Here is a 72,089-nt window from a genome sequence, read left to right as displayed (position 1 = left end):
CTAGGTTTAAAGGTAATCATCAAACAGCTGGATTACCTGGATAGCTGAGTATCTCAGCTCTTGGGATATTTGTCATTTACATCCTGATCACATGCCAGGTGTCTTCAATGTCACATTCATTAAATTCTATATTCTGCCTTTCAAACAGTGTCCTGAACAACAGGTGAAGTGGAAGTGCACTTTTGCAGGAGTTGCTTCCAGGTAGGCCAGCTGCCCTGCTCAGCCCTCGGGCAGCGTTTATGTGGAATGGCAAATCTACTCTCTCCATTTTTAGAGATCCTGCCTAGCAGATGTTCTGTGGTTCACAGATGGCTAAAAATAACTATTTTTGCTAAAGATAGAAGCCCCACCACATCTCCTGTTCTTCAAGACCTCTGTGTCTTCCTCTGGTGATGTAGCTCTCTCAGGAATACCGCTCTCATTTGCTATGTCTACAGCATGGGTTCCAGCTGCTCTGGGGTGGACCATGGTGGACAGTGAGACCAGACACCTCTAGGAGCACTCCACTTTGCCTTTCCTCTGTAATTGCTTCCAAAAGAAAGCAGGTTACAAGAGAAGATGATGCAAACTCAACTTCTGTCCCACCCTATAGCCAGGACAGAGCTAAGGAAGAAATCCATGAGCCAGAACTGCCATACACAACTCTCCATAGTGTAAACACAGGCATCAGCTGCATTTCAGTTCTGTTGCCAGAGGTCTGCCTGTGGATATGAGTAGTCACTATGAGAAAATTACTATTATGCCATCTTCAGCAAATTTTCTTGAAAGTCTGCCTGAAAGATTCTCTCTCAGTCTGTCCTTCCCTGGCTCAAAGGTAGGGAACCCCAAATCAAATGATGATTCTGAGGGGTGTCTGCAAAATCAAAGGGTTTGTTGGGCCCCTCAGGGAAATCCTTGTCTTTTCATCATTGTTGAAGGATGAAAGTGTCGGTTGTAGGGAAAAACTCCAAGCTGGCAGTGATAAGAGCATCACACAGAGTGGCTGCATCCATGCTGAGCAGCTCTGTCATCATCAAGTTGGGCCTCCACATTCTCCAATACCTGACATAATTTGTGAATTAAGAGTGGGGCTAGGTTCCTAATGGTCTCCAGGTGTGATGGAACCTGGATTAAGCCTTCCATATACTGTATTTAGTTCTTGCAAGGTGATTTCACTTCTAATACATACTGGCTTTGCACATGCTCAGCTTTGTTCTTCTATGATGCAGTAACTGACAGATGGTAGCAAAATATTCCTTTTATAATGAAACCTGCTGAAGAAGAATGCTTAGGGCCTCAGAAAATACCATTTGCCAAATGAAAGATGGTCTGCAGGAAAGAAAGAAAATGCTGTAATGTAGTATATATTAAATAATTTTCCTCAGGCACCTGGTGATCAGTAGATTTTTTCTCTTGTCAGAGAGGTGACCTGGCTGTTTGTTCCCAGTTAGCTATTGCCTCATTCTCCTTTGTATACTCCTTAAAATCTTGTTTCTGTGGGTTGGCATAAGTAGTGCCTCTAACACATGTGCAAATTAACTGTGTGAGGATAAGGTGTAAAGGCTTCTTGGGTACTAGATTTGTACCTGCAGTGTGTAGTCAGATATTTAAAGGTTTTCACTTGTACTATAATTAGCCTCATTTCTGGATGAATTACATGTTAATTTTTTTAGACTCAATTATGTCCATTTCTCTTAAATTGCTATTAATTCCTAGCAGTACCGCTATTGCATCCTTTGTCTGGCTATGCACACCCTGGATTTTTTTTCATGGCCCATGAAAGCTTATTTTGGGAGCTGAATACATCAGAATTGTCTAATTTATCATCTGAGGCAGGCAGTTTTGGATGGCAGAAACCTCCCCTTTCCAAACCTTCAAGAACCTGCAACCTTTTTCTAAAGGCAGTCTTTTGCTGAGTAGCTGTTTTTGCCATTCTTTGTTTCCTCAGGCTCCCCCGTAACCAATTTTTTACTCCTTTATCCTCCATACCAACATACAGTTAAGGAGGACTTGATGTGACTTCCTTTAGCATCCGTTTACACTGTCCTATAAATCATACAAAATGTTCTGCACAGGCTCAAATCTAGAAATTAAATGAGAATCCATCTGTTCATTGCTCCCAAAGGGAATATAGTTTCTTTCTCTGTCTCTCTGCTTGACAAAACTTCTAATCCCATCTGAAACTGCTGTGTGTTGTATTTGGGGCCTGTTATATCAAATACATCTCTCTCTGCTCTCTCGTTCCCCTCTCAGGAATTGCTATTTTTAGACTGCTTTTCTATTGCTCATGGAGTCAAAAGTTACATCTTAACCTATACGAGCACTGGTGGCATATGTTACTCTGCTCTTCTGCTCCAGCATCAGGAAATCTGCCATCCAGCTCTGCTCTTCTGATCTGTAACCTCCTTGTCATTGCTGCTTTTATGGAGAAATTCATATGAATGCTTCTCATAGTTCTGTTTCTTGCCTCCGTTTTCTTTCACTGTTTTCAGATGCCATGGCCAGCAGTAGATGAGTGTTTGCATTAGCCTTTGTCTGTGGCAGGAAGGGAATCGGTAGTGCTGGGCACTTAGGACATATTCCTACTGCTATAATGCATCCTGTACACTGCAGCATTACAAGAGCGTTGGTGTCAAGGTGATGTAGCTGCCAGAGCACTCAGACACACCATTATTTTAAGAAAATGTCACTGCAACTCTTCAGCTACTGAACTCTCTCCTAATTCTTGGTGCCTAAATCTGTTCTACAAGGATCCCATTGTAGCCAATGAGGAAAACAGAATAGGCATCCAGTTTATTTCAACTTAAATAACCAAAATATATGACTAAAAAACTTTTCATTTCTTTTCTCTTGACTAAAAAGGCATCGTATGTGCAACACCTTACATGCACACATTGCACATCGGTATCTGGCCACAAGACATGCTTCAGTCAGCCACTACAGCTGCTGCAAACCAAAGCTGAGAATGATCTCACACCTTGTTCATTGTGTGGGTGAAGGTCTACCAGAGTCCCTTGCTGCCAGGGGCTAAGTATACACATTCAGTCATTCAAATCCACACACAGTTTTCTAGTGCATGGCAGCTTGTTCCACTTCACAGCACAAGGAAACATTTGAACCCATGACGCATCCCAGCCATCAGGCACCGCGTATTGGGAAGCTGCTCCTTGGTGCCAACCTATAAAGAGCACAGAGCACATCACTCTGTGTGTGTGTGTGTGCGCTTAGTGGTTTTTTTCAGAATGAGGAAGTGCCTGACTCTTTTCACCCATCTCACAGCTTGTGAAGCTTTTGCTCATCTATAAATAGGCACATCTGATACATTTGGGGCTTTTTTTTCATTACCTGTGGATTATTCACACCTCCAGAAATGCCCTGGAGCCACACAGTCCAGTGTTTCTCCTTTATTGCCAAAATCGCTCTCCAAGAATTTTGGAGCAAGGCACCATCCAAATGCATGTTTTAGATGGACCACATCATTAAACCAAATAGTAGAAATTAGACTGTATGTTAGTAGGAATAGTGGAAATTTGATTGGCTGTCTAGTCCTAACAGCACCCCTTGACTCCCTCAGCCAGAACAAGAGCACTGTTCTTTCCCAGTCCCACCCCAGACCACCATATCTGCAGCCCCATGCTCTTTGCTTCTGAGGTTTTGCATGGAGCTACTGAGCATTTCACACAGCAGACACAGCAGCGTGAGTCACTGCCTCACCCAGGAACACGTTACTGTACATCCGGCACTCCATGGAAACAGCCCATGTATATGCTTGAATACTGAGCAATGCACTTTAGGACCACTTACATGCCTTTGAAGTAGAGATAATTTGTTTACTTCACATATGCCCAAGAGAAGAGCAATCTGCCTTGCACATCTGCCTGGGTACCTCTGATAGAACATCTAGCATGTGATAGCTTGGCTGAGATTTGGATGGTTCAGGCTGACTGGTTGAAGAAAATGGAGCCCAAAACAGGAGCCTTGACCAGTTTGGTCTTAAAGCTGGCTCTCCCTCAATCTTCAAAACAAGACAGTTGCATACAAACTGCTGATTAGGAGTGGTCCTCAAAGTGTGCCTGGGGATTGCTTGGAACAGGGGCCAACACCATGCTGGGTGTTGGCTGGAGAGTACACCAGGGTAGCTGGTTGTGCTCCAGTAGCTAGAAACATTTTTGGTGACTGTTGAATTTACTCCTATAGCTGTAGCTGAATGTTTCCAGCCATGTTCCCTAGGGGTGGTCTTTGTTTACAGCTTCAATAGCTAGAAAATGTGATTTTTCTGACCATCTCCACACTTTATGGCACATCTTTCAAGCTGTTCTAATGAAGAAGCACTGGTAACGCAGTTATTACTTACTTCATAAGCAAAATTTGTCTCCTGGGCAGTTCTTGGCATAAAGGTACTTAAAAAAGTGTCTTAATATTCTGCAAAGAAATTGATTATTTATAATTGTCTTGTCTTTAGATATGAATTAAAGTAATTATCTTTTTTTATATAGAGAGAGTTGAAAAAGAAGCAGAGATGTTCAACTGAAGTAAATAAAGCTTACATGATCGTCTGTTTTGTTTTTTAAACTTTATAGGAAATCAATGTATTGACAGTAGCACTGGTCAACCAAGACAGAGAAAAAACTTCTGAGAAACGAAGTCCAGGTCTAAAATCAGAGAAAGAGGCACTATTAATAGGTATGATAATCCAAATAAGTTTTTTAGAACAAACTGTCTTCTGGTAAGTTTTTGTTTTGCACATGTGTCTGCATGCATCTTTGCATTAATAAATGAGAAAAGAAAAATATCTTTCATCTGGATTCAGATCAGCTTTTAGTAAAATACTGCAAGTGCAGTTTTCCTTTCTGAAAAAATCAGAAAAAATAATAAAAAAGGTGGTTTGCAGTTAGAATTGCAGTGCAGTATGAATGTGTGAAGATTTCCTTTACATCAAGATTTAGTGAGCAAGAATTGGATAACTTATTAACTGATTATTAGAAGAAATTGTGAAGGAGAAAGGGATGGAAATATTAGCAAAGTACCAAGCAAAAAAGTGTGCGCTGGTTGTACCAAGCAAGCCAGATTTATGCTTTTGACATTAGGTGAGGGAATTAGCAACATGAATATTTATAAAGAATACCACAAGGACTGTCATATCCTTCACTGACAATAAAACCACTGAAATAAATTCTTTAATAATACCTAAAAATTCAGGCTCAGAGGTGATGGGCAAGGTTCCTAGTACCTGGCACAGAGACACACAAGAATGGCAGTGGTGCCCGTGCTGCCCTTGGAGGGAACGCAACCCCGCTGACATCAGTGTGCAGTTTGCATTTGGTTTCAGTGGGGCAGGTTTTCATGGAGCCTAAAGGGCCACGGTCCCAAGTGCTCCCTAAGGCATGCTTGCCATTTCCCATAACGCTAAAAGATTAGGTTTCATTTAATTGGTGGGCTCCTTTCATAAAATCAGTAGTATCCTGGTAGGGGGCAGTTTCACAACCAGGGTAAATTGTTTAAATGCAATTTATTCACTGGGAAAGTTGCTGCTTTATTGCTAGAACATGGAATCAGACAGTCTGGACCAAAGAGGTCATTTAAAAGTGAAGAATGCTTTTAAATCTTTAAAGGGCTTAGTACACTACAGCGAACTTCCAGTGAGATATGGAACATTATGATGTATGAAAATATAAAGATTAAATTTATTTGGGTTATAATAGATTTTGAGACTTTTAATTGCAATGAATAATATTTGATCTATTGGCAGGTAAATTCCAGGAGAAAGGTAGCAAGGATGGGATTTTAAGAATAGAATAAAGAGCTTTTCTTTTCCAAGTCACTCATTATTTGACCATAACAAGCGGGAGCAGTTTCCCAAAGTGGGTATCATCCGCTGTCTGGTGACATACCCTGATAAACAGTGTAGTCTCAGTCCAGGTGTCACTCATAAAATTCCCACCATTGGCTCCTTGTAACAGCCCAAAGTCAAAAGATTGTTCAAGATGGACTTTGTGTTACCTCTTCCTCTGAGACATGTTCAGGCATCACAGGGGGAGAATGGGCCCTGTATCCAACTATTCACTGTGTTCATCTCTGTTTTTACAAGAGTGACTATTGCCTTAAAGGAAAAGAGTATAACAGGAAAACAAAATTACTGAAAAGTTACTGTAGAACTTCACCTGGTAACTACAAGATATTTACAAATGACTTTTTTCTTTGCATTGCATGAAAGAACTGGAATACAGATAACAAAAAATCATAAAACCATGACAAACATCCTGCACTGAAAAGTTATGGGCACACATACAACAAATATGGTAAAACAGTGATTTGGATACAAATCGGATTTCCAGTCAGTTTACCCAACTGGTTGGTCTTGACTTTTGCCTCAAGAGCTCATGTGTGTGTGCGTATGGACGCACATAGTGCAAGGGATACAACTGCCTCCGGGACATGCCACAGTATAAAATTAAATACACGCTTTTCTCTTTGCAGGATCAGAAGTTTGTAGATGCTATTGGAAAAAAAAAATGAGGGAAGGGAAAAGTTGCTCTTTGCACAGCCAGTCTAAAATGAGTTAAATTTGACTTATCATTTTCAACCACAGCCAGTATTTGGGAAAAACTGAAATCCAAGATTATCCTCATTCATTCAGCACCAAGAAAGCAGTATGGCCAGCAGTACACAAGATACAGTGACCCATTTTTGTCATTTGTAAGCATTTTTAATCCTGGTGTTTATGCTTTAAATATAAAGAACTTCCCCTAGGATGGTTCAGCTAAGAAACCCATCCAAACAGAGCTGAAAGTATTTGCTCTGATTCTTACAGTTCAATTCTCCCCAAACAGTAAATAACATAAATGCCATTCTGTATTTTTGCTGCTTGTTTAGAAGAGGAGAAATTGGATAGTGCTTTTAATAGCGATCCTGCTACCCCAAATCTTGTTTTCTTTGGTCATTATTATGCCATCACTTGATTTTCACTGCAGAAAAAATCGCTAGACTTAGATTCTGATTCATCCTGGAGCACTTCTATTCCCACACCTTTTACAACAATCCTTTAAGTAACAACAGACAGAACTAGCTCTCTTTTAAGAGAAAATAAATGAGTAAATATGTCATAAAGGATTTGTGTTTTCTTCAGTAGCAGTTAGGGGTAATATGGATTAAACACATTTCATAACCAGCATCAGTATAATTACTAGAAAAATTTGAGGGAGTGCGGTTTGTGACACAATTATATGAAACGTTTTCACAACAGAGCATCCAGTGAAGGGGAAAAAAGCAATAATTTTACCATTACAATATCCACAATTTTACATTGGTAAATCAAGCATAAAATTGGCAGTTGAAATGCTCCCAGTAAGTCTTTGTTTAGAAATTCCTTTATTCATCAGTATATTATCTTGGTCACTTACTTGCTAACTGCTGTCATTCCTGAAGATGAGCTATTGTGTTTACCGTGTTATTATGACTGTATTAAAAATGTGCCTTTTTCTTATGTTTATTGGGTTGTGTAAGAAAAATAAGAACCATAATTCGTACTGAAAAGCCTGCAAGAACAGACTATTCAGATATATTTTGCTTACTTTAATGTCAAGCTGTCTGAGGTGATTTCAATGCTTTGTGTGCATTTCTTCTAACACAGGTATCATCTCCACATTTCTTCACGTCCACCCTTTTGGAGCAAATATAGAATATCTTTGGTCTTATATGCAGCAGTTGGACTCCAGGGTAAAAAAAAAAATTAATCAAAATCTGTTTTCTCTATAGAAATACTGTATTATTCTTTACTGCAGGTTAAACTCTTTGTGTATTTCCATTAGAAAGATAATGGGATACGGGGCTTGGGGGTTTGCAGTCTTTATTCATTCGCAAATTACAAAGCACATACATGCTTGTGTTGAGGTCCTTTGCCTTCCTCTGGTTAGCTATTCTTTGTGGCAAAGAAGAGCAGAGCTTTAAATGGCAAAGACTAGCAGCTGATTTCATGATGAATACAGGTGAGGAGAAAGAAAACACAGTAAGAGGTAGGTGTATCTATGGCTACGCTGCAGAGAGTTTTAGGAGGTGATTCCTTTTTCTTCCAAAAATTGTTAGTCTTGGGTCATGCCTAATGTGAACTTTCATTAACATATAAGAGGACCATGAAACATATCCTTTGTCTAAGGAGGGAGCACAGAGGGCCTCATAAGGGAACTGGCTGATCCTGTTGCTAAATTCAGAGAGCTGTGGCCAACACAAGAGTGAGGCCAACACACTATAGCATGAAAAATATTTCTTAATGCATCAGTTCATATAGTTCATAGCCAGCATACAGCTGTAGATAAGATACTTTGAGTTTTACACATTTGCTCTGTGATGAGATGAATCAAGCCCCAGAAGTATCTGTTCCTCTCCACTGAAAATTAAGCAAGTCAAGAGTGAGAAGCTGAGCTGAGAAATGTCGACCTTTGATCAGGTGAATGCTACTCTCAGCATGAAACAATGGCTCTGCAGCATCCTAGACTACAGGAGATACTGGACAGGTGCAGAGGTCACCCTCGGATTAGCCACAGCTCTGATCCACATATATCCACATGCCAATACATCTTCTGAACGTGGTTATTATGGTGCTTGCCTAGATTTTCTTGCAGTGTGGGGTGAGGATAAAGCTGTGATGTGCACTTGGGCTCAGAATGTGAGCAACACTCTTGTGTTGTGCCTGTTAGATATACCTCCAGTGATCCTGGTAATGTTCTGTTCCTGAAGACTTCCTCCTGCCATGCCATTCACAGACAAGATCAGCTGCTTTGATGGGCTGCGTCATACCTCTGGAGGATCCTTCTTCAATTTCTATGAAGTGGAGGAGATGCTCTAAAAGCAGAGAAGATTGGGCTAGAAGCCCAATGGAAATCAGACAGCTTGTGCAGAGAAGAAGGATGATGTTCTTAGGCATTATGTTCAGGCCACAACAGCTCAGATTTTGAAGTGCTTTAAAGTCCACTGTTACCCACAAAAACAAGAGAGTAGGGGAAGCTCTTCAGCTGCCTCCCCCTTCGCTGCTGCAGTCCTTCTTTGCGCATGTTTATAGGCTCTTGTCCTTGAGTTTCTACTCATGTGAGTAGCCTATTGGCTTCTGTGAGGCTGCCGAGATCAGCCCTTAACTTGCAGATTCAATGGATGAGGCATTGCCTCGGTCCCTCTGAGATGCCAAATTACCAGCCCCTGCAGCCACCACTCAGCATACCTCCTGCATAATAAACACAAGCTGCAGCATTTGACCTCACTGGTTTACTTTGGAAGCAACTGCTTGTAGCAACAAATTACTTTTTAATAGCGCAATCCTGAGATGCAATCTCTGAGATTAATTTCAATTACTTTCCATGGTTAGCCTGTCATCTCTCACCTGAACAGGAATGATAAGGTCAGCATACCCATGTGGGCTGAGGGCTCTGTACAGAGCTCAGATACATTACCCATAGGTAACCAGCTATCCATAACTGCCATAAGAGTACGTAAAAGATGGACTTGATTACTCTGGGGCTCTAGACTGACTCCAACACAGATTTTTCAGCACCACCTTAACAAATCTTTTAATCTTTCTCTCTCAGTAACCTCTTCAGGAAAAAATAAAAGGTGATAGGTACTTTCTCACTTCCTTTGGGTGTAATGAGGTGCAATTACTGTACTTTATGATTGCACATTGCTTTTAAAATCAAACTTTTCACCATAGAAGTGTCTGACTAGTATGAATAAGCAGAAATACCATCACTGCCAGAGAAGCCTATCAAATCCTGGAGATACCTGTGGATGGCAAGCAGAACCCATGCATTTCTTTACTGTTCCTTGCATGATCATTACTTTTGAAGAAGTAGCTGCAAGATAGAATTATTTATTTTTCCATGAACATTCACTTCTTGACTTCTCATCTGATTATACCAGAAGGGCTGTGTTTTTGAAAGTGTTTTCTGCAGTGGGAGGATCTTTCCCATTAGAATTGTGACCTCTTATTAAGTTTTCAAGACAATAGAAGCATCCTGATCCATGCTGAGTCGAGAACTTTACCACTCATTTATTTGAGGCTGCTGAACTGGGCCAGACTGGGGAGAGGACAACTCCATGAGTAGTCAGCTCTGAATAATGAAAGGAAGCTGACTGAAAATAATGTCTCTCTGTGTTAGGTTTTTTAGAAGAGAAAAATGGATGGAGCTGAATGGAGAAGGATTCAAGAGCTACGGGGATGAGAAGGAACAAGAAAGTCCTGTTGGCTTTCTCCTCCTCATAACTGCACCTGCAAGTGTCATTCTTAGATGGACCTTGTACAACACTATGTGATAGCAGCCCCAACACAGCAGTTGTCATTCATTTGCAATGAAACTCCACTTAAAAAAAAAAAAAAAAAAGCAGGCTCATTCCTGCAAGAAAACTTCATTTCCTTTGGAATCTAGAAATTCATGTCAGACTAAGATTGAAAATAATAATAATGGTTGGCTTTGCTTTCACTTGCCTTGAATGTTTTATTTTCTTATTTATCTGTATATCTAACTATTTTTATTTTTTATTTTTGATTTATTTCATTTTTTCAATCTACGGGGCAGTCTTCTTACTTTAATTTTACCTTTCTCTTTCCCAGATCTCTGCGAATGAGATAGAAATGCTTTTAATGAGACTGCCACGCATGTTTAAACAAGAATTCACTGGTGTAGGAGCAACACTGGAAAAGAGGTGGAAGTTCTGTGCCTTTGAAGGAATTAAAACTGTCTGACTGTGACTAGTAATGAAGCTATGCAGAAGAAGAGTTCCTAGAGCATGGCAGGGTTATAAAGTATTAAAGTAAGAAATTTGGGTTTTGGCACATAGTAGTATGTTTTCAAAGTTATCCAAGCCTAATTTTAGTTACATTTGTGACGTTCTCTTGTGAGTGGAAATGTAGTTGTGCACCAATTCCTAAAATAAAATAAAATAATTTAAAAAAAAAACCTTTTAAAATGTGACAGATCTGTTTCCTATGAAAACTGAAGAAAGATACCGCAGTCATAATGATTTCAAAATACAACATGTCCTACATCTAAGAAAAGCTCACTGAGCAAACAGTTAAGGAGAAAGATTGCCCAGCTGTGGTCACTAGGCCACACTGATGTATATGTAATATGTAGTAGAACTCATTAAGTTTCGTTATTGAAAGTTCTTTCTGTTTAGTAAGAGAATTAAGTAATTTTACAGTGAGGAAAAGCATACCAAAAGAAAACTTGAAGATGTGTCTGAAGTTATTGTATTTTGTAAATTAAGTTATATGCTGTACCAGGGATTTTTGCCTTATTGAAAGAGGCCTGAAAATGTGATTGGAGTCCTCGAGAATGCTTTATCAAGAATATTATTTTTCTAATGTAACTATTCTCCATTACAAGTTCTTTTAACATGGATTGCATATCAATTTTCATAAACATGTAAATAAGGAGGAAACCAGTGTTACTGTATTGTATTTGGTATGTAACATTCAGGTTTATGCATCAAAATAAATATTCAGTTGCATTACTGTTACAAATTTTATAGCAAATATATTAATTTTTATCAATAAATATGACTTCTACCATATTGTTTGTACAAGTTTTTCTTCTGATGTTTCTGAATTCTTATCAAGCCAGTAAGAGTCTTCTGGCATTTGTCTTTGTCCTCAACTCTTAATTGCAGATAACTTGGATAAATTAATTGAGAATCAGAAAAAGCGCTTGCAAGATTGAATATAATTAAAATAGCTAAAGTTATTACTAAAGCACCAGCATGCAGTTTTGTTTAGCTGAACAGATTTCATTTGTTTCTCAGAAGAGCAGGCAGGTTACAAATGAACCTCCTTTCCAGTGTGGTGTTGGGTAGTCACCATGCATCCAATTAGCTGCTCCTTCTAACTCCCAGCTAATGCTTCTGGCCTCTGGCCAGATAAGAAATAGAATAATGTCTGGTGGTGTTCCTTAAGTAGGGGTATTGACCTGAACCATCATTTGGGATTTACTGTCAAAAACACAATACTCCAGCACTCCTTTAAGAGCCAGCAAAAGCTGAGGAAGAGTGTGTATAAGCCAGCCCAGTGAGTATGGCAGAAATGGCTCCTTCCAGAGCCCCACTTTGAAGAACTGCATCAGTTCAGCATTTAGCATGGTGCTAAGTAAGAAACAGCAGCCCTTCAAGTCACACCTCAAATATGGCAAATGCAACAGGTGCAGGGAGTATTCAGACACATCAGAGTGATGTTTCACTCAGGCTCTTCAAAAAACAGCAATTAGTGTCAATTGCAATTAGTCATGAAGGAACTCTTACATGGCTGTTAGTGATTACTTCTTCAGGACCTATTTCTCTTCTGGCAACCACCTGGAATATAGAAATATTAAATGAAATGTTAGTTATGTACAAAAGGGAAAAAGAAAGAGGCTTAGCAGTTCTGTTATGAGAGAAAATTATACTTCCAGCCAGTACACACCAAAAATGTTTTAAAGAACATACACCTCTATTATAGCTGCTGCAGGAGTACTATTATGGTAAGTTAATTGGGTGAAATAAGTAATTATGTACCAGTTCTGTTAATGAAAATTAACTAGTTTAATCTAGATAGCTACTCTTTTTTCTCTTGTGATCATACAGATTTATGAATAATTCAAACAAAAACGTGTTAGGTCTGACAGCTCTTATTTAAGTACTCTAACATAAATGCGTATAGATGGCACTTAGGCTGTGGAGAAGAGACGTGAGAAAACTTTCACTTCACCTTTATTCATATCATATTTTTTCATTATATTATGTCCTCCTCCCTTTTCTCTCATGTCCTCCTTTTCATTTCCTTTTAGCTCCTCTCCCATAAAACAACTCCCATCCCAAATAGCCACAAAATATTTTAAAACTGACAGGACATTGTAGCCCACTCACCACACTGGCTCTGCCCGTCTTTTCATTTCCTTTTTCCTTCCTGAGTTTTTCCTGTTTTTCCTAGACTGTAAGTGCTTTTGAGAGTGGATTTTTAGTCCTTGTGTATTATCAGCTAAAAGGGAACCTCACAGAGTGGCCTCTAGATATCATCATGAAAGACCTAAACATTGAGTCTAAATAGCATGCAGACATCCTACAATATTGTTAGATATCAGCTGACACCTTGAAACTCACTGGGACAACTTTTCAGAATCAGGGGCCCCAAAGTTGGCTTTAAAGTAATGCGCTCAGTGGCTTTAAGGGAAACTGAATGAAAATACTCAGCTCCATCACTTAGCTGTCAAAATGTTCTGGTGATGACTCTTAGGGGTTCTACATGGCCATCCTGAAAATGATATGATGGGATGAATATCAAGAAACCCACTTCTGAAAGACTTCTTCTGCAGATATATTACAGATATATAGAGAAGCTGATGATGTTCTGGAAGCTGGTGTTAAATTCTAGCAATGCAACTCTTAGACTGCTAATTAGAGCAGTAGTGTCAGTCAATCTGATGCCATCATAGCCCAGAAAGACACACTCCATACGATGTGTATCACCGGATGATGGCTCTAAAACCCTGGAGCTATGGCTATAAGTGGCAGTACTCTTCTTAGCACTGTTGGGCATTGCAGCAAAACAGCTTGTGAAAACTGAGACATTTTCTACAAGAGAAATCTAATATCTCCCTTGACAAGAGACATCTCATCAATGTATATACACACCTGAAGGGAGGGTGCAATGGAGACAGAGCTGTCAGTGGTGCCTGGTGCTGGGAAAAGAGGTCATGAGCACAAACTGGAGCACAGGAGGTTCCATCTGAACACCAGGAGCACTGCTGTGCTGTGCAGTGATGGAGCACTGGCACAGGCTGCCCAGAGGCTGTGTGGTCTCCTCCTTGGGCATCTCCCAGAGCTGCCTGGACATGTCCCCGGGCACCCTTCTATGGGTGTCCCCGATGGAGCAGGGGCTGGAGCAGGTGACCTCCCTTCCAACCACATCCATTCTGTGATTCTGTGAGAGCAGCATGAGGTTAATGCCATTTACCTATACTAAAATAGGTCAGTATGATGGAAAGCAGACTAGCCAGTCTCTATGTCACTTTATCGTGTTGAATGGATCAGACTCACGGTCAGCTGCCATGGAAGGCAATGTGTTCTCTCCTAGAAAGAGGAAGATGTTGAAGTGTGAGTAGTAATCAGTGAAACAAAGCAGTGCAAGACTGACCTTAAACAGGTTTCTCCTGCTGAGTCAGGCTGAAGGAGGCCACATATTTGGCAAAGACTAAATGTCATTTACAGTTAGTGGGAACATCACAATGGTAGTTAGAAGGAACACAAGAAAAGGTGAAGCCAAAGACAGCACGCCATCAGGCAAAGCAGGAGGGCCTGGCATGAAACTGCAAATTATGATTGAAGGTCATAGCAATGTGCCCTCTTCTAAAACTGAGACTAGGGAAGCCAAAGATTTTGTTTCCCATTGAGCAAACATGCCTAGGGTATTTTGCGAAGAGCTGTGAGCTCAGTTAACCTGAACATCAGTTCACTGAAAGCTTTTTAGCTCATCTTTGGTTTTGAATAGTCTTGGAGTAGTAGTTGACTTTCATCAGTTTAGGAGCCTTGCTGCACTGTGTTTGATTCTTGATTCTTACTTGAAGGATTAAGAGAGACAAGAGGTGGAAAACCTCTTGGACTAATTTGCATTTCACCCTGCACACTTAGGAAGACGAATGTACCCTCTCTGATAAACTGCATTTTATTCGTACAAAAGATACACTGTTTGATGAAAACTTCATTATCCTCATTAATAAAAAGAAAAATTCTAAATATTACCTTGTGCTGTTGCACATAACCAGGCCGAATTTTTAATTGTATGTTTCAGGCAAAACTTGTATGTTCACAACTGTCAGACTAACACATTCACTTAAGGAACAGCAATACTCAGATTTAGAGAAAATTTGCTATTAAACAACATGTAACTACATTCAATTGCACATCATGTACAGAGAAGACTATTGATTCCCGAATTTAAAAAAATATATTATGAAAGCATTCTGGGTGGTTTGTTTAAGTCAAAATTCTGCAAGCATTGTGTTACTTAAAATCCAAATCGTTTTCACAATTGATGTCAGTATGACAAAAATGTTCTGCTCAGCTGATCTGAAGAGGGGGAGGCCTGGAGAGAAGAAGAAGGAAAGGATGTGGTTGATTTGGGAGACGATAGATTTTTTTTTGTGCCTCCAGTAGTAGCCAGGTCTGATATGGGACTGATGTCCACTTTGCATCATATTCTGCCCATTGCCTCAAAGTAGGACCGTAACAAATGCATCTCAGAGCTCAGCATTTGAGGCGTGAGGCTTGTATCATCTTTATCCTGTGAGACACCATGTACAAGTTTTCTTGCCCTGTTTGGCTTGTCTCTGTGGCTCCCCTGACAAGATCTGCTGCTATTTTACGCTGACTTTTCTCTCAAAAAGAGCACAGAAACTGCAGTAAATTCCTTCTGGTTCTGTTGCATGCACTAATTCTGTAGTCTCCTCTGGCAGCAACTGCTGAGATGCTGGGGGGGGGGGGGCGGGGAAGAAATCTTCCAACATTTATTGGCATTAACTGCCAATAAAGCAGGATAAGATCTGCAGGACATTGTTCGTTCTAGCAGACTCTCAGAGCACAGCCAACGTGACTGCTTGGACTGACTTCCCGAGTTTAAATTGAGTGTTTCTAAAACAAGTAAGTTAAGTGAAAAAGCAGCCAAATCAGGAAATTATGTTTACAAGGTGCAGATCTTCTAGCTACATAAACTCATTACATTGAATACGTGGAAACCCTAATTTGTAAGCAAAATCAAATGGGTATGCTCAGGAGTAACTTTGATTAAGAGTTCTGCCTCACACCGAGTAATAAACAATGTGGCTGCTCAGAATCAATGGGCTGGCTCCAGTGTTGTACTGCCTCTCAACAGGGATATTTGGGGGACAGCAAAAGGAAAAAAAAATGTATTCCTTTAAGCACAGCAGAGAGTGCTTATGCAACCCTACCATAGCAATATTATAATCAATTCCTCAGGCTTATGGCTGGTAAGTACTTCGTGCCAATTTATGTGCCTTTGTAGACATTATATAGAAGCCCAAAAGAAATAATCCACTTGGGCTGCTTGTATCATGGCCAAGTTACAGTTAGTTCTGTAGTGATTCCAAAAGGTGGATTAAAACACATCTCCCATATAAACGTCCAGACATTACCAAACTTACCAGGTGATGGGAAAGATATTTTTTTGTTTGGTAGTTTGTTAGAAGAGATCAGTGTTGTCAAACCTTGATTTTTTCTGACTTTCTCTAGCCAGTTTTGATTTTCTCTGCAAGATTTAATAATCCTTTAGTACTGCATATTTTCTCCCTGTGAAGATATTTATATATTATAGACTTCTTGCTTCTCAGTATTCTTTCCTATAAACTAAACAGATTGAGCTTTTAAGTGTTTTGCTATAAAGTATTTCTCTTCCCTTCTGCAAATCATTCTGTATCCTTTTTTTTTTCTTTTTTTAAATATCCTTTCCAATTTTTCAACACCTGTTTCAAAATGTGCCCAGGAAAGCTGTTAGGAGTGTTAATCTGATCAGTGCCTCACAAAGACGTGAAGTCATGTCTCTGCTCCTGCTCACCTCCCCACCTCCTCTTCCAGTCAGACTCTTAGCTAATCACAAATGTCAAAGCAGTAGCACAAGTAAATCACTGTTAGGTCATCCTGTTCATCCTCCCGGTCTAACAGATTCCCCTGCATTTGTGCTTTTCCCTATGCCAAGCTTGACTTTTCAATCCCTCCTGATTGGCTTGTTAGCACAAGGGCAAAGGTCCCACCCCATGAGGGCATTTTGGGGCTTAGCTCCCATGCATGGCCTTCAGGATTTGCTCTTTATCAAGAGGAAAGGCTAGATAATTCCACAATGTTTATAGCCTTACGTGATTAAAATGGGGTAATCAGATCTGCTGTCAGGATGTTAGCTGATCGCATCAAGCATTCAGAGGGCAATCGCATAGGCTTTGTCTAGACTAGGGTTTAAATGCGTGTCATTAGCACATATTAGCTGATACATTTTAAAAGTCTGAGGCAGACAAGACATAATGCCTTTAATGTGAAAAGCTGGCTGAGTTAGGCCCTTGGGCATTGGCGTCTACACAGGTTTGTCTATTTCAGAGTTTTAGAATAAGTTAGCCAACGGCTTGTCTGCAAAGACGGGTTAATTTGGAAGAAGGTAGGCTATGAATTTAAAGGACTACAATTACTCCAGGTCTCTAAGACCAAAAAAGAGATTCATTCTCAAGTAGTTACTTTGAAATAGCTCTGTACAATAGCATTATACTCTTATCTAGGTAAGTTTTCTCTTTCCTAAAGCCTTCCCCTCAAAAAAACCCAATTCCCATTTGAGAGTTGCTATATTTATAAATTAACCCTCTGGTGTATTTCTGTTTTCATCACTGCTCCTTACTGAATATAGCTGATTAGTCTGTTCCTGTCTGGGGAGGAGGCTGGAAAACTTGTACACTCTGCAGATCTGGCTGCTGACGTTAAAAGCTGACTTGCATTTCACAGGGGGAGACACGCTATGCTTGTGAGAGGAATGGGAGCGGAGCTACAGAACACCATAAAATTGGATTAAAGATAGAGACTGGAGGGATTTTGTTAGAATCTGGCACTTGAAGAAAAAAAAAGACAAATCCCAGAACATCCCAGAAGCTTCTCATAAACTAAAAGAGGAGGCAGGGAAGAAAAAGAGATGAAAAAATTTGATAGTATAAATCATTGTAAAGAATGGTGGTATCGAATGAACAAAGGTTTCTGAGTTTCCTTAGTTGGTTCTGTCCACAGAGTCAACTCAGATGAGTGTTGTATCTGAGTCTTTCAGAAGTGGAATCTTCCAAAATTGTTCTGCTGCCAGCTTTAGCCCACAAATAAGCCACTCCAATCATACACACTTCCAATGGCAGAGGAGCCGTCATGCAAGAAAAACCCACAGCTCTGCCTCTACAGTTCACTAGCTGATAAAGCATGACAACATCAGCAGAAAACTTTCCTCGTCCTTAATAACTTAGTGATGAGATACATTGCTTGGAGAACAAAGATTTTCTGGGCAGTCAGAACTTAATTCAGAATCCCATTTCTGACCCACACTTTTCCACTCCGACCTAGTTTGTCACTTTGATAAAGACAACAAAGCTAAAATCTTATAAGAGCAGAACATACACAGTTGTCTTCAGAAGATCAATGACCATGGTTAACATCATGCCACCAGTCCAAAGCTGATTTGGCTAATAAAGAACTGCCAGGCAGGAGTGGCTTTACGGGAGGATAGTAGAAGCCTGCGTTACAATGGAACATATTTGCAGAGAAAGAAGCCAGATGGTGGCTCAACAGCAGAAGATTTCTGAAATGAATTTCCTACCCTTAGAAGTTCTTGATTGGCAGCTCTAAAACCAGACTTTGTCCACAGGGCAGGACAGGAAAAGTGTCTAAGGTCCCAGCTGAGAATTAGAGAAGGCACCTGCCATTTCATTTCCAACCCTGTATCATCTTTGCCTCACCTGTGCAAACTTCAAATGAAGGAGACATCTGCAGAATGCACACTTGACCGTGACTTGAGGCCACAGAACTTCTGCTCATTCAAAGTTCAGTTTCAGGGCTGGATTTGAACATTTGATCTATAAAATGGATCCCTGCTGTCCTAGTGCAGAGATACCCAGTGACCGAGGAGGGGAAGGTGGCCTTCCTTGAGGTACAAATGAAGAAACATCCCCTGGTGGCCCATTCTTCCCACTTCACAAAAAGCATAGAAGGTCTGGAACTGCAGAGTTGCAGAGTGGTTTGTCATATTAGAAAGAAGGCAAAAGAACTCACGTTCTGCTCACACACAGTGTTTTGAGTGAACTTTAAGTCTATAGTAAACCCTTTAGTCTATAGCTGTAGATGCTCTTAAAACGAAGGTTAGTATGGGGAATTGGAGCAGCTCTGAGATAAAATGTATTACTGTTTATGATAACTTCACTTCTTCCTCTTTGAAGGGGTTTCAGAGTTGAGGCTGAGGTCTCTATTTTTTTAAATGTTAACAGTCAAGAGCAGGAATAACATTGGATTTACAGTCTTTCTTTGTCGTTGTTTTTTTTTTTTTTGTGGTCTGTGCCATTAAAAAGTTCAAAGTAAACAGGGAGATGTGCATCCAGGTGAAATGGGTGCTGGTTCATTCAATAGGGAACAGTTGCTTTTCTGCAGCAATTAAACAATGTCTGATGGTCAGAAGTTCACTGATGTATGTTGATCACGCAGCCAGCATGGAAATCACACAAGTTCAGGATTCAGCTTTCTGTTTGTTTTTCAAGAGTGATGAGAACATTTGCTGCGACATTCGCAAACGTGATAAAAACAGTGGAGGTAAAAGAGCTGGATCTGTTCAAGGAGCTCTAGTCAAAAAGTTGACTAGTGATATCACTGCCATACACTACTGTGCAGAGATAAGCATGCCAATGCAACTTCGGCCACAGAAAACACAATAGCCGTGTTTGTACAGCCTCTCTATAGCTTGGTGCCCTCTACTTGCTGTTCCTAGTCAAGTAATATGGTAGCACTGGGTGACTTCGTCTGGACTTCTTTCTCCATGATTTCTTCATCTGAAAAGTTGATTTTGAAATGGTTCCAGCATCATTCCTGTCAGCCAAGAAGATGTAGTTTCAACAGATAATTGTGAATTACCTGCAGCAGGAGTGCATGGATCCAAACTAAAAAGGAGAACCTGGACACCTTTTCACCTTTTTCCTAAATTTACTAAAAGCCTTGAAATAGCTTCCCTTGCTGATGTCCAAAGGAGATGGAGCAGCAAAAAGGTTTCCAGAAATGGGGTTTCAGCTGATAGTTCAGACCTGTTTGACTCATATCAGTCCCAAGTTCCCCTACTCAAGCATGCAGCAATACTCAGAGGAAAGCAAAAGCTGTTCCAGAGTTCAAGTCACGTGAGTAATTCAAAGCTTTGTGAAGGTTACAAAAAGGTCCCTTGCGAGCAATCCCAAGATCAATGCTACTGTTCTTCTGTGTAACTAATCTAAAATAAGGTTTTCATTAACTCTTTTTACTTGATGCATTGTGAAACAAACTGAATGAGAATGTTTGGGCTGGCAAACAAACTATATGAAATCCCACATGAGCCTAGCTAAACAGCACACATCAAGAGCTGAGTAACAACGAAAATAACTCTTGGTATGTGAAGTCTCAGCTTTGCAGCTAAGCAGAAGACTGACAAGTTTAAGGCCATACATGAGTACCAGGACTTTTATCCCATTACAAATGTTGAGAAATTGTCAGTTTGTGCCATGTCATAGAAGTATAATATACTACTGAAAAGTTCTTGTTAATCAGAGATGCAACACACAGACTTGGGCTAGGTCGTAGCCCTTGCTTTCTGAACCACTGAGCATCTGAGAGCTGTCGCTAAAGAAACACAGAAGAACCAGAGAACATGTGAGTGTAATTGGTATTAACACTACTTGGCCACACTCCTAAGCCAGGCAAATGGGTGCATGTTTCCTACCAAGAATTTGCTTTTAAATTCTCAGCCATTAACACCAGGATTTTAACTGGAATGAGGACAGAGAGCTCAAGATGTGAAAGATTTTAGCCACTAGAATAAGTTCACTGAATATCCTGTGATTGGAAGTACTCATCACTTTGTGCTATATCCCAGAGAACGGATACTGACTCTGCTTGTCCAGGTGAGTACTTCATACGCTGAACTGCTGGATAAGCATGTTGTCTCAGTGCCCTGTTCTTTATCACTTTATCCATGCAGCATGTTTTGAGTATACCTGACTGACTGATCCCTGCACTGCAGCTGTAAGCACACACCTCACCATTCAGCTCTCTTAAGGCTGCAGATGGGTTTTCAATAATCCTCAGATGTCTTTGAGGCATACCTGCCTGTAAACTTAGCTTGAAGGTGGTCTTCTGAATTCAAACTATGAAGGCCATTTACTTGCATTTTACATAACATAAGGATTCACAAGAAATCCATTCCTTGGAGCACAGGAAGTCGTATAAGTAGAGGAGAATGGAAAAAGAAAAACGTCAATCAATGCATGTAATATAATACATGTAATGACAATCTCATGTGGAGTGCAAATTTACATGTAAATGGCAACTTGTGCGATTTACAAAATGAGCAATTGCAACTGACATCCCACAAAGATTTAAATAAATGCATAGTATGAATTAGTCTTGAAAGACAAAAGGCTACCTACTCAGAGTCATTTTGTCTTGGCAGACAAAAAGCCATCAGCTATTTAAATTTTAGTTCAAACATGAGAAACAAGAAACCCAAACTATTGTGCCTTACAAAGACCATGGATTACCCATACCAAACTTCAGGCTTAAGACTCCTGACTGGTTAAGGGAAGCAGCTACAAAGCCTCACCCTGGTGTTTAGGCAGATAGGGGCAGAACATCCTTCGTTCAGCAGGTCCTGTATAGGTAGGGCTGGACCTTCCCCTCACAGTCCAACCACATTGGAAGATGGGGAATAGCTCCTGTAGTTCACTCAAGATACTGTGTTTTCCATACATCACAACAAGGTGTGTGACAATGCAATTAACAATAGTTAGATCGCAGGAGATAGTACACCGCTGCACATTAGCTTTCCCAAGCCTTTCAGATTTAGTGAAATGAGAAAATAGTCAATAATTATGTTTACACTTTAGACAAGGTTTTCAATGGTGGAGACCACAATTGCTGTTGCCTGGGGTGCTCCTAAATCTGCAAAGCACCACCATGCCATTGCTTCTCCCCTAAACCAATGCTGCTCCCTGAAGGCATCTGTCAGCAGAGAACGCTACCACAGCCAACATGCATAAGCAGTGATTTATTGATGACACTCCCAGACAGGGTAAGTCACACAAAGGTCGTGGCGCTGCAGACAAAGTAAATAGCTTGCTGTGAATAATAATTATATGAGGGGTGCTCCAAAAGTAATGCCTCCTATTTTATGATGTCAGCCTGCAACAACAGAGGTGGATGCTGGTGGTATGGCAGTAGAGGTTGAACCTTCCCACTCATATTCTGTTACGTTTTGTTGTTGTATGACAGGTGGCAGCAGAGGGGCAATGTGACAAAATGACGTCTGACATGGAAGGGCAGATGAAGCAAAGGTACGTAATTGAATTTCTGTGTATGGAAAATGGCACCCATTGACATTCATTGATACTGAATATTTGTGGAGACCAGACAGTGGATGTGAGCACAGTGAGGCAGTGGTTGGTGAGTTTCAGTAGTGGTGACAGCAACAGTGGGTCACTTCTAGTGGTACAGAGTTTTACAAGCACAGCATGCAGTCTCTTGTTCATTTCTAGTGAAAACACATAGCTAATGGTGGTGACTGTGTTGAAAAATAGTAGCTTAGAATTTTCCCTATCAAATAGTGGTATTATTCTTTTTGTATCTGTTGTAGTTTCCATGGAAACAGTTAGGAGGCATTACTTTCAGAAAGGAGAGGAGGGGAGAGGAGGGGAAGGGAGGGTAGGGTAGGGGAGGGTAGGGTAGGGAAGGGGAGGGGAGGGGAGGGGAGGGGACAGGGACGGGGACGGGGACGGGGGAGGGGAACAAATATTTCTCCTGCTGAAAATTTATTGAATGATCAGAACCAGGGGAAATGCAATTGAGAGGATGTGAGTAGGAGAGGAAGTCCTTCTTGCTAAGGAAAACTGTCTATCAATTCACATAGTATAATATATATAATGACAAATTCACATGTAAAAGGCAACCTGTCCTATTTACAAAGAGGTATGGAAAAAGCAATTAAAAATTAAACTTTCTTCTCCTTTCCCTAATTCCACATAAAATACAAAATGCAGCATACAAAATAGATGAATAAATGAGCAAAAACAGTAATGCATACCAGATCAGAAATCCATTAATTTATATTACAGTGTTTTAGCAGAAACTAAATTTCACTACAAACCCTTCACAGACTACTTTTCAGTTACATGAGTTTTTGTTTGGTTTGCCTGCATGTTTTCTGATGTCTGTGCCAAAAAATATGTATATTCCCATTCTTGCACTGAAATGTAACATTGACACGTGTTAAACTTCTTCTTTTGTATGGGCTTAAGCATACTCTCTCTTTGTGCTTTTTGTAGATTCATACATATTAGACACACATCTTTGGGTTTTAATTATAAAATTAATGTAGACAGGAACCAGAAATAAAGCTGACAAATCTAATTTAGAAAGTAACTCAATATCATTTCAGGATCTCTGAGGAGGAAAAGAAAAAAAAAATTATGTCCAAGGGGTTACAAGGATTTTTCTGAAGGGACAAATTAAAAAGTAAACAAACAAAACAGCTGATCAGATTAATGCAGGAATATTTCCCTAGTGTCAAATTCCATATTTATCACCAGCCAGGAGAATGTGATGGTATTTTAAACACAAAATGACTTTTCATACTGCTCCCAACCCCAGACACTTAGGGGAAAAAGCTATATAGATCTACATCATAAATGCATCTTAGAAGAAAATAGTTTCTAAAAATAGTCCTTTAATGACCTTATACAGTGCTGTGTAAGTTCAGGGCACAGAAACTCCCTCCCATTCCTTAGATTTAATCTAAAACTTTTCTTTCAAAGTGATTGACCCATCCCAGGTATTGACAGAAAGAAAAGATTGCTGTAATATAAAGCAGAGGAAATGTTTAAGTGACACAGACAGGCTGAGACCACACTGATATGGAAGGGGCATAGGTAACTTTTATGTCCTGTGGGAAAAAATGTCACAGATACACAGAGATTATCGTGAGCATACAAAAAATAAAGAAACTGACAGATGAAAATGCAATCCCTGCCAGCAGTTGGTTGTTCTGTCAGGAGGAGGTCAGAAAATACAAAGGAACCTTGAGATAACATCGTTTTCTAAACAGAAATCTGAACTCAAACTTAGATCTAGGGAGGTTTTTTGTTTGTTGGTTGTTTTTTTTTTAATCCAGTTGAAGTTTTGTGCTCCTGTGTCCTCCCGGAGAATAGTGTGGGACTAGGATCCACACAGACATCCATGCCCCTAGGATACTGTTTCATCCATTAAAGAGAAGCTTCCTGCTGATGTGGTGCCAGAAAAGTAATCACACCTTCATTGGGCAGGCTGAGGATTAATATATCAAGAGACATGGCCTGGAACAATATTGTGGCCTGCAACAACATCAGATGCAGAGAGGCTTCGGTCGCTTCTGTAGAACAGCAGCTTCTGTTCCACTCAATCATCATGGCAAAACGTTGCTATGCATTTCCCACCAATACACGTGCACCAGAGTTGTTCTTTCCCTGTGAGGGTAAGGAGGCCTTCCAACCAACATCAATAGTGTCATCCCAGCAAATGACAGTCTGATCAATGACAGTGATTGTAATAAGTCTGGATGTAACTAGACATGGTGGATCAATATTGTTACATGAGCTGGTTGCACTAACTCCAGTGCCAAGTTAATGCCTCCTAATTAGGTTGATCACAAGCTAACCATTATCAATACATTTGTTTGAACTAGTCCCTAAGTACATGATTGCCTGAGTGTTTCCCTTTCTCAAAATACCAATACACAATCAATCGTAAAGCAAATAGTTCTGTTTCAATTCAATACATTCAAATATGAGGGCCAGATCTCCAGAGATGCTGTTATCTTTTCCCATTGACCTCAACCAAAAAAAAAAACGAAAAGTGAGTCAATAGCCTAAGCCAACATGGTCTGCAGGGCTCTTCAGCTAGACAGATGTAGATGCCTGCTTTAGGGAAATGTATGCACTCCTACATCCAGCCAGCTTCAACTTAGTCATCCTCATTGTAGACACCTATGAGCTTATTTGCAGGGGATTTAGCTCAAGCTAGTGTAAACCATATCTGCCTTTCAGATCCAAAGTAGAATTCAAGACCCACAATTCCTGTTTCATTCTGCAGTCTATAAAAATACTAATTTTAATCCATAGCAGAAAAGAAAAAAGTGCTGTGAATTTCTCGTAGATTTTGGACAATATGCCTTGATTTTTCAATCACTTCTGTATCTTAAACAGGATAACCATGAGTCGTGTAGGAACATTTTTGGACTCTAAGATGCAAAACTTTTAGGAATCTTGTGAAAGCTTTCATTTGGAAGATGAATTTATGCAAGTGTGTGTTAATAATTTGGCATCTTAAAGGGGTTATTTTGAGTGCTATCTTTAACTTCATTACCATGATTTCAAAGAGAGGATGGCAGCTTGTGGCCTAATACTTTGAACCAATTTAAAAACTCCTATGTAGAGTCTGTGATCGTCCACAGTCAAGAGGACATTTCAACAGCGGGAAGCAATAGAGCAGTCTTTGGGAGACCCACACTTGTTTACCTCAGTTACTCAATGCTGACCCTTGTTCTATATTTTTTTCCGCATAAAGTGAAATGGCAAACTAAACTCAAATAGGTCTAAATCAAACAAATACCAAAATCATGTGGTAAAACACAATCCACATAGCCTCATAGCCTCCTTTTTTTTTTTTTTTTGACAGTAGTTATTGAAGGCCGAACCCCTTAGTTTCTTGCCTTACTCTAGGATGCTTTTAGAAAAAGGAATAAAGAAAACAAACCAAACCAAAACAAAACATCTTTAAAGGTGAAATCTTTGTATTGTAATGTGTTTTGTTGATTAGAAGAAACTTTATTTTTGTAACCTTGATTTTGGGGGTAAAGGGAAATGTAAAGGCAATTCTGATACTTACACGAACGCTATTTTCCTGTCATACATTCCCACGCCTCACGAGGTTTTTGCTAAGCACTGTAGAAGTTATTGTGGGATAGGGGACAATTGGTATTACCACTATAAAAGCTTCCCCTAAGTTGTCCCCAGCATGAATCAGAAGTATAAATTGCCATGCCTAAGTGGGAGAGGTAAGAAATAGACTGTTCCCACTGGAAAGATAAGTGACTGGAAATGAGCCCAAAAATTTGTGTTTAGGAGTCTCAGAGCTGGAATACTGCTACAGTGGATTACCAGGGAAACCAGAAATGTGCAGGAACCAGAGCCTAAACATCTGACTCTGTTTGCCAGGCATATATATTTTGGAGAGAGATGCAGTTTGCATAAAGAGCTCATAGTTGCTATGCTATGCTATGCTATTTACTTTGCAGCACATCTCAATAAAGAGATATTTTCTCCTAAATTGCTGTAGGACATAATTTCTCTCTGGTTGAACCTTTGATTTCATAGAAGTAGTGTGCTCCTGTGTACATCCAATGACCCTGAGCAACAGCAAATAGCATCTTCTTTTTGCCTACCTGAATGCTCTGGTATAGTGAAAGAGAGAGGAAGGAAGCATCTGTGCCAATTTTACTCCCACTCCTTATTCTTAGTGGCACAGGGCCCTCTACATGTCTTCTGCCCAGAGATGGAGCTGGAATGCCCACCCACCCTATATTTCCTCTTTTGAAAATATTGCCTATGCAACAGCCTCCTTGCTGCAGGCAATTATAGCAACAGAGTCCTCTTGCCATCTCTTCCTTTCCATCTTTCCACACTCTCCCCCCCAAAAAAGAAAAAAATCTTGCTACAGCTTGCTTAAAGTCCCTGCTACATCTTTTGGGATTTGGTTCTTCCGCTGGCCTTCAATCCCACCTTCAAGTTTTTTTCCCCTACACATACAAGAACTGGAAACATATTTAAGAGAAGGGTCTTAAAAAAACACCAGCGACCACTGAGACACCTGGCCTAAACATGCGTGCAAATGCATTCAAATGTGCACACACAACTCCTCTGCAGGGTCTACCATCAATGCAGAATTTGCCCTAATTCTGAGAAGCTCACTTCCAACCCTCCTCCACACTCACACATACTCTAATGCACTCCCGCTTGTATGAATCCACCCTCTCCCACGCTGATATATATATTCTCTCTCTCTCTCCTTCACCACTCTCTTTGCCTCTGAGCTAAATTACTCTACTGTGGAAATTGCCATCAGCAGTTTTCACCCTTTGCTGCTCTTTCAAGGAGTGATGCAGTCAACATATTCTATTATCTAGTTTATGTTTTCCAACTATTTGCACCCACATGTTACAGAGCAGCATTGTTTCTAAGGACTTCCGTGTACTTAGAGCATGGGCAGGAGTGAATGAGGTTGCACTTTCATGTTGATTAGGCTCAAACTGATGTTTTGAAGACTACATTAGTCCTATTAGAAGGTCTCTACCTAGCTGCCAAGCGCCCACATGTTAAGACACACATGATGTATGCTTGCATTTTATAGGGATGTTAGTTCAGATGTTGGAGCACATCCTCAGGATTGGAGGCAGTCTCAGACCTTGGTGCTGTCACTAAGGGAATAGATGTTCTGTTTTTTTTAAGTCTGTAACACCACCCAGCTGCTTCTTCCCATCCTCAGAGCTCATGGTAAACAGTGAGATGAGTGGGGTGAATGCTTGGAGGCTGTTTCAGTGAAGTCAGTTGGGTTATCTTAATTCCAGATACATCCCGTAGGGACACTGCATTATTCCTGGGTCAGAGATGAGAAAGGTGCTGTGACCCATTTTCCATAAAAGCTTGAAAGGAAGTGCGGAAGTCCCAGTTAAGGCACAGGTTGAGTTCATCCTCACGTATTGACTTTCCCAGGCCATGAGAAGAGTCTTTTAACTTTTCTACATTTCAGTTTCTCAGTTATAACAAAACAACACTTCCTACAACATGAGGACATTTTGAGGAAAACACACGAAATACTGTGAGCACGGTCACACTAGAGTGACAAGGGACATACAAGTGCCCAAGAGTGTTTTTACCTTTTGCTGTTTTTCATACGTGAGAATAAAAAACAGGCTAAAATGTTTACATTTAGGATTGAGGGGAGAGTGCTGTAAGGTTTGCTTATTTCTGGAGCTCTGATGTGCTGTAGAACTGGTTGGTGTAAGAATGACACTATGATCTATACTGTTTGATGACAGACCTAAGCATTCAGTGAATGAAGGAAGAAGAGTAGGAATAATCCACTTCTCACCTATGGGCACACCAAGGAAGCAGGAATTTAGGGAAACCATAGGCTGAGAAAAGTTTCCATTTGTCAATACCTGCACCTCCATGCCCCAAGTGGAAAGGTTGGGCTGCCAAGAACACCTTTCTGATCATGAGAAATGCTAGAGGTGTCGCAGTGGCATCTCCATCATGGAGGCAATGTAGTGGGAGGAAGGTCTGGAGGAAAAGGAGCATTTCTTGTCTCACTGTCATCTGTGTCTGCAGGACAGCATTTCCAAACAAAGCCTGGGAAGAGGCCAAGTCAGAAATTCTCCATCACATCTGGTGCGTGGGTTCGGGGCTTACAGGGATATCTGTGTGAAGGAAGACAAGATGTCCTCTGCTTGGAAGAATCTGAGGGCTTCTCTCTCCTCCCTGTCCCTTTCCTACTAGCCCTTACTCAGCTGAGCTGGGGCTTTCCATGCAGGCTGCTAGTAGCAGAGTTTTTTTTTTCTGTTTTACTCTGTTTTGTACAGGAATCTGTAACTTTGCAGCAGCATTCATGTGACATGCAGCAATACGTCTTTTCCATTTAATATTTTCCTGTTAAACACATTTTCTTTCTTTTGCAGAGAAACACACAAAATGTCTGTAAGGCCTGCTACACAGGATTTTCCTCACTGCCTCCATGCCAAAGCATTTCACACTGGTAAAATTATGAGGCTGCATATAGTGAAATGCAAGGAAAGCTGTTGCAGAGCAGCACTGCACAGTGTGAGTGGGAGAGGGAAGGAGGAGTCAGTCATGAGTCCAGCAACTGAAAGAGAAATAAATTAAGAGTCATAAAACAAATTGCCATTCAAAACTCCCTTTCCACAGCAAGGCCATTACTGTGGTTTCTGACAGCTTTACAAAATGAGGATAATTTGGGAACAGTCCTGAGGATACATCTCTGCTCCTGTCCTGTGGCATGTGTCAGATCTCTTCTGTAACCATGCTCTGAAATCCAGCAGAGCACAGGAATGGGGAATTCATAAAGATAATGAGAACAGCCATAGTTAGAGCAAATGAACAAAAAAAAACAGAAAGGGATGTAAGGTTTGGTTGGTTTCCAAAGCAAAGCGCTTTGCCAATGGCTGTCCCACTGGAAGCCCATTGCCTGATGTCTCTTTTCATAGTGTGTAGGTGTATCATTATTGGTATATATGTGCCCCGCAGCAGTATCCCATGCATATCCCAGGATACATACGGGTATCTTACAGACTGGGCATGCAGACCATTGGCTCTGTTTGGTGGGACACCCATCCTATGAACAATCATGTTTCTGCATTCAGGAGCCCCTGCACGGATGCATGAGTTTCCAGGGATGACCACCTGCTGACAGATGAAGTAACATCTGGAAGAACTGTGCAGAACATCACTGCAGCAGCGTGGAACACTCTTGCTTATATTGAGGGCAGAGAGCCCTAAAGGAGGAAAGCAAACTGGGCAGTCAAAATGCTTACATGCTGGGAAACACACACACCCTAGCCTATGCTTTTTAATGTCTACTTGCAGATATCAAGGAAAATATAGCTGGCTTAGGGACCACCTGTATCTGTCTGATTCAAAGTGTATGAAGAATGCAGCAGCCAGAAACTGCATATTAGCAACTACGTAGGTGCTTCCCTCCTAAAGAGCTCCTGCTTGCTGCTGCCAGTGGTGCAGCACAATAAAATGTAAAAACATTTTTTTTTATCTTGATTGCACTTGCATACAAAAAAAAAAACGTACATACAAAGTACTGATCATTTTGTATAAAGACACTGGCAGTGCTAAGTACAAAATGGAAAAGAGTGGCAGTGCAAAAAATCGAATGTCTGTGTCGTTAAGTGCTTTCAAAACAAAAGGAGCATACATTTGTTCACTGACCTTAATCAGACCTTTGTCTTCGAACAGCTCTAGAGACACTAAGACACAAAACATCGGGTATGTCCCTCATCAAAGCTCATTTCTTCTGGCTAGCTTTTCACCATGAAGCTCTGCTCTGGCACAGTCAACAAAAAGGAAAACACCAAAAAGAAAACTCTGTAATAAATGTTAGATAATCCTCTTCCTCCTTCAGAAGAAATCTCTTCAGAATAAGATTTTTTTTCTCTCTCACATGATCCTGCTTACTTTATATAAGCATCCCCCCTCTGCTTCCCACACACCCTCTCTACCTGTTACTGGTTTTGTGGGCTCACCATCTTGGATTACAAACAATTTCTTGTTCTCACCCCAAAAAACTGTGGGTACCAGCAGTGCTGTGAAAATAACACTCAACCTCATCAGTAACTACGCCAGATACAACTTGAGTTCAAAAAATTAAGTGCATAGTGAAGATACATACACAAACCACAGTGATACCTAACAAAAAAAGATGACTTCTAGAGAGTTGCTCTTGGACTCATTGGATGCAATGGGTGTGCTTCCCCTATACACAACTACTGCGTCTCCCCATTGGTGTGGCACAGTTTGTACACACTTACACAGCTTTTGTGCCCTGTGCCAGTTCTGGTGCTTGCTGTATAGTTGCTGCCCCTATCTGCATGGTGTGAAGATGAGGAATGGAATTGGTCTCCAGGCTCTTATCCATTTCTCTAATAGATGAAAATATAAAGTCACCCGGGTCTTGAAGCAGGTAACTCACAAATTCAGATTCTGTATCCAGTCATCTTTGATGCCTCTGCTGAAGCTGTCAGCATGATGGTAATTCACTGAAGGTGTGCTTAAAATTAAGTTTCTTCTTTCAAGGTTTGCTGCTGTGTTTTAAGGAAACTGTTTTTGGAGCGGAGAACAAATCCCAGGACGTGCCATCTCTTCCTTGACATGGGACATAATCTGTGGGACTTTTCAAAGACATGCAAGAGCTGGGCTTGAGTCCTTCTGCAAGGGAAGGGAGCTTTACACACAAAAAGACCAAGAGTACACTTCCTCTTTTGTTTTGAAACACATATACACCATGCAGGTGCAAGTTTGTTTGTTGGGGAAAAAGAGGAAGGTTAGAGGCCACTCCTCTTTCCACTTTGATCTGGTGCTAGCCAGTTAGGTTCTGCCAGGTTGCAGCTGATTCTGATTGCACCTGGATGCAATCCCTCCAGCACTGGAGACCTTCAGTGATGGAAACCTGCTGCGTGCAGTCTCCTCATGCCTGTTGCAGAGCATGGTGGTAGCAGGGTGTAAGTTTCTAAGGTCTGCCTTTGGATCATCTCAGGGCCATTCAGTACATCCGTATTGTAGGGACAGATCTTCCCTCAGGTTTAAACCAGGAGTAGCCCTCTGGGATTCTCAGTGCATTGCACAGACTGTTATGTCATAGAATCATAGAATTATTAAGGCTGGAAAAGACCTCTAAGATCATCTAGTCCAACCACCAACCCATCACCACCATGCCCACTAACCATGTTCTTCCTGACTATCTGCCTTACCTGAGAAGGAAGAGCTCTCCCTTTGAGTGTGACATAACCCAGTCTTCTCTAACAGCTAGTGTAACTTTTGTCTTCCTTCAAACATTCACATGTCAGCTGATGCCCATGGGTCTTTTAATTAACTAACAACAGGCTCTGGTTTAATGACTGGTGACCTGAGAATATTAAAATGCATATTGGCAAAGGGTATGTTGCAATATTTTGCCACCGAGGATTTTATGATAGATATTTCCTGAGAGTAACTATGTCTCCCACAGCCTTTATCAGTGCAATCATGCCTATTTTTTATATTCCTAAGGCTCCGCTAACACATACTCACAGCTCCCCACCCAGGAGCTGTTGATGATGTTGAACATGAGAGACTTTCTCAAAGCCCAGGAAGGCATATATCAGGATGGTTTTACTGCTTCTGGGTGCCATAACAGCACCGATCTCAGATTTCTTTCCAAAACGTAAAATAATCTTTGCAAGACAGCATATTTGGAAGCCACGCCACAAAGAGTAATTAGAAGTTTACAACACAAATTTCAGCCCATTTCTAATCTCAGACATGCTCTAGTCTCCGAACATAAAACATCATTTTTTCCCTTTCTCTCTAGTTTGCCAACTACAAAGAGTTTCTGAATTTGGAAAGCCACCTTCTTTCCTCCTAGTCCTAAATCCTGCAAATGAAAAGATAGTTTTCTCCTCCACCTGAACAGCTCTGTATGAAAGGATGAGGAGGTTAAAATTCACACGCTGATATTTTTTTACCTGAAGCCTTGAAAGAAATGCAGAATAGGTTTTAGGGAGCAGGGGAGGGAAGGCTCTGGGGGATGATATTTCCTCAAGATTCATCTTAACAGCTGCAATTAACTTCCTCAGTACCCTCTTGGATAAAAGTTATCAGCTAAGAGATCAAGAGAGAGAACATGATTTAGCTCCAGCATGTCTTGATTTACAATCCGTCTTCCCTGATCTGAGTTCATTTTGTGCAACTCCTGTGTCATGTTCTTCTCTTGCAGAGATGGAAGAAAGAGTTTAAGTCAAAATAGATAAGTGTAGAGCCTCCGGAGGCTAAAATGAAATGTTTCTTAATAGCATTTTTATGGCACTCCCAGGATATCTCCATATCCTACAGGGCTATTATGATGGGAATTTCATCAGCTTTACTCAAAAAAAAAAAAAAAAAAAAAAAAAAAAGAAGCTTTGGTGACATTCTGGAAAAAAAAAAAAAGCATAATGCAGCAGTTTAAAATAGCTAAAAAAATATTTGGTTCAAGTTTCCTGGATTTCAGCCCTGGCTGAGAGTGGTGGTGGGATGCAGAAGAGGGAATTAGAAACAACCTTCCTTATTCTTTTCTTTTTGCTCCTTTTTCCCACCACTCCCTGACTTTCAAAATCAACCTGAGGATGCTCCTATTCATGAGCCTTGGCTGTAGGAGGTCTTATTTTCATGAGTGGGAGACCTCTCCTTGGTCATGCTTCCAGGTCAGGATTATTAATGGTCCCAGTCTCAGCCCTTTAATTGTTTCCCCTCCCAGTCATGTCATTTTTAGTCTTTCTTCAGCTAATGCATGCTCAGTGCATATTAAGTGACGAAAACACACAATCGAGGCACACGCCTTGCAACTGCTGTTTATACTCAAGGATTTAAAACTGGTAACAGAGGAGGTTAATGTTATTCTGGGGAGATAACGCTCGTTGCTATGGTGAAGAGATCTTCTGTCACTCACTGTTGGGAAGATGGCGCCTGTGTTATGAACGCTTGACAGTATTTTTGCTTTCAACATTAGCAGTAGTCATTATTCCAGTGCAAATTCCTGTGCAGATCCTGTGTGTTGAAACAGGCTCCTTTCTGCCCTCTTGCTGGACTAAATGTACCCACAGCAATTGTGGGTTTCTAACACCTGAAGAAACAATGGAAAGCAGCAAGATCTTGCGTCTGAAGATAATGACATTCTTGCAACATCAAGTAGTAGACAATTTAATTTGTCTTTATTTAATGTACATTACCATTTGCATCGCATTCTGGAGATCCGTCAGCTTTCTGAAATACCTGAAATTTCATTAGGCCTGATCTGCTGCTCACAACTTCATGATCTGCACTTCCTACTGAAATTTACTCAGGCAGTAACCCACAAAAAATCGGTTGTTTTCAGCAGTTTATGACTTGTTATTTAACATTTAACAGAATGTCGGTTTATTTTGCTAACAACCAATACTGAAAGGTTTATTTGCCATTGTAAACCATACTCAACCGTTTGTATCATTGCTAGTTTTTCAAGGTGCAACAATGGCCCACTGCACTGGAAAACTGTTTAGCAGGTACAGACATTTGCATTGAAGACTATGTATGGGGTTATTTCACCTTGAAGGTCAAAAGTAGTTAGAGAAACCACTCACTTCAGTGTAACTCATTCAGCCAATTGGTAAAGCCCAATGCCAGAAAGATAATATTGAAGTAATTTCCAGTAATTTCTTAAATTATGGTCAACAAAAAGGTACCTGTAGGACATGGACAATGCAGAAGATTGCATTTTCTTCATCACAGAATGAGGACAGAGACTAATGCCTTTTGCCTTCTTAGATGCTGCAATTATTTTGCTGAATAATTTATTATACTGTACTCACGAATAGCTTAAGCATCAAGGTTTCCTATTTCTCTCTTACTGTCAGGCAACTGGGCACAAAATTTGTAATTGACGTGTTTAGGAAAGTTTTAAAAACTTCCATGCAGATTGGAATAGGCTTCAAATGACGGCACACGTTTTCTAACAGCATATCAGTTCTCCATCTTAAACCATTATTGTGGGCCAAGTCTTCAGCAGAAATAAGTGAGTAATTCACAGTGAATAATTCAAGTGTTCAAATTAGTTTCTATTTCAGCTCTCAAAATACATCTGCAAGCAGACTCCAATTTCCTTTCTTCTATTTATTTCACTACTATTTCTTTTTACTCCATATTGTATGAGTAGTTACTGCAGAACATTTGAGCTGAGTTTAATCACAATAGCTCTTCTGTTGCCACTATCTTGGTAGTTATATATTTGCACAATTCTTGCAAATGCTGTTATGAATAATAAAAATATATACATTTCTTTTAACTTGTTCCTGGCTGTAAAGTTCATTTTTCCATAGTTTGTGCTAGGAAAACTTTCACTAAGAACAACCACTGTAGAGAGAAGAAAAACTGATTAAAAACTTTAAACTTTTGAGCACATAAGAAGAGATTTTTTTGATATTGTGATTTATTTTTTAATTTATGATTAGCAGTATTCATTCACCTCTTCTCTTCAAAGCTGATTGGAATTTCTGGTAGAAAGCTTTAACTCATTTTCCTCCTTCCTTCCAACATTAGGAAACAAATTAATTCTTACCATAACTTGGTGAATTTGAGGACATTACAGCAGGTTACTTTGGCACTATTTTTCTTGTTTCAAGTGCTTACACTTTTTATACAGTCAAGAGTGATGGTTGCTGGGTTTCATCATCCACATTCAAAAGAAGTGAAATACAAGAGATGCTTTGATTCTCATCTGATTTTTGTGGTTTTCATTTTCTATAACTTGGAGTGGTTTATTAGGATTTCCAGGTATATGCAGCTGTGGCCACAATGCTTAACTAGAAACAGATATTTTTTGTAATGCATTTCTACAAAGGAGCCCAGCAGTGTTGTGAAGAAAAGAAAATGGAAGAGATATCTCCCCTTGGAAGCACGGTCCACCGTGTCAATCCCTTTTGAAGGGAGAGTTTCTCTTCAAAAAATCAGAAAACAAACACTTGTTTTTGCTTCCCTCGTAAGCCTAGAAATAATATGTGAGATGAAAGAAAGAGAAGCAAAGTCCTCAGGACAGAAAAACTCAAACACAAACCGAGCGCCTCGTCATGTTCAGCCTACCTTCCAGGCTCTTCAGAATCCTCTTCAGCCTTGGGCGGTGGTGGCAGAAGTGCAGCACTGAGACTGAAGCAATCCTGCCTGCCAGGCAGAGGCATTAGCAATTTGCTGGTGGCAGAAAACAAAACAAAACAAAAACCCTAAAAATGAAAGCTGAGTATTTCATAAAGCAGCAAAAGGAAGGCGGCATCCTTTTACCAAGGCTGTATCAGTATCGCTGTAGGCTACCGGGTGAAGAGCATTTTGACCTGTTTGATGCTTTTTCACAAATGCAAGCAAGGATACAAAAGGAGGGCTCAGAGGTTGGCAGAACAGCCACATTCTTCCATTTACTTTTATTTACTGAACTGAAAATAGGTATTTGCAATCAGAATCACTATCATCCTCTGCTGGATTGATACAGTAGAGGAACATGTGAATCAGTGGTAGCTTTTCCAGGCACAATAGAGTTATTTAACTGAAAGGATGCTTTTGTCTTTGTGAAGTCATTTCCTCTCCATATTTTTACAAAACTCTGAGTCATTCAAAAAATGGAAAGCATTTTTATTCATGCTTTTCTGAATTTCAGGGAATATTGTAAATTAATCATGTTGCCTTTTTCCTCCTTCTGTAAGTGAATCACAGAATATCCCAACTTGAAAGGGACCCACAAGGATCATTGAGCTCAACTCCTGGCTCCACACAGGACCACCCAAAATGCAAATCCTGTGTCTGAGAGCGTTGTCCATACACAACACTTTATGAACTCCAGCAACTCGGGGCCATGACCACTGCCCTGGGGAGCTTGTGCCAGTACACAGTGTCACTTAAAATAGTTTCTTTCTTCTTTGGTCTGGAATCACATGGGCTGGCAGCTGACATCATTAAGAGCTTTTGAGTCCTTTTGTTTTCAGCTTCTAAATTGGGCATCAAAAACTAGGCATGCATTTTTATTAGGGACTATTGCTAGGACCAGCTTGTAGCAGAAGACTCATTTTCAGGGGTGTAAAGTCATGGAATCACAGAATTGTTTGAGTTGGAAGGGACCCTTAAAGGCCATCTAGTCCAACTCCCCGACAATGAACAGGGACACCTACAGCTAGATCAGGTACTCAGAGCACCGTCCAGCCTGACCTTGAGTGTCTTCAGGAACAGGGCATCCATCACCTCTCTGGGCAACCTGTTCCAGTGCCTCAACACCCTCATTGTAAAAAAACTTTTCCTTATGTCCAATCTAAATCTCCCCTCTTTCAGTTTGAAACCATTTCCCCATCTTGTCACAACAGACCCTGCTAAAGAGTCTGTCCCCTTCTTTCTTATATCCCCACATTAGATACTGAAAGGCTGCTATCAGTTCCCCTCAGAGCCTTCTCTTCTCCAGGCTGATCAGCCCCAGCTCTCTCAGCCTGTCCTTGTAGGAGAGATGTTCCATCCCTGGGATCACCTTTGTGGCCCTCCTCTGGACACACTCCAGCAGGTCCATGTCTCTCCTGTACTGAGGACTCCACATCTGGATGCTGTACTCCAGGTGAGTTCTCACAGCGCAGAGCAGAGGGGCAGGATCACCTCCCTTGACCTGCTAGGTATACTTCTTTTAATGCAGACCAGGATACAGTTGGGCTGGCATTTGTTTATGAGTTCAGCATCCTCACCTTGGGGGCATTCTGAAAGCAAGTGTTCACTAGGCAGCAAGGGCACCTCAACACACTGTGTGTCTTCCATTTCCTTGCTATTTGTGGATTCTTTTGAAATAAGACTTCAACAATATGGAACAAAATGACATGTCTTTCCTGCCTCCAACTCCCAGTCTAACAAAAACCGGGTATTTGCTGCTAAGCTTCAAGTCAACTTGAATAAACAGGTCAGCTTTCCAAAGCACTGGCTGCTCAGTAGCTAGTACTGAAGTAGCATAAGCTAATTTATATTCTGTAGGGTCACTTAAACTCTGAAGTGTTAAGTTGAAGTGTCAGCCAGGTCCCTGTGGGGTAAGTCTCTACAGTGCTTGGGGCACATCTTAGAAAGAGAGCTTCATCCCTTATTCAAGTTTATTTTGTGTCCTCCCTCCCTCCTTTCCTTCCTTCTTTCAGAACTGAAAGGAGTAATAGTTATCACCACTGACATTCAAAGTGTTATTAGAATTGGAGCCCAGTGAAACTAGAAGGGAGTTCATATCCATTGTATAAGCTCCTGAAAATCCAGGCATTGTGAGACTGCAGTGGGGTCACCTTTAAAGCTTTGCTCAGCTTCAGCTCCAGCAACCCAGCTTTCATTGCAGACCATGAAGTCAGCGACTGTCTGAACCTCTGGGTTGGCCTTTCTCTGCCCATATTTTGGAAGAGGCTCTTTAAATGAGTAGAAAAAGCCCTGGCAAAGTTCGGTGTTTTGAAGTCTGACCCCTCTTTGCAGTTCTCACTTTTGCTGCCACATGAACCTCTGCAGTGGTTCTTCATTAGCTTTGCTGCATGGTTTTTGTAAGGTACTACTCTGGGCTTTGTCACTCCAGGATTTCAGCTGGGCATAAAGAGACAAGCATCTGTTGCTCTGGTGGAGGGACTCAAGGCAGGAAAGAGATCATACCCAAGCAAACAGTGGTAAATCACTGACCCAAAGCATGCAGATGTCAGATTGCAATTGGATTTGTGGATCTTACATGTGCTGTAGTCAAAAGCTGCTCATCTCCAGCACCTGTGTGTGTGTGCCCCCCCTAAATTAACAGCAGAGATCATGCAGTTTGGTTTCATTGAATTTACAGCCCCATCCCAAGCCCTAGCACAGGAGGGAACCACATGCAAGCCAAGGGGGCTCTCAGTAGCTGCTATTTTGAGTTAGTCATGCTACCACGGCCAGTGTCCACAGAAAATATGATAGCAATTCCTAGACACTCAGAAAAAGGTATGCCATTTTCTTTCTGATCTCAGCACCCGGTAGAGCCAGAGGAACTTAAGTTCGCATCTTCCAAGCCGTATCAGTACACAGGGAAAGCAGAGGGGGAAAGAGAGAAACAGAGACCTTTCCCATTTAATGCTCAGCCTTGGTAATCTCATCAACTTGCTAACCAGCTTTACATATGCACCTTCATTGCTTAGCAGAAGATAGATTCACAATTGTGAAGAAAGGAAAAAAATACCAAAAATAGATCATATTTACAGATTCCAGGCAGACTCCTGTACCAAAATGGAAGCATGGATAAAGTGTCCAGAAGCTTAGGAGAAAAAAAAAATCCCCCTGGCTTGCTAAAAAAGATTTGCAGAGTATTGCAGAGTCCTCATTACAGTGTAATCCTTCCTTCCATCCCCCAAAACATTTTAAGCTATCTTCTCTGTTCATGATTGCCTTTATATTGTCATTGACGTTGCGTTGCGTTAAGTCAGTCTCTAATATTAGATGCAATTATGATACGTGACATTGAAATCGTGCTTAAAGTAAGATTCCACTTGAAGGAGTCACCTTAGATCTATGCCTTTGTAAGGCTGTTTATTGCTTTTGTGATTGTGCTATCAAGTATTCTTTGTATACAAGTACCAAGGTGCTAACAGCCACATCCAAAATAGATAAAAAGAGCTGAACATTTGAGTAACTTGAATTCTGATGTCTGCAGTCAAATTTGTACTCTATAAACCCTTCCACAGCTGTTGCCTTGCCTCAGCTTCAAAATGCTCTATTTTTTTGTTTTAACATCTGATTTCCCAAAACTATGTTATGTCTCTGCACATTGGAAGGAATAAGGCTGTTAGTGCTAACCACTACAGTGCCCAACAGATATCCAGAAACTTGGAAATCAGATGATATGGGTGTTGGAGCAAAAGTGGCTCTGGACCCACCAGCAGACATGCTGGCACCTCTCCCATTAAGTCCAGTGTAAATTAAGGGTTTAAGAAGTTTGGTGGATTTATTTCTGGATTCTCCATTCACATTTTTTCTCAGACTCACAAATCTGGACCACAGCCTGATCTTTCAACCCCTGGATAAAGTCTCTGTACTCAGACTGTGCCATGGGTGACACTAGCACGTGCTTTTTGTCCTGAGTGAATGTCTGTACCACTGTCTGCCTCATCAGAGCAATGCACCAGTGCAGCTCTCTGGCAATTAACTCCGCTAGGACTGGGACCCAGCCAAATCAGGGTTAAAAGCATGTCAGCAATATAGAAAAGAAATTTAGGAGAAGGAAAAAAAGATCAACAAAAATAGGATGTGACAAGTGCTTATTTACGTAGGCAGTTTTCAGGAGTTGAGCTGCACTTTTATACATAAATGCATTGTACCCTTAGCGAAACCTTCCTCCTGAATAGCTAATAAGTTCTATTTAAGTGCTTTCACCAATGAACTGACAGACTTTAGTTTCCGTGAAATCATTTTTGTTATCCTTCTGCCCCAAAAAGTTGGAGGTAGCTGGAGTCATTTTGGTGCACCTCCTGCAGGCTTATGAATTATTGAAGACAGAACGTAAACTGGCTGCATGGAGAAAAAGGCCGATAGCAAGTGCATTTCCTTCATTACCAAGATTGCTTGAAGGGATGACAGGAGTCCTGGAAACATCTGCAGATTGTGTGCTTAGCAAAAAGGAGTGGTAGAAGAGACCTCACCTGACTCATCAAAGGCTGAAATTCCTTAATTGTGTACTGTCAGCATATGGAGGTGCCAACTGTGCGTATAAGCAACATGCAGATGTTGCTCCGTGGCTCAGAACCAGGCTTCCAGCTCACCCTCTCAAGTATTTCAGGCCCCACGGTATCCATGTTCTGCTAACAGCGATATTGGCTGGCAGTTAAATAATATACTCAGATCAGTAGAACATAACAAATTCAAGCTTGCTTTTTTTTTCCCTCAAAATGTGACTTACGACTGGTCACGAGTAGTGCTCCCCAGGGGTGGGTACTGGGGCTGGCCCTGTTTAATATCTTTATTGATGACCTGGACAACAGGATTGAGTGCACCCCCAGTAAGTTTGCAGATGACATCAAGTTGGCTGGAACTGTCAATCTGCCTGAAGGAAGGATAGCCCTTCAGAGGGATCTGGACAGGCTGGATCGCTGGGCTGAGGCCAATGGGATGAAGTTCAGCAAGACAAGTGCCAAGTCCTGCACTTTGGCCACAGCAACCCCAGGCAGCGTTACAGCGTTACAGGTTTGGGGCGAAGTGGCTGGAAGACTGAGCGGAAGAAATGGACCTGGGGGTGTTGGTCAGTGCTCAGCTGAACATGAGCCAGCAGCATGCCCAGGTAGCCAAGAAGGCCAATGGCATCCTGGCTTATATCAGAAATAGTGCAGCCAGCAGGAGGAAGGAGGTGATCATCCCTCTGTGCTCAGCTCTGGTGAGGCCACACCTCGAGTACTGTGTTCAGTTTTCGGCCCCTCACTACAAGAAAGACATTGAGGCCCTCGAGCATGTTCAGAGAAGGGCAACGAAGCTGTGAAGGGTCTGGAACACAAGTCTTATGGGGAGTGGCTGAGGGAACTGAGATTGTTCAGACTAGAGAAGAGGAGGCTCAGGGGAGACCTTATTGTTCTCTGTAACTCCTGAGGCTGAGGTTAGATATTAGGGAAAATTTCTTCTCCAAAAGAGTGGCCAGGCACTGGAACAGGCTGCCCAGGGAGGTGGTTGACTCAGCATCCCTGGAGGTGTTCAAGAAACGTTTAGACGTTGTACTAAGGGACGTGGTTTACTGGGGAAATACTGGTAAGTGGACAGTTGGACTAGATGATCTTGGAGGTCTTTTCCAGGGTTTGTGATTCCATGAATCCTATTGCTTCTTCCTTAGCTACAACTAAGAAAGTCTTAACTGGGAACCTCATATTCCCCTACTTAATTTGGTCAGACTGGTCTGCTATCTGTACCCTCAGCATGCAGACCTTAAGGACTCTCTTAGCTGAACAATTTGTCCCCTGCAGCAGTTTATATAGCGTTAATTCCCACTGATACCAGCAAGAAAAGCACCGAACAATTACAGGCTGGTCAGTTGCTGAACCTGCTAATGAGGTGCTTGTGGTTTGAGGAGGTATTTCTGTCTATTCAGACAACTCAGGGTGGGAGAGACCTCATGAGTTGTCGAACCTTGTCTGGCTAGAGGCTTAGGATCTCCACATCAATTCCAATGGGCAGGAGAAACCACTGTATCCAGACCCAGGCGTTATGCGATGCTTAAATCATACATCTGTTCCAGAAAGGAATCATTCTAGAGAGGAACTTTGCTACTATTTAAAATTGGAGTTTGTTACATGTAATATCTGCTATATTTAAAAAACTAATTAACCTCTCCTTGTATAAGTTGGTATACAAATAAGGAAGCTGTAATAGCACAGTAGGTGGTTTTAATGTCACATCAAGTTGTACAGCAATTATTGTGTACCATGACTACCTCCTAGAAAATCTTTAAGAATATTAATGGGATGAAGCTACCATTGTCCAAGTGATACTCTCATTCTAAATATAGTTTTGTGATTTCTTAGTATTAGAGGAAATAGGCTTATTATTATTATGGATAATAATTCAAGTTACTCATCAGAGAGGAGTCTCTCACCTCATGGTTCGTGGGTCACCAACAGTCAATAAGGCTGACCTAAAATTCTCTCTCTGCTATTTGGTGCCCAGAACAAGAAAGCAAACCTATAAAATGGGAGAAAATACAAACAACCTATTTATTTTTAAATGTAGTTGAAGTTTAAAATATTTGCAAATCAACGCTATTTGGGCAACATGCCAAGAAGCTCTAGTTTTTGGTTGTTTTTTTTAATTATTATTATTCCCAGAAATTTTGATATCTCTTTATTTAAAAATATAGGAAAATGCATCAGAAAAAAAAAGAAAAAGCTTGTAGAAGTACAGTATGATGGGAGGAGAAGGGCCACAATTTCTTTAAAAAACTTAATTACATTAAGTATGTGCTCGCTTTAAAGCTAAATTGGGTATAAATGAAATAAAAAGCAAAAATTTGAGATATTTAGGGTGATGTCTCCTATTTACTTGTTTGGCTTCTTTATGCAACAATACCCATTGAAGATGAAAGCATCTCAGTTTGTCACTCTCAAATTGCAACAGCCTGATTTGAAAATGCAAGGAAAATATTTTATAAAATGCACTCCACTATAGATGCAAAGTTCCTCAGAGAATCTTGAAAAGTGGCATGTGCATAAGCACATATGTCTATACATACATGTACATACATATTCATTCTGCTGCTTGACAATAATGTTGGAATGACAAAGTCTAAAAATCCCAGGATTGTGCTGGCATCACTGATTCACAAATAAGTATGTCTTGGCAACCTACATGCCAAAATTTGCTGTTGATAACCCATGGAAAATGTATCACAATTCAACTAAATAGTTCCAGAGGCTGTAGATGGAAATTTAGTGCCAGTCCACTGTGCTGCTTGTCAAGGATGGAAAGACAGACACTCAAAGGGTGTTAATTAAAGGAAAGATCCTACAGCCCAGCATGCAGAAAATTATGCTCCTGAAGAATCACAGAATCACAGAATTGTAGGGGCTGGAAGGGACCTCTAGAGTCCAACCCCCCTGCCAAAGCAGGCTCCCTAGGCCAGGTTGCACAGGTAGGCATCCAGGTGGGTCTTGAACGTCTCCAGAGAAGGAGACTCCACAGCCTCTCCGAGCAGCCTGTCCCAGTGCTCCATCACCCTCACTGTGAAGAAGTTCTTATGCACATTTGTGCTGAACTTCCTATGCTTCAGTTTGTGGCCATTTCCCCTTGTCCTATCACCATACACCACTCGTCCCTTTGCCTCCCACATCTTAGATATTTGTAGACATCGATTAGATCCCGAGTCTTCTTTTCTCAAATCTGAACAGACCCAGGTTGCTCAGCCTTTCCTCATCAGAGAGGTGCTCCAGGCCCTTTATCATCTTTGTGGCCCTCCGCTGGACAGATCTGATGATATCTTTGATCATCAACATCTGTTTTAAACTGACTCTAGAGCGTGGACCAGAGCTCACTAGTCTGCTCCTTGGAGGCTTTATGCTTCTTCCAGAAGGAAGCAGAGCGAGCACCATCATCTCCTCAGCCCAGCCTTATCCCCAGCCTCATTTGAGTACCAGGACAGACATGAGGATTTTCACACCAAGGCAGAAGGATGCTGTCCTGTACAACACCCTACAACCAGACCAGGCCTCTTAGGGAACCTAAGACACCCGATACCAAAACTGTAGATTAAAGGGTAGAACTGTTAAGATGGAAACAGTTCTTTGTCTTTGCAGCAGTAAAAATTTAAACATACAGGAGTAAAAAATTTTACCTCTTCAATTGCCAAAGCGATCAAGCAACAGTTTTATGAATTGTCCTCTTGTGTTCACATGTACTCAAGACCCATTTTAGGACAGCAAAGTTTTTGCAAGCTGTACTCTTGCAGTCAGATGATCAGATTTCATCCAGTCTATTTGTGAACCTATGTTTAAGTCTGCTGTGGTGAGGGCAAGCTTCCAAGGACTAAGAGCAGAAACTAGGCAGGTAAGCAAGCTGTTCATCACATGACTAGAAATTACCTGCAGCAATGCTACACTAATACACTGAGTCCTCCCTCACTTCCAGTGTAAGGAGAAAACCACCTGGGAATCCCCAGGCTAGTAGTAAGATGAATACTTTCTGAATATTAAAACACTAAAAATTATTTTGCTTGTTGCTGGAATTTCAGACAGACAGCATTTGCATCAGAATAAATCAATTTCTACGCTGTTTTCTTACACTAAGAATTTTTGCATCTGACAAATAAATAAATTAGTTTCAAGAGCCTGAACATTTGTGAAGTTAAATGAATAGGCCATGCTACCAAAGAAACAGTATCCTGTTCTTCCCAGTCCAATTGAAGACTAAAGTACCAAACAGGTGCTGGTCTGCATGGCGGTCTGCGTGAGCATTCTCCAAAGACAATCCTTAGCCGGCACAGTTTACAACTGGTGACAACAAATTGAACAGTATTTACATGATTTGCTTGACTACATCTTTCCATTTGCTGTCCTGTCTCCATCCTCCCAAACATCATTTAGTAGGTAGAACATAAGCTTTGCCAGTGAACAGACAAGGAAGGAATTAGTTGCTTCTGTAGATACCTACTTATGCTATTGCACATGTGATGTTAGAGTACCAGGCACACAACTATTATGCTTTTGCAACCACTGTTCATTAGCTTCACTCATTTTATGGCATTTTCCAGAGATACTAATAGCCAAAGTTAATTTGTCCAATTTGTTAATTTGTCATATGACTCAAAAAAAAACCTAGAGCTTGGACTTTTTTTTTTTTTTTTAGTCAAGGAGGACAATCTTTCTCATAACTGGATAGCAGGAAAAAAAAAAAAGTGTTTCTTCCAAAATAATCAGATATGAATAAAGAGATTCTATGATCAGGAAGAAAATGATCAACAACACAATCTGGCAAAAATTGAAAACACTTCCTACAAAGCTACTGGAAGTTGATATGTAAGAAAAGAACTAGATTAGCAGTCTCCAATGCACTGGTTTAAACCAATACTTTAGCTCTTTATATCTCATTTTACTCAGCAAAAAGAAAAGGCAATCACATGAAAACAACAGCTTGTCAGTTCAAAATCATTAGGAGGAATATTGTGGCTACCTACCATACACATCAATTTTCGTTCTGGGCAAGGACTCCGATCACAGACAGATTCCACTTCAGAAAATTAGGGATAACTCCACCATCCCACTTCTCTCCTCCCACAGTGACAGCCCTCATGGTTTACATTTTTTCTGCTCATACACAAGCTTTTTGTATTAAAGCATTAGTTAAATGATGCAAGTGTGTATGCCCACTACCAAGCAGGATTCTCCTTGCAGTCTTTTTTTGCTTTATCCAGTCAAGAAACATTATGACACTATTTGTCAATAAGTCTCTAAATCACCTGTATTTAGTATTTTCTGTCAGAGTCAAATTAAATTTTGTCATCTCTCCCTAATACAAGGAAATTATGACAAAATGGGAATTATGTGATATATTAAAAACAAAACAACAGAAAACTGTCATATTCTTTCATCCTTTCAAGGAAATAACCAAATATGGCCATCCACAACTGGGTGGGCTGGCATACATTTATGTTCTGGTGTATAGTATGAAGCCGTATGCTTTAATTATTTAATTGCTCTTAGCCACTTTCCTCTGGCTAAATTAGCTACAGAATGGGAATATCTAAATTTTGTATCCGTAGCACTTCTATGAGCTGTTTGTTGTACCTCACCGATGAGTTTGAATGGGTACTAGGATGTTTTTCGGTTTTACACTGAACCTGTAGGCTGATGTCTCATCTTTATCCTTCTAAGAGAGCTAATGCATCTGCAGCCAACTTTTTAGTACAAATTTGCAGCAGCCAATATCTCCTCAAATCTTCTCACAGCTGTCAATTAAAACTTTTTCTCTTTATTCAAAGATTCATTGGCTTCAGCATTCCCAGAAGCCAGCACTAGCTTGCTACATAAGCAAGTATGTATGATACTTTGGGAAACGGAACATAATGCAGAGATGTGAGAATTAATACAGACCTAACCTGGAAACGCTACGCAAAGCAATAAGCAAAGTAACTGCCATTAAGGTGTCCAGCCATATTTGCTCCCAGCTGTATCAATCACACACCAGGCAGACATGACTGGACCTACCTAATAAACAACAGATTATAAAAACCCATCTGACAGCACACCATGTGGACGTGCCTTCTTCATTTCCACTGTCACAAAAATCTCTGGATCACCTCAGGTTCTACAGAGTGAATGCACCCTGCAACTTCAAGTAAAACTGTGTTCAAATAACTATTTGACAATTTCAAAGATTTTTTAGTATGCGAAAGAACTAACAGCGAAGAATTTTCCTTCATATCTAAGCCCCATATATGCAACTAATGTAAACTACAATCTGTAGTGCCACTGCTCTTTTTAAATTTTTTTTCCTGAGATGCACCTCTGAAACTGCACCCATGAATCAACTCTACTATTTTAAACAGGAAGAGATTCAGATGTAAGGTGATGCTGAAAAGTTGCCATGAGTCTATGACTGAATACATTATTACACATTTTCTGACAATGATCATCTTCATCAACGAAGGCAAAGTCTACATTCAAGAGACTTTCAATTTTTAGAAGTTCCAAGTTTCACAAAAGAATACTGCTGAAGAAGAACATTTTAAAGAGAATTCTCAAAGCTTGCAATGTGTCATAATTCAGTAAAAATACACTAAAATTGAGACATAGCTGTAAAAGAATTCAGTTTGCTTTTAAATAGTCTTAAACTTTTAATTTCAACAATAAATATAAACATCCAATGCATTGTTAACAAACAGTGCAGAACAAGTAGACATGAAAGCTGTTACACACTGTATCTGTTGATTCTTCCAGAGAAAGATGTGTAAGAAGCCGTGTTTTTTTGTGTGAGCTTTTTGCTGTTTTGTTGTTGTTGTTGTTGTTGTTGTTGTCTGTTTGTTTTTCTCTGATGCATGTCTTAGGATTTCAATTTTTGGTACTGGATTCCAGCAAGTCTTTTGCTTCATTTATTTTTGTTGCTAAGTAAGGTGATCCACCTGGGAAGAACAAAAGGCAAAGAAATACCATTTAGATGTTAGTGCAGAGTACCAAACAACTTCACTTCCAGCATCGCTTTATCACTTACTTTTATTAGCTCCTCCTTCCTAAATAGATTCTTTTCATACAAAAGATTAAGAAGTGGCATTGACATAAAGAAAACTAATTGGTAAGGTAATATGAAGAATGTAATCGTAACTGAAGTCACTTAAGAACAAAGCTAAACAATTTGTCTTGGAAAGAAGACTGAAATCTAAAATCATTTCACACTGGTGTGATTTAGTCTTGTACTGCAGCACTGCTGCAAACGTATGCAAGGTCAGCTGCTTCAAATATTCATCTAAAGCTGATAGCTATTATGTCAACCCACCTCAAAAACTAAGAGGCAACATTTTATAAATAATTTTGACAAAATCATTAAGCATGTGCACACATATTCCGAGCCTCTCCTATTCTAGACACCCAGAAATACCAGGCAGAAACTGTCACATTAAAGCTATTTAAACATGGTACGCCTTCTAACTTCCAGTCCTGAACACTGTCATTGCTTTACGCTCCATCTAACAATTTGATTACAGTTCAGTGGTCTTTTTGTGTTTGTTTTTTAACTCTCCCCTTGAGTGCCAACCATCTGCCTACAGTCACTGAAAACAACATTACAAGGTCTGTATCAGTAGCTTACCACTTACAGGAATACACCTATATATCTTCATTTCTTTTTTATGTAAAAACGTGATTCCAGCAATACTACCCAGCACACTAAGCAGCCTTTTCCAAGGGATCTGCTCAATCAGAAAAGATAGTGATAGAAGACACACACAAGAACTAGCACTAAATGCTTATAAACACAAAGACTTCGTCAGGTCACTCTTGCAGGAATCCAAATCATTATAAAGTCAGTTCACAGTCTAATAAAACAGCTGGAAAAAACAATGGAGTTCAGCTGTCTTGTATCCCAAGTAATTTCCAACTTTGCCTTTACTTTTTTGTATTACTAGAGCGCAGAATCTTAAAGTAAATTCAATTCAGTGAGAAGTGTTTTCACTACATTCACATCCTGAAACACCCTGAAGTGCCACATTAATTTTGTAGCCCTCCAATGAGAGAAAATTCAATCTCATGATTGCCTAAGTGTTTGTTTATAATTAAAGCAAGTCCAAAAGGCTCATATCTTCCTCTGTTTCTGTTAGCAAGCATTCTTTCATAGAATAAATAATAAATATAAAAAATAACATGCAGTGTATCAATATAAAAACACTTTAAAATTGAACTATATAAAGGTTAATGAGAGACCATTTTAGTACTGCTCACTGGGGATGTTATTATGCAAACTTCTATATATTTTTTATTTATTTCTAATCATGCTGTCTTCAGTGTTTTGAGTCTCAGGTAATATGAGCAACTTTTAAAATCTGTATTTATTGATCTTTCTTCTAGCAACGCCAGCTGGTAGAATAACATTCTAATGTTGGATATTACTTTTAAAAGCACATCTGCGCTACCAGAGCCAGAAGAAATGAAGATACAAACATAAGTGAGGAAATCTCTCTGCAATTCCACACGTTCAAGATTATTCCAGGTCTTAGCTCTGCAGCTGAAGACGTTAGACAACACTTTTCTTTTTGGCCATGAAAGAAGAACTGCAGGGGCAGCACGGAGGCACAAATCCCTTCAACTTGTGCTCCTGCAGAGAAAATGCTCCATCTTAATAGCACACAGGAGGACTCACTGCATCCATCAACAACTACACCCGCCTAGCTGCAGGTGCATTACAGCTGTAAGAGTTGGCCCCTAAAATGACCTTCGTAACAGGAACTGCTTTTTTAGGGCAACTCAACATCCACATGGAAATTCACGACTCTAGCTCAAGTCTCTGAGGACTGCTACAACAAAGCTTTGAAACTCATTATCAAAAACTTTTGACCTCTTAGGTACTCTAGTGGTTAAGAGGTCTCTGACCATTATAACAAACCAGAAAAGTCTGCATTTTTAATGTTTCTGTGTGTAACTTCTACATTACAAAAAGTGTAAAAAATGGAAGCGCGACATCAAATAAGCAGGAAAACTTTAGAATTAAATCCAAGCGGTGAAGATAGCAAAACAACGTTGACTAAACACTTCACATGGCCAGTGGTCAGTTATTTTTTCCATTTTCTTAAGACGGGTAGAAGCAGTGAGACTGTAATTCTCTTAAAAAGATACAAAAACCCTATGATTTCGCCTTTTGACTTCTGAAATACAGAGTAACTCTTCACCATCTGTTATTTTAAAGTCGAAACAGCAATGAACATATGGGCTTTCTTTCTCAAGCAGCTGTAGTGTAGTTAAAGTTATAATAATAGCCTTTCTATAAGATAAATTTACATTAAAAACCTCACTAGTAAAGCAACAGTGCCCAGCTTTACATTTTTTTCCAAGTGAATTCAAGGAAGTCTGAAATTATGCAGAACATTTCCCCACAGAAAGTTACCTTCCTCCGTGTGAGTGGTTCATCTCATTTCAAAACAGGAACAGGAGTTTAAGAAAAATATTATAGCTCATTTTTTTTTGTACTTTTGAGGAAGTCAGTTTTTGGTTTTTTGGTTTTTTTTGTATGTGTGTAGCGCACTGGTCCACAAACTTGTAGTCTTACCTGAAGCAGCACCTTAAGAAAGCCTTAAAGAAACTGGGTAAAGTTGTGGTTCATAAAACCTGAAAATCAGTCTAGTTTATCTCAGATAAGATGCATAGAAGCTTAAGTCTATAAATAAACATCCTACAGCATGGTTATTTATACAATCAGTAAACTGAAAGGATCTCATTTAGGGCTCTTCCTTTCCAGCTTTGATTAAAATAAATAAATAAATATTTACCTTTATCAGGATGATTCAAGATCATGATTCTTCTGTGGGCTGCTCTGATTTTGGCCTTGTCAGCAGATGGACTGCAAAAATAAATTGAAGTGCTTACCATAAATTCCACCGCATTCAGGCTGTAAATTAACAGTTTATGCTGGCTTCAAAAATAATTAAAACTTGAGATTTTCCCCATCTTGTGGACAAAACATAAAATTGCATCTTTGAGGAAGCAATATTAACAAAGGAATGTAAGTCACACCGAGGACATTTTTAAAAAGCCTTTGTATTTGACACGTGCAAACATCCTTCCATTTTTGTGGCTTTTTTTCTTTTTTTCTTCAAACTCAATATACCCACAGCCATTTAAAATACATAATTTGGAGGGAAAAAAACAGCTCTGGACTGTAGCTGGTTGGTATTCTTACCATCAAATGCAGAAAACACATCTTTCCTCCTAGAAAATAGGTATTTATATGACCAATGACAAAACATCAAATATTTAATATTATCATATTTTGTTCTACTGTAAATATTTTTATAGTTACTATAAATACATTCTATTGGAGCCTAGAAAAAAAACAACTATTTGTTATTTTTTGCAAAGCTGTTCAACGTGTTGCATTCAGGGACATGTTGATTTACAAGAGCTACATAATGTTGTTTCCTTCAATGACAGATACATAAAATATGTACTCCAGCTAAATTAAATATGTACCTTAGCAGACAAATAACCACTTATGGATGCAGTACACCAGCACAGTAGGCCTGGTATGCAAAAGGACAGTTTGAATGGCTTAGTTTTTGTTAGCATGCAGAAATGAAGCACTGTTTTCCACTTCTTACTCAGAGACTATTCAATTAATTTTTCTGTAGACACAGTTTGAATGCAAGGTATCAGCATAACTACATTCCCGAGGTAAACAGCCTCTAATTATTATACTATCACTGGGAAATTAGGGTATATTACAAAAATACTTCATAGAATATTTCAAAAAATGTAAAAAGGTGTAAAAAAATAACATTTCAATGGAACAAAGTAATCCAGAAAGTAAGAATTAACCAGAAGCCTTGAGCTATAAACTATCAAAATGATTATGAGATAGGTAAAAATAAAATATATCTATATTTTTATTTGTAAACCTGTTGTATAATAGTATTTTCATACTGTAACAATAAAAGTTGAATATAATATAGCATTCTTTCTAAATTCAGATGGCCAACATTTAACTGGAAAAGCTGCAGCTGCATATTATAGAAAATCATGCAGTTTTGTCCTAAAAAGCAACTGCAAAAATAGTATTTTATATAAATTTGATTAGTTCATGAGATACTGCTTATCTGGCTCTTTAAAAACTTAAATGCCATCATAAAAAAATACTTTCATGTCAAAATCATGTTCTTGTTGAACTGGTACAACCTCATAACCTGAGCCACTTCCCCATCACCATGGTCCTGTCTACCATGTCATGTCATTTGTGGGAACGGTCAATGTGCTTGAGGTCAGGGCTGACATTCAGGAGGAGCTGGGCAGCCTCCAGTAGGAGGCTGACAGGAGCCATTCAGCAATGATACTGATGCAGAGCCTGGCACCGGGGGAGGAAGAGCCCCTCACAGTGCTATAGGCTGGGAGCAGCTCTACTGAAAGAGACCTGAAGGGCTGTAAGACTGGAAGCCTGGAAGCCAGCAGCATGTCCTGGCAGCAAAGGAGGACAGCAGCCTCATGGCTGTACACACAGAAGAGTGACCACACGGCCTACAATAGCAGCTGTTCCCCTCTTCTTGGCCAATCACATTGTGATGCTGCACCCAGTCTGGAGACCTCTGCACAGGACAGACATTGAGACCAAAGCAGGCTCATCAAAAACCACTATGATAGCCAGGGGCTTGAATCTTGTCTTGTGAGGAGAGGCATCACACACTTCAGAAGTGCAGCATTAGCGATTTCATAGTAGTAAACCATTATACATAAGACATCTGTATTTTGCTACTGTAGAATACTTTTGCCTTATTTTTAGAAAAAAACTCTAAATACTTTCACTTCCCATCATGTCTCAGACACTCCCCCATGTTTCCTACCAGCACTGCAGCCTACAAAATATGCAGCTGTTAAAATTATTGCCAGGTTGCACTGAATTTCAGCAACCAGTTCTGCTTCAGAGAATAAAACTTAAGATTTGGAAGAGGGTAAATTTAGACTAGATATCACGAAGAAATTCTTTACTGTGAGGATGGTCAGACACTGGAACAGGTTGCCCGGAGAGGTTGTGGCTGCCCCCTCCCTGGAAGCATTCAAGGCCAGGCTGGATGGGGCTGTCAGCAACCTGACCTAGAGGGAGGTGTCCCTGCCTATAGCAGCGGGGTTGGATGATCTTAACGGTCCCTTCCAACCCAAACCATTCTATGATTCTATGATTTGTTAGCTTTTTAGTACAGTGCTCTGTAGCTTTGGAAACCTTTTACATAGATAAATGCAAACAATACACATGCATGTTTCTGCCAAAACCCCTGCAATTTTAGGGTTATTACAGAATAACATCTGGAATATGTAAAGAGTCAATGTATTTGAAACTTAAAAGCCGCTATTGTATCATCATAGGATCATAGAATGGCTTGGGTTGGAAGGGACCTCAAGGATCATCAAGTTCCAGCCTCCCTGCCACACACAGGGTTGCCAGTGGCTAGATCAAGTACTAGATCAGGTTGCCCAGGGCCCCATCCAACCGTTCACCTTTATCATGTCTCATATTTATTACTTACAGAGTGTCCATACATCTACTTGAAATAGTGAATAAAGCCTCTGCGTAAGAATTTAGTATGACTTGGAAGTGATGACAAGACAAAAAAAGATTAAATAATAAGATTAATCCCTAGACAACCTAGTTCGTGCATACTCTGGCAGCTTTTATAACACTGTAATCTCTTGCTTTTTTTTGGTGGCCCTTCTATACATACACAGTAGTAAACTGAGTTAAAACTGCTCTGTAAGGGTTCTTTTCAAGTAATGTGAGAACTTCTATAAAGATATTAGCCACACACAATTAAAGGTTCAGTCCTTTAAACATTAAGAACTTTAGTTTTATCTGATTATGAATGCTAATTGAAAGACTGAGCCCAAACACATCAAGCAGTGTCACTGTTCAGACTCAAGCTATTAAGATAAAAAACTAACAGGGGACTGATCACAGATGTGTGGAAATTTCAGGCATGTGCATGAGTAGTGTTCAGAGTAAGCACTGCCACTGTAAACACACTTTAATGAGCTGCAGTGTGCTACTCTGGAACATCACAGAATGTGCCCTTATAAAGTATGTGAAAATATTGATACATTATCGAACTTATAGGTCCAAGGATATATTTCTTAATAACATTCCTATAAATCTGCTGTTTAGTGTGCAAGCATGACATATTTCAGGAAAATGTAATCATTTATTTTACAAATTCTTAAAATGAATGCTACATCTGCATATTCCCGTTATGTTAGAAGCAAACATAATCTTGTTTGTGTGCTATTTCTAAGTCCCAATTTTCACCACCTGAAATAATTTCTTCTGGAGATAATTCAAATCATCCTCCTTATTTTTTCCTAATCTTAAAATTAAGATATAATCTAAATCACAAGTAGCAAATCTACTACCTCAAGTCAGATCCACTCCTCTCAGCTGGAGAGCCCTCAAATTCACCGTTGCTTTTACAGAAAACACTAAGGCGTGTGCTACCTTTGGCCATCCATGTTTCTGAAAAAATTCTACTCAAAAATCTATTGATTCCTCAGCCCGGAAACAATTCCCTATACCCAATGTGAATGACAAGTTTCTCAATGTGTTTATGCTTGGAGTACGCTGCAACCCTTTTAATCCATACAAATGAAAGAGTACAGAAAGGAAGAAAAAAAAAAAACATCTTATGGAAAAAAAAAGCAAAATTGATTTGTTTTCCTTCTTTATCAATATAATCTACAATATTGCTCATCTGAAGGTTTTTATTGGAAACCAAGCCATGCAATTACACTAATTAGCACAGTATGTGCTATTCTGACTATTTTAAGAGCACCAATTCTCCACTGCAGTATGTTACCGTACCTTCAAGCCAAACACTATCACGTTTTATTAGTATTTTATTGTTTGCTTTCTAACTTAAGCAGAATATTAAAACGTTTTATAAGCCATTACAAGCCTTTGGGAAAAAAAAAAAAAGATTTTGGACAGATTATTCTACGTTCTTGCAATATGCATGTTCTTCATTCCATACTCACCAAACAAAACCACATTAATGCAGCACACCTACCTTACACCTAAAATAAGACTTGCTTCTCGTCTACTCATTTTCTGCTCAAATCCTCCTTTATAGTATAATGAAAGACTCTAGAAAGAAAAAAGGCAAAACAAGCAATAATTAGTTTCAAATACAAGGTGCCATGACCTAAATCATATTTATTTAACCCCATTCAGAGCCTAACATTCATCTATAACTTACTTTGAAGACATGGAACGAGCAGAAAACAGATAATATGAAAGGCCTTCTCCTGGGTGTTAATGCATACAAAAGCCAACTTAAAAATAGCTATCTGTGTTTTTACAATCTTTCTGTACTAATCGGAGGTATTAATAGCTACAACCATTAAAATCCTGCCTTCAGGCAAAACAGTCCAGAATCAAAGTACATGCTAGTATAAAGTGGTACACTGTATGTGTTAGTGAGGGCAGGGAAGAGAAAGGGAAAAAGTTGTTAAATATAGCTTTGGTGGCACTGAAATGGAAAATGGCAAGAGTGATAAAATTCTGGCATCCAAGAAATTAGCATGTGTGACTTTAGTCACTGTTCTAAGCTGAAAGGAAGAAAAAAGACCAGGGAATAGGTTGAAAGTATATTTGTCAATCATAAATACATCTTTAAATTAAAGAAAAGAAAGTTACTGAACAACATTAATGGTTAGCAACGATCTCCTCAATGCAAATCTTCCTTAGAGAAGAATAAGGGGCTAGCCCACTGCTACACAAATAATAGTCTAAGATGCAGAATTTCCAGAGGCAACCATGTAGCTCCAAAGTGTAGCCTTTGGGAACTGGCACACAGAAATTACTGAACAAAATGGAAGTTTTTTTCTCAATGCAAAACACATTAACTGGGTAAAAATAAGCCATCATAAGGAAGTCTAGCCTGAGAGTTGAGATTATTTTTAAATGTTCCATTTACCCCCAAGCAAAAGTGTGCCTGGCCCTTAATAAAACACTTTTCTCACTAGCTACTAAATATATCCATTCATATCCAGTGAGAATTTTGCGTCACATTTATACAAACGCTCTCAAGCAATTTCAAAAGCAGTAAAGCATTTATAAGGCGCTGTCTATGATGCCTAAGCAAAGCCTTTAATTAAGGTTAGGAACAACATTCACCCAAAAGCATGCTTCAGAAATACTCAAGTATTGCTACCAGTACAGAATGTCTCTGAAGGCAGCAGTTCCCAAGAGATTTGTTGTAGTTTGCTATGGTCTGAAGCAAATCTTACTTTTCTTCTTTCCACCCCACTGCACATCATACACGAGATAATCATCTCTGCAATACTTCAGTTATTGCACCTGTATGTTGCACCCACAACAAAAATCTGTTGAGGAACTACTGCTACAGTTGCAGAGTAAAACAAAGCACATCTGTAATAGTACTCAGTAACACTAGAGGCTACAGTATGGAATACTCAGGGAACACAAATGATTTCTCCACTCCTCCAAGAGGAAACAATTCTGGTGATTTATTGGCTACCAGGTAATGTCCTTGAAGAGGTAAAACCGCCCAGAAATTTGCAAGGATGCTGAACAATTACTACAACCAGGAGAGAAAAGAAAAGAACTTTTAAATGCCCTGTGAAGTATTTTCCAGAACTTCTTCCAAAAAACTTAAATACAGATGGATTTCTGAAAAGGTTAATTTTTCTCTGTTCTTCATCTGTAGCACACAGCTCTAAAAGAAGAGGACACTCTTCATTCCCTCTTCATGTACAGAAGAACAATAGTTGAATTCTCTCTTAACAAAGTTCCTCTCTGTTCTTGGTAGATATCACCTAAAATAGCTCACTTGAAATCACGGAATAAGGAGGGATGGCTATAGGCTTAAATCCAGAAATACTTTTTCATGTTTTTAAAGCACTCGTCCTTGAAATTGTTCTAACTTCAGGAAGCTTTCATTCAGTTCACTTTCAAGAGGAATGAAGTAAGAAATTATGTTTCTTATGTCCTTTGGCAAATAAACAAACACAAACTTTCAAAATCAGCATGGGGAAGTGGTCAACAAAAAAACATTTTCTTCTCAGAAATGAAGCACAGGACAAGGATAATCAATTTCTTAAATTAATCTTGATCTTTAACAGAATTTAAAGCAAAAAAAATTTAGACGCAAAGTCATTGTTCCCCTTGGTTAGAATATGGGGAAGAAACATCAAGTGTTCATTTCAGGAAATATCTTGGCAAATTTCTAGTTCCAAAATAAAACAACTTTTCCATGCTATTCAAATTAAAACTGAGAAAAACATGACTTAATTTCTAGTAATGACTGCAAAGAAAAGAAACTACATTCAGATACTTTTCTGCTATGAGAACTTCCTGATGTGCACACAGTTCCAGACGCTATTATTTAGCTTTGGCTATTGCAAAGAACTTTTGTACTGGAAAAATCATTAGAACGAGCTCTCCATTTCTTACTGCCATTGGAGAGGGGCAGGGGTGCTACCATTTAATTTGCTTCATTTCTCTGTATGCTGTCTACTGCTCAGCAACTTATGTAAGCAAATACTGCTATTTAAAAGTTAAGGGTGAAATAAAATGACTGGACTTGCTCAGCAGACGTGTATTCATTCTTGCAAATTTTAGCATTAAGCAGTCAGCTAAGAAAATCCTACTCATTTGGACTGTGACATCTTCACGATACTTTTTCTGGCATAATACAGCAAAAGAATGGCTATTTCCATGCAAGACAAGTGATATTCATAACTGAAACCAGACATCACATCATATTACATGAAGTAGTGTTTTTTCTGAGAACTTGCATGTTGTTCCACTACTGACATAATCATCAACTGAAAAAGGTAAACAGCACTGGAAGAAAAAAACAAACGCACATACACACAAAAGAAAAAAAAACACAACAAAACATTTACTTAGAAGCTGTGCTATAACACAGTGTCAAACTTGCTGATATCAGTTTGAACTTCCTTAACTTCATTTGGAAAAAGAGAAAAAACCTGTAAAATGGACTGGATGTTATAAGAGATGACTGCTACTGTTGCCTCTTAATTCAGAGGTCTATGCATCTGAGTAAAGAAAACTGAGTACAAACATCTCCAGCAAAGCACTGAAGAGACCCTTTCTTCTGGAACATGGATTTTTCAGGACTATTGAATTTGGAGTTTTTAACAATTTTGCCTAGAATTGTTGTTTCGATGGATGAATTCTAAATAACACTGTTTCAACAAAGAAAGGCATAGCTATTGAAATAAAAGGGGAAATAAAAAACAGGAAGTAAGAAATTAATGTTATGACTGACAGCATTAAGGTCTGTCTGAGCAAGAAAAACAAATGACTACTGTGACTCATGTCACTACCCAGAGAACCACAACAGTGTCACTGGCATTAGTGATACCAATAACAAATTGAGTTCAAGCTAAAAATAATTTTAAAAAAAGAACTATATCTACAAAAATCAACAGCACGATGACTAAATTACAGCAGCATTTACTCTTCGTAATTAAGAAGTCTATACATTTAACAGGCGTAAGTTAAAACTGAATGAGAGGTAGGAATTCAGAATAAAATGTTACTTGTTCTTATCTGCTATTTTTGGCTATAAGATGAATGTAATTGTTGACTGTACATGTTAGCTATTTAGCTAAGTAAATGGATTGTGTCAGATACTCAAGATCCAACAAGTAGACATCTTAAATGATCACTTCATAATTGCTCAACTTGACCTCACGTAAGTAATTTATTAGCGAGCAGGAGGAAAGGATAAACAGCATCACATTGTGAAACTGCAATTAACAAGAGCTGAGATTACTGCTGCAAGCAGGGAAGAAAAAAAAAGTTAAACAGGGAAGGAGAGTAGGGGCTTACAGAGAGAACCAGTTAGCTTTTAAACAGGCAGCCGCTTCACAGTCTTCCAGACAAGAGGGACAGGGTTTGATTCTAGAAAGCTAAGGTAACCAATGAAAACTATAGCAACCAAATTAAGAACCTTCAAGCACTACAGTAAACCAGTGAAGTAGCACTAAGCCTAGACACTACTGTCACAAATGATGCTTTCTCCAGTAAACATCAGTAGAAGTACTGACTGCTTGATTTCCATTGTCAGCACAGTTTAGAGAGCACTATACTGTAAAGAGACATGATGAAAGTGTTACCCCATAGTTTATATTCAGCAGCCTCAAATTCCCCCAAACAAAATCATGTCACACCGCTAAAAGAAGTTTGGAAAATAAGTATTTACCTAGGATCTTTGTATATAGTATTTTCACTTTCTATTGATTTAATCACAAATTATCAATAGGAAATAACTGATTGTTAAGGGAAAAAAAACACATGCCAAGAAAGGTGACCTGTAGAGTAATAAAACAGATAACCTTGGCTGAGAATTAGACAAGTCTTAAATGTGGATAATGATTGTAGAATAAATAAAAAAATGTCATTCCCCTCACAAATATAAAGTTAACAAATATATGCAGGTAGTGGTAAACCAGAAGGTAAGGTTTTTTACAGTATCTAGCAGATCTCACGTCTTCTGTCCTTCACTGTATTTTCAAGTTCAGTAATAGAAGAGAGATACTCTGCTGGAGATGAACACAGAACTCAGGGCTTTAAGGCAGGATATGAAGGCAGAAATAGATTCAGCTCCGGGGACTAGGAACACTGAGAATTCAGAATCTCCTGTTACTGAATTCTGCAGTACTCTGAAAGTCATCAAGGAAAAATGAAATAGACCTGTAGTGAGACTGGCTCAGCCAGCACAGTGGTTCAGAGGGGTACAGTTTCCTAGGAACAGACACCTCTCTGTGCAGTAGTATGTCATATTTCCATATGTTAAAGAGTCAGTGCCTGGATTCTTACGTGCAAATGTCTAAATTTAGATTCTTTAGCCTGTATCTAACAAATGGATAGATGTGTTGGAGTAAAACTTCTGGAGAGGGAGGATGAAGACTGAAGCAGTCCCCACTCTGAAGCCACACATACTTATTGCTTGCTACTTCTAGCAAGCCTTTAAGTCAGACTGTATCCACATCACATAAAAGCAATTTAATTCACAGTACCTAAAGTCCCCTCTGTCGTTTTGGCAGGCAACATGGGAATCTCTCCAAAACTGACTTTAGAAAGGGAAAAATGAAATTGGTGTTGGTCTCACAACAGCAATGCAATATAGGGACAGGGAGCAAAAACTGATCCAGGAACATTCGAGGGAACCTGCTTTAGTAGGGAGGTTGGACTAGATGATCTCCAGACATTCCTTCCAACCCCTATAATTCTGTAACATCGTAACTGGCTCATACACACTGCAACTGAGAACAAGTTTGGAACTGCCCCAAGAAAAAGACAACTGATGTGCAAAGAGATGGAAGCGATTGTTTTCTCGTTCACGTGTGAGTTGCAAAGAAAGAAAACAAGCTCCTCTATCTCTTTGGCAACCCCTCCGAGAAGTTTATTAGATAGTCTTAAAAATACACCAAATAAATGACAGAACATACAGAGCAAGGAGCACTCTAATCCTGGGGGGGGAAAAAAAAAAAAACAAACAATCTAGCTGGTATTTGCCATATTCAACATAAAATGACTTCCTTCTAAATATTTGACATATAAAAAAAATAGATTTAGCTAGTATCAAGTAACTTCCAAACTTACAGAGGTTGAAATCTTTTTTGCTGTCTCTGTAATTGCCTGCCCCAATGGCTTCCAAAGGTGGAATGCATAACGACCTGAAAAAAATGAAGCCAAAAGAAACCATAAGTGACATTTAAACACACACACACAAAGTGTCTGACACTTGTGCATCAGCTTAAAGCAGAAAGAATTTTGGATTATAAATCAAAATCATTCTTCATTGTTCATCTTCTCGTTTCATTTATTTACTGTATGGTACCTTTGCACTTTACTGCTTTTCAAGATATTCCCTCAGTGTCTGGTTTTGGATCCTACCCCACAGAAGCCCTGTGATAAACTTGCAGTGGTTTACATTTTTCAGTCTTTATACTGAGAGTGGGGGGGGGGGTTAATACACTTAATATAAAAACATAGTCACGGATTGCAAACATCCATTGTGTTTGTGCACAAAATAAATAAGATTTAAGTGCATTTCAATATGACAAATGAAGTTATCGGCCTTGTGAACTTTAAGAAAAAGTGCAATAAGGACATTAGCTTTGGATATGCATTATTTATTAAATAATGTTCAAAGGTTATGCCTTCAAAAAAAATCTATATACTACATGTTTCTTGGTGTAGTGTTGTATGTTTAATCACACATTTTGTACACTCTACATTTTTTATTTTGTTACAAAGAGAAGATCTTCTGGGATTCAGAGACATTCAACTCCCAAATGGCAGTGATCGTCTACAGCTTAGAAAGGGTACATGAATCTGCATTAGACTCTGTTCTCTGAAGCACAAAGAAGGTCTACCAACTTAAGAATCAAAATTTGTAGTTACTGGTAGATTTCCCTGTAGGTCCTATCCGCTCAATTTCTGTTTTGATTAATTATTCATTAGGAATGTAATTTGTTATTAAATACAATGGAAAAAAACATTTTTATAAGATATGGCTCTCCCTTACTCACATAACATCTTGCTTTCATTCTTAAAATATAGAATGTCTCCATAAGTTTTGCAGCCATCTACGTCTGCCTGTGCTAACAGAGAAGTCAAAACCCCTGTTGGAGTATCATTGCTGAAATGCTGTCATATATTAATAATATATTACCTCACCTTCTTAAAGCTTACAACTACCACTTCATTCTTAGTGGTCACTACTAATTCAGCTTAACCAGCAGAAGCAATTCCACTTCAATTGTCTTCTGCTTCTATACGAGGATATATATATTACCCGGCTTCTTAACAGATGTGTATCACCAAGTATCTTGTCTCTACTTCCACTAATTAAAATAAAGCAGCTGCACTCACAAAATATCTGCTGAATGTTGGTGTATCTATTATATCTATTCTTGGCGCGTGCATTTGCACATAGCTGAACATGCCTGAGTTTACATCCTGAAAGTAATGGAAATCGATTTGTGTATTTCAAAACCGGAATAGACCACAGTTATCCCATCTGAATAAATCAGCATGTAAATCACGTTAAGCCCACGACCTGTGTTCAGAAAAACAAATCCAGATGCAAAGAGTTCAGGTAGCAAACAAGGTACTACAGGAAGAGGTTAACATGATGAATAACTGTAACCACTAGAATCTTTCATTTTTCTCTGTTCGAATTTGTCAAGCACCACCTTCACACCACTAGATCCTGCTGCACTCTTCTGTAATAAAAAGCCTCACCTTAAAATATCCTTATATGTGTGCATAATATAGTGTAATCTCTTAACGCTATGTTTTGCAGACAAAAAGCAAGCAGAACCTTTTCACTGCTGCCCACAGAACAAGTTTCTCTAGCAGTGACTTTTTCAAAAAGAATTTTGGAAAATGTATCAAGGATTTTGAAGAGACAGAAACCACAAATAAACACAATTCTCCACAGTGCTCTTGGGCAACTCCCACTTCCCGACTGATATTCATAAAAACTCCATTAACCCCACTGGAAACAGCAGTAGGCAGGTAAGTACTTCCACAGTCAGCTGGTAATTTAGCTTACCTGCAAATGCAACAGTTGCCACACTGAGTCCAACTGCTATCATAGATCTGGCCTAAAGCAAAAAAAAAAATAGGAATCAGAACGAATTGCACATTCTAATTTGAAATATATGCATCTTTAACAGTAAGTATTTTTGATGTCTGCTGTGGACATTTCATATATGATTTCTAAGAAACATAAAGTATACGTCCGTTTTCCAAAGGCTACATCAGATCTCACAGCACTGCCCCATTAACCTATGCCAGTGCTTCAGGTTTAACTTGGATTAGCAAATCGATGAATAAACACTAACAAAACATCACACAGTATGAAATAAAAAACACATGGCAGACACAGCTCAGGATTACTGGAATTTTTTTGTGCAGACTATTTCAACACAATCTGAACCAATGTTCACCGTAATAGAAAGTATTAGTTTATCACAAAACCATGGGGAACAAAACAGTCCCATCCCACAGCCCCAGCCACAAACGTTAGTGCCTTCCATTGTTCACCCTTTGACTCATGGAAGCCACAATCAAGACACAGAGCCTGGCAATCTCTTCTCATTATTTACTGTCAACCACTGTCTGAACACTTAAATTATAGTACAAATATTTGTATGACAGTTTTCGTTATTGGCTTAAATTTGCTGTAAGTCTAAAAGGCTTAAATTTGCTTTAAGTCTCTTGCAACCAAACCCACAAAAAGACTTGAACATCTGATTCAGTAGTAACTCCTACCTCCTGCTAACCCAAAAATCCCAGATAGGGTGTGTATATTTTTCTCTACAGAGCTTGAAGAAGGTCTGGAAACATATGAAGGACAGTAAGAAATATCTCCATGTTGAACAAGAAGCCTCTAAATGATATGCAGCAAACCTTGAAGAAGGAACCGACTTCTCAACCATTTCCAGAATTCAAGAAAGGTAAAAAACGTTGCAAGCATGAGTGTCTGGTGTATCACAGTATCTATCCATATCTGATAGTTTAATAACGCCTTGAACTTTTCCCCAGGAAACATGAGAAATCAGATTAGGCCTGTTTAGCTGGATTTCAAAACATACTACCATGAAAACGCTTTTATCACCAGATCGATTCTCCTGTGGATGGCTTTCTGCTCTGCATTTATCCAATAACTGGTTTATAGATTTTCTACCAACAAGTGTGAGAGCAGAACTGGGTGCCCAAATTTCGACGTGCCTCAAAAACTGGATTTAGAGCCATGTAGCTTTAGTTATTGTGGCTAAAACTCTTTGTACTCAGCCTCATTTCCAGGCAGAGTAAGGGAAGAATTGGGAAATCTGGGCTTTAAACCCTTCTAGAACTGGATTAGCAGGGGCTAGAACACAGGTCAACAACCGTCCCTGCAGACAGGTGGCTGTGCAAGATGGCGGCACTTCCATCACAGCCAGCAGCTCCTCTGGCTCCAAAAGAAGGTGACAGCGACTGCTGCCTGTAGCACTGAGTTCAGCACAGAAGAAGCAGCAGCCTCCTCTCAGCCCATCTATAAGAAGTTGCACTCCCCAGAGTCTAGCTTCTGGATCCCACATATTTCAGTTAAAGTACTTTCTATCTACTGGGATAGTGCTATTCTGACCATTAGCATAACATAATATCACAGTTGCTCAGAGGCTTCTGTTATGAAAAAAAAAAAAAACACAAAGAAACTCTACACATGCTGGGAGTGGAGCTCCAAAGTTGAGACTGAGGGAGTTTTGCCCAGCAGTGCTTAAAATCCACCTCTCTATCTCATTTTAATCGTCTAACTCTTCCATTTTAGTGTAGACTGAAGTCCTGATATTAGCATTCATGTCTGAATGTAAGCATGTAAAAAAAATGTAGTAGTTTAATATCTGTTGTTCCTTCCAGCTGCACAAAGTCTCCCTTCATCTTTAGGCCATGAAAAATAAAAGTATGCTACCTCAGATGGTAAAGGAAATAAAACAGTGAAGCACACAGTTCATCTCCTCACTAAATTAAAGTTTTTTCCACTTCCTCATGCAAATCATTTTTCCCAGGCTCTCAGTATTCAAATATGAAAACTCTATGAAATTCTTCTAACCCCTCTGTTTAAAGACTAACCAGCAACAGCGACAACACTTCTGGAAATACCAGAACTCTAAAGAAATCATATATTATTTCGTTCTGTGGCTTGAGATCACGGATTTATATGCAGTTGAGACTTTCCTTGACTCATTCAGAGTGACAGTGAGAATCTTTTACTAAGTGGTTACAGTCAATTAAGAGCCCAACAACGTGTGAAATAGATCGTATTGGAAAAAAAATAATATTTATTAGCCTGCGCTTGTCAAAATTAATTTATACTTGCTTTGCCACCGAAAAGGTAGTTTATGGCAGCAGTTTACAACAAGGTACACTGACACTGCTAAGAGACACCTTGTTGCAGGTAAAGGCAGAACACTGCCACCAGGCTAATAAACAACACCTGGACTCCATCAGTTCTGTGCAGAAATTGCTTAAGCGTTTTGCAGAGTGGGTGGGAGCAGAGTACAGAGTTCCTTGAGCACCGTGTCCACTGGGGTGTATTATTTCAGTCTCAGTGGAATGCACTATCAGTTACTGGAAAGCAGCAGACTTAAATAAATGTAGTAGCAGCTCTAGTATAGGAGTGGTAAGCAGGACCACCAGCAATTTGAGGACCAGACAGAAAAGTAGCTAAAGTGATGGACTGATCAAGCCAGAGAGGCATGAGAGATCACCCATGTTTACAGGTGAGGTGAAACTATACGAAAGCTGAGAAATATCAGAATAAAGCAACACCCCTTATTTATCATAGAATCATAGAATGGCCTGGGTTGAAAAGGACCTCAAAGATCATCTACTTTCAACCCCCCGGCTGTGTGCAGGGTCACCAACCACTAGACCAGGCTGCCCAGAGCCACGTCCAGCATGGCCTTGAATGCCTCCAGGGATGGGGCATCCTCAGCCTCCTTGGGCAACCTGTTCTAGTGCATCACCACACTCTGTGTGAAAAACTTCCTCTTACTATCTAACCTAAACCTCCCCATCTCAGTTTAAAACCATTCCCCCTTGTCCTGTCACCATCCACCCTTGTAAACAGTCGTTCCCTCTCCTGTTTATATGCTCCCTTCAAGTACTGGAAGGCCACAATGAGGTCTCCCCAGAGCCTTCTCTTCTCCAAGCTAAACAAGCCCAGTTCCCTCAACCTTTCTTCATAGGAGAGGTGCTCCAGCCCTCTGATCATCTTAGTGGCCCTCCTCTGAACTCGTTCCAAGAGCTCTGTCTTTCTTGTACTGAGGCCTCAGGCCTGGACGCAGTACTCCAGGCCTGGATGCAATACTAAACTTGATGTTAGCAGCAGGTTAGAGAAGAGTCACTTGCAACATATTAGCCGCAGTGGTAACTTGTCACCTCAAAGCATTCTGAATGTTTGTTATGGTGTGAGTATATGCCAACTATATACACGCAATAAAAACTGAATTTAAATCAATAGAACAAAGACTACATGGTTCATCTTTTACTAGCACAGACTCTCTTTTTAAGCAAATGGTAACTTCACTTAAGGTGAAGTCCAGTCTGTTCCAGTTTTCTTTTCCATGCTCACTTAACTCAGATGATTATTTAGAAGAAGAAATCAAGGTTAGTCTGGAACTTCAAAATACACAGCAGCAAATGTTATTGTTATGACCATAAAGCTTTAATTACAGGCACTCTTCTTGTCAGCATGAAAGGAAAGCAACTCGCTCTCACAACTACCACCAAGAGTTTTTTTTTGCTCCCATTGCTTTCACATGCATGTTATTTCAGATTCAAAGGCTCAAAATATTAACAAACACTCGCTGACCTTCAACTATGACAGGACTGGCTTTTTTTTTTTTTTTGGGGGGGGGGATTTGAAAAATTTTAAATTTGTAGGTTATATAAGAAAACATTCCTTAAGATCCAAGAGGGAAAAATAAAGAAATAGAAGATTAAAAAGTAACATCTGTCCCTTTCTTTATTCAATGAATCAGCTCCCAAAGGTTAGTCATCAACCCTGTGCTATTCTGCTGATCTCAGCCTTTTATTTTGTAGTTCAATTTTTAGTAACAAATCCTCTAAGATACAGATAACAGTAAAAAAAAGTTTTGCTAAATCTGCAAAGATTTTTTTTCCTCTTTTGAGAAATATCTGTAAGAAAATACATCCATCAGGAAGGCAACCACAAGACCTGACTTACCAGAGTATTTGGCAAACAAAAGAAGATAAAGCATATTGACAAACGGTATATTTAAAGGTATACATCATGCCCCATTTCATACAGAGGTCCAAGAACTAATCCTTTAATACGTAAGTTTCCTGTAGCCTTAATCTTTTTAAGCAGAAGAAACTGGGAAGAGTAAGATATTCCTAATCCACAGCACTCTGCTTTACAGCTTTTTTCTTCTTTGAAGTAGAAAAAAAAAAAATGTTAAAAACACAAAAGGGAATTTCAAATGCATAATTCTAAAATTTCAGCACAACGCTGTTACATCTGACGACAAGCTACGAGAACAAACTTTAGGAATGTTAAAACATACCTGCCTGCACCAGATTTGGATTTTATACTCTGGTTCTTCTTCTGCAATCAGTAAAAACACCCTTCTTGGTCAAACAAAAAATGCTTTGCTTTTCTCACAACTAGCTTTCAGACACACAGCAAGGGCTCTATACTTTTTGGGGCCACAGAAAGCTATAATGTAATGGAATAAAAAGCACAGAGAAAACACAATTATTTGTTCTAATGGGCTGGAGAGCAGTTTGTTAGCAGTCCATGGTTAATTGTGGACAGGCAAAATAGGGAGTTATGTACCTGAATTCAACTAAATAAACAAATGTAATATGCTTCACTAAAAAAATTTGTTTTAAAAAAAATGTGTTTAAAAGGTGTTTTCTTTTATTTTTTTTTAAACAGCTGTATGTATGCTGCTAAAAATTAGGACTCACAAGGATACTAACCAAGCGTACAGAACTATTTCCAAAGCTACTTTTTTCCCTAATTTAAAAATTCTAGACCTCAAATAAATGACTGCATTTTGCAAGGAAGTTAGAATAAGGTTTCTATTCCCTAGAAGAGTAGCCTCTAGTTTCCTAGAAGGCTGTTTCAGAGCAAACCACCTAATTAGCTGTATATGGAGCCGGATACACTGGGATTATATCATAAACTATCTGCAACAGATTTGATTTTATAACTTAATGCTTTCCGTCCAGTCTTACCTTCCTACGAAATTTAATTTATTTTCCAATGGTAAATTAAAATTAGTTTCAGCTAAAAGCTCTTCTCCATACGCACCCAATTTTCATGTCAATTTATTTCATTTATTTTATAGTAACTTTCTGTTTTTTCATACAAAACTACTACAAACTTAAAGTTTCTGACAATTTTTCATAGGAGTCTGTAGTGGAGCAGTAGATTCACTAGCAGAAGTGTTAATACCAGGCATTCAACCAGCCTTCCTGAATACATATTCATTAATAATGAATTCTTGCAGCTGTCTTCACAGACCCTTTAGGCTTCCACAGTTGTTCTTCTGTCACACCAAACCTCTGAATGCTTCAGTAAAACAACTATAGTGGCCTAGACCAAGTGACTTCAGTTATCATCCTGCATAACTCAAAAGCAAAATTCAATAGAGCTCTTTCAGCCCTGAAGTTATAGGTGTTTATTGTCACATTTCACCTCTGCGACCACACTTTGTTACTCTGTAACAAAATGACGCGTGTTGGGCTTACAAGGCAAGGCCTTAGCTGGGGAGCTGCAGGAATGTTCTCTTGGGAGACAAGCCCAGCAGCTGCCCCGTATCAGATAACTTAGAAGAGATAAAGACATTTAAATTACTTTATGTTCCCATCTTTTGACCATAGTCTCTAACCATCACAGAAATAGTACATCTCTACCCATACTATTTCTCCAGAACCATGGATGAGCAGGTATGGCTGTATGGAAAAGAATGTAGTATCTCAGCATCTGGAGACTCAAGGATGAACTTCCTTCCCTTTTCTACAAGGCTCTGACCACAGCAGTGCATAGAATTTCATTTATAACTACTGCTGTTCATAATCACTGAACCACTATGTGTGACCAATGCTGGTCCCCATGGTACCAATCTGGCAGATTACTGGGACAGAATTTAGGCTACTGCAAACACAACAGCAGGCTGAACATGAGCCAGCAGTGTGCCCAGATAGCCAAGAAGGCCAGTGGCATCCTGGCTTGTATCTGAGATAGTGCAGTCAGCAGCAGCAGGGAGGTGATTGTCCCTCTGTACTCAGCTCTGGTGAGGCCACACCTCGAGTACCGTGTTCAGGTTTTGGCCCCTCACTACAAGAAAGACATTGAGGCCCTGGAGAGTGTCCAGAGAAGGGCAACGAAGTTGAAGGGTCTGGAGCACAAGTCTTATGGGCAGCAGCTGAGGGAACTGGGATTGTCCAGTCTGGAGGAGGCTCAGGGGAGATCGTTCTCAACAACTTATCGCTCTCAACAACTGCCTGAAAGGAGGTTGTGGTGAGGCGGGGGTCATACTCTCAGGTAACAGCGATAGGACGAGAGGGAATGGCCTTAAGGGGAGGTTCAGGCTGGATATTAGGAAAAGTTTATTCTCCAGAAGAGTGGTTGGGCATTGGAACTGACTGCCCAGGGAAGTGATGGAGTCACTATCCTTGTAGGCGTTCAAGAAATGTGTAGATGTGGCACTGAAAGACAAGGTTTAGTGGGCATGGTGGTGATGGGTCGACAGTTGGACTAGATGATCTTTGTGGTCTTTTCCAATCTTAGTGATTCTATGAAAAGCCTATTTTTACATACTTCCCACCCTTCTGCTGTAATGGTACTTTAAGATCTCTGTTTTCAAGCAGTTACAGCATGGGCGTCCAAGCTTTTGCCTTGTCTGGGCCACTCTGAATGAAAAGGAATTGTCTTAGGCTGCACATATGTAGATCGCTCTGAAAGTAATGCTTCCTATTTATTTCCATGGAAACTACAACAGATACAATGAACACATTAACACTGTTTGACAGAGCAAATTCTCAGCTACAAAATGCTATTTTTCAATAGTCACCACCATTAGCTCCGCATTTTCATCAGTGATGAACAGGAGCCTGCACTCCATGCTCATAAAAACCTGTGCAAGCAGAGGTGACCCACTGACGCTGTTGCCAGTGCTGAAACACACCACCTACTGCCTCGCTGTGCTCACATCCACTCTTTGGTCCCCATAAACATTCAGCAAGTGTCAATGAATGTCAGTGGATGCCATTTTTTCCACATGGAGGAATTCAGTGTCACACCTGTGCTTCATACAGACTTCCATGTCAGGCCCGACTTTGTCCTACCATTCTTCTGCTGCCATGAGTCATATGGCAACAAAATGTAACAGAATACTGGCAGGAAGGTTCAACCTCTACTACCATACCACCAACATCTGCATCTGATGCTGTGGGCCTACAAAATTAAAGAGGAGGCATTAAATTCGGAGTAACCCTCATAAAATAGGTAATATAGTTAATGTATAAAAATTAAAATAAGTTTTGTTAGTTATAATGTTGCTATTAAAACATAAAAAAGAGCAACAAAACCATAAAAGTAGTATATTTGGCCTTGTTTTTATGAAACTAATGCCTCAGTCTGGTTCGGTGGCAGAGGTTACAATTCTTAGTGAGTTCTCCAGATGTTTGTCAGATTTGTGATGAAATTTTATTTTTCCTGTGCTTCATCTTTGAAAGCAGTTGTTTATATATGTACGTGCTGCCAAAAAGCGATTACATTAATGAGGCATGATTGTGAAGTGAGGGATGTTTCTCTCTAAGATAGTACTTTAAAAAGCCCATTAGAGAGACATGATAAGATTTTTGAGTTAATGCTTGAGTGCAACTCCATACAGTCCATTTGAAAACTTGCAGGTCATGTATTTACATTGACTGAAAACAGAGTCACAAATGATCAAAAAATTGCTAATTTTTTTGCAATCTTGAAACTTGTTCTCAAATTCCTTTAACACAGCGGAAAGCACGGCTGCATATCTTTTGCTGTTCACAGCACTGTGTTTAGCCAACGTATCAAAATGCATAAAATGTTTTGCCATAAGTTGAGCAGGCACTGCAGTGTGCCCCATGTCCTGGTTTCAGCCCAGACAGGGTTAGTAGTGCACCAATGTTGAGTTGGTGCTGAGTGAGGTTGCTTGCACTGGGTTCCTGGGAAGAGCACCTGCCATGGTGGCATGGGGCAGGGGGTGGACACAGTGCGAGCTGTGCCAGCCACATGCAGTCCATGGGTCGGACATGCCCGAGTGACAGGATCAGTATCCAACTCCCAGTAAAACCTAAACGTTAACCCCACAAATCACTGTGACGTAGAACACAGATCACTGCCTCAAAACAAACACTTGAAAGCTGAGCATACTTCATACCCCACCAGAAGGCCCGTCCAAAGAATAAACTTCAAGCAGAAAACGGCAGCAGGCCAGAATCCAGTAATGTAAAAACTTTCCGCAGCCCCAGGATCACAGCAAGAACCTGACAAAACAATATGCCACAGAAGCCACACCCACCGCTGATGCAATTTTTATGCCAGACAGGTCAGACTCAAAGACTCCACAAAAGTCACCAGGGATTTCCCTGGTAGCACTTCACAGGACGAGCAAATGGATGCGACAGCAACGTGCTTCAGAGAGTTCTGAAGATTACGCAACTTGCTCAGCCTCTCCCAAAAGGTGAGCTGATGGGAAGGAGTGACTTTTCTCGCTTAGAGTTCTACAAAACCACCAATACTAGAGCCTGCTTTAGTAGAGCTCACGCAATGTGGAAGAATTGGACATCCCCTCTCTCCCTATGTTAGAGAAACACAACTTCAACCCTTCCCGTGGCTGACAGAACCCCACGGATACCGTGTTAAACGGGAGCAGACTCGGCGATCCCAGCTTGCCAGCAGGTCTGGTCCCTGGGCGAGGGGCCATCATCGCCCGCCCTGCCCTCGGCCGAGGCGGATGCCAGCCCCGGGGGAACAGCGCTGTGAGGGCAGATCTCGCTGCTGTGCTGCCCCACCGCCTGCCCGGGTCTCAGCGCGCTCACCAGACTCCGGTCCAGCTCGGTTTGGCCCTTGCCGGCGCCCGTAGAGCCCCTAGTGTACTCGGCATAGCGCAAAGTCTCCGAAGAAGCCCCGGCTCCCTCCATGATGGAGGGCGTGACGACACCACTACGGGCCGCCCAGAGGGACAAACCAACTGGGGAGGCGGAAGGCAAAGCGCCGCCCCGCGCCGCTCAGCCCGGACCAGCCTCGCCGCCTGTGCGCAGGAGGCGGGGAGGGAGCGGGCGGTACCGTAGGGTTTTGAGGGGGGGCTGCAACGGTCCCCGGCATGGCTCGGCCCACACGGCTTTGTCTTCGCCTCGTAAGAAACCTGGCTCTGCTGCTAGGGTTACCGTGAGAGTTACCCGCCCCCGCGGGTGGCAGCTGACCCACCGCCCCCACCGAGTGGTGGCTCCCGCCTCTTTGAGGGCGGGCGGTTGGGCGAGTGATGGCGAGGGGTTGAGGATGCGAGAGTGAGGGATGTTTTCTTTGTCCCTTTGAACTCACGGTTTGTATTTTTGCACTTTACTTGATGTCCCTCTATAGAATCATAGAATGGCCTGTGTTGGTAGGGGACCCCAAGGATCATCAAGCTCCGACCCCCGTGCCACAGATCTGGCAGTAGACCAGGTTGCCCAAGGCCCAATCCAACCTGCCCTTAAACACCTCCAGGGACGGAGCATCCACAACCTCTCTGGGCAGCCTGCTCCAGCACCTCACCACTATCTCTGTAAAGAACTTCCTCCTGACCATCCAATATAAAGCTTCCCTCCTTTAGCTTAAAACCATTCCCCCTTGTCCTGTCGCTATCTAACTGAGTGAAAAGTTGATTCCCCTCCTTTTTATAATCCCCTTTTAAATACTGGAAGGCCACAATGAGGTCTCCTTGCAGCCTTCTCTTCTCTAGGCTGAACAAGCCCAGCTCCTTCAGCCTGTCTTTGTAGGAGAGGTGCTCCAGTTCTCTGATCATCTTTGTGGCCCTCCTCTGGACCATCTCCAACAGCTCCACACCTTTGTTTTTTGGGGGCCCCAGTATGTGACAATACATTTTGATTTCCGGAAAATGCTGCCCATTGGGATCAAGGTTCATTCTTCTGAAGATCTCCAGGTGTTACCTCAAATGCAGAAGTTGTCAGTCGCCATTAGTCCCATGTCACAATCTGCAAAATGCTCCATCTCTTCTCAGTGTAATACAGCATAACTGCTCTTCTTTTGCCCTTACATTTAACCTAAGAGGTTTGCCGTTTGTCTTAACTGGTGGCACTGGAGTTGAACTGTCTGGAGACACTGGGACTCAACAAAAAGAATTACTGCTTTTATCTCCTGTTTCAGACAGTGGTTTTTCTTCCGAGACATCATTCTGAGCATGTATCACGGTTCTGTACATCCAATTGATACTTACCAATCTTCCATAACATTGAAAGGCAACTGCTTTAATTCAACTTTAAGTATCTTCATAAAGTACAGCCACTATTAGCCGTAAAGATGAGTTGACCATATGTAGCATTTCATTAATCTTAGACAGATGTCTAAATTTTACTTGATACAGCACAAAAGTCATTGAAAGTTGTACGATGATCCATTTGGCAAGAAATAAATACCTTTTTACTTCTTCATCCAACATGTAACATTACTATACATGATTAATATTTTATATT

The 72,089-nt window shown here is 40.1% G+C and overlaps 2 protein-coding genes across 5 annotated transcripts in view; one reads left to right on the top strand and one right to left on the bottom strand.

Moving 5' to 3' along the window:
- Positions 1 to 11,514, top strand: part of ENOX1 (ecto-NOX disulfide-thiol exchanger 1) — a 370,285-nt gene extending 358,771 nt beyond the window's left edge. For 2 of the 3 annotated variants that reach the window (XM_021375265.1, XM_021375256.1), the window contains 3 exons: positions 4,560 to 4,662; positions 7,610 to 7,695; positions 10,577 to 11,514. In XM_021375265.1, coding sequence (XP_021230940.1) covers positions 4,560 to 4,662; positions 7,610 to 7,695; positions 10,577 to 10,708 — 321 coding nt within the window. In that variant the 3' untranslated portion in view covers positions 10,709 to 11,514. The remainder of the gene's footprint in view (positions 1 to 4,559; positions 4,663 to 7,609; positions 7,696 to 10,576) is intronic. The other variant, XM_021375246.1, reaches the window with a different exon arrangement.
- On the bottom strand, positions 46,402 to 70,588 carry DNAJC15 (DnaJ heat shock protein family (Hsp40) member C15). Of its 2 annotated transcripts, none has more exons than XM_021375222.1 (6): positions 70,437 to 70,588; positions 61,390 to 61,441; positions 59,430 to 59,503; positions 53,839 to 53,915; positions 49,570 to 49,640; positions 46,402 to 46,716 (listed from the first exon to the last, which is right to left on the bottom strand). In XM_021375222.1, the coding sequence occupies exons 1-6, from the start codon at positions 70,536 to 70,538 to the stop codon at positions 46,646 to 46,648; spliced, it is 447 nt and encodes a 148-aa protein (XP_021230897.1). In that variant the 5' UTR covers positions 70,539 to 70,588; the 3' UTR covers positions 46,402 to 46,645. The 2 variants fall into 2 exon arrangements, with proteins under 2 accessions (XP_021230897.1, XP_021230908.1); XM_021375233.1 differs by lacking the exon at positions 70,437 to 70,588 and adding an exon at positions 70,253 to 70,430.

Source organism: Numida meleagris, chromosome 1, assembly GCF_002078875.1.
Source record: "Numida meleagris isolate 19003 breed g44 Domestic line chromosome 1, NumMel1.0, whole genome shotgun sequence".
Classification (NCBI taxonomy): domain Eukaryota; kingdom Metazoa; phylum Chordata; class Aves; order Galliformes; family Numididae; genus Numida; species Numida meleagris.
This window is presented reverse-complemented; position numbering and strand designations above follow the sequence as displayed.

Excerpts from the sequence above, each read along its gene's own strand:
- DNAJC15 (XM_021375222.1), bottom strand. The coding sequence starts at position 70,538 with ATGGAGGGAGCCGGGGCTTCTTCGGAGACTTTGCGCTATGCCGAGTAC. Across the intron at positions 59,504-61,389 it reads GGCAACTGTTGCATTTGCAG|GTCGTTATGCATTCCACCTT; the intron begins GTAAGCTAAATT and ends CATTTTTTTCAG. Across the intron at positions 46,717-49,569 it reads CTTGAATCATCCTGATAAAG|GTGGATCACCTTACTTAGCA; the intron begins GTAAATATTTAT and ends TGTTCTTCCCAG.